This window comes from Brachypodium distachyon, chromosome 2 (genome assembly GCF_000005505.3).
Source record: "Brachypodium distachyon strain Bd21 chromosome 2, Brachypodium_distachyon_v3.0, whole genome shotgun sequence".
Classification (NCBI taxonomy): Eukaryota; Viridiplantae; Streptophyta; class Magnoliopsida; order Poales; family Poaceae; genus Brachypodium; species Brachypodium distachyon.
In genome coordinates, this window is record NC_016132.3 from 43,033,217 (window position 1) to 43,103,848 (window position 70,632).

General features: G+C 46.1%; 6 protein-coding genes, 1 long non-coding RNA gene and 1 pseudogene across 8 annotated transcripts in view; 4 read left to right on the plus strand and 4 right to left on the minus strand.

Moving 5' to 3' along the window:
* Positions 1 to 980: 980 nt before the first annotated feature.
* LOC100839513 (inactive protein kinase SELMODRAFT_444075) lies at positions 981 to 5,946 on the minus strand. Of its 2 annotated transcripts, none has more exons than XM_003569264.4 (10): positions 5,729 to 5,946; positions 4,598 to 4,834; positions 4,293 to 4,432; positions 4,107 to 4,201; positions 2,974 to 4,025; positions 2,602 to 2,765; positions 2,267 to 2,343; positions 2,043 to 2,190; positions 1,614 to 1,763; positions 981 to 1,515 (listed from the first exon to the last, which is right to left on the minus strand). In XM_003569264.4, exons 2-10 carry the CDS (start codon positions 4,815 to 4,817, stop codon positions 1,285 to 1,287), a joined length of 2,277 nt encoding a protein of 758 aa, XP_003569312.1. In that variant the 5' UTR covers positions 4,818 to 4,834; positions 5,729 to 5,946; the 3' UTR covers positions 981 to 1,284. The 2 variants fall into 2 exon arrangements, with proteins under 2 accessions (XP_003569312.1, XP_010231991.1); XM_010233689.3 differs by lacking the exon at positions 5,729 to 5,946 and adding an exon at positions 5,000 to 5,144 and having other exon boundaries at positions 1,024 to 1,515.
* Positions 5,947 to 19,908: 13,962 nt separating this feature from the next.
* LOC104582802 (cytochrome P450 89A2) lies at positions 19,909 to 21,804 on the minus strand. Its single transcript, XM_010233690.3, has one exon. The coding sequence runs from the start codon at positions 21,631 to 21,633 to the stop codon at positions 20,104 to 20,106; it is 1,530 nt and encodes a 509-aa protein (XP_010231992.1). The 5' UTR covers positions 21,634 to 21,804; the 3' UTR covers positions 19,909 to 20,103.
* A 788-nt stretch (positions 21,805 to 22,592) lies between these two features.
* LOC104582803 (RGG repeats nuclear RNA binding protein A) lies at positions 22,593 to 32,788 on the minus strand (the record flags this gene model as incomplete). The annotated part of the gene is made up of 6 exons (XM_024458343.1): positions 22,593 to 23,067; positions 23,141 to 23,197; positions 23,278 to 23,433; positions 30,500 to 30,644; positions 32,373 to 32,408; positions 32,562 to 32,788. Coding segments are annotated over 6 exons (795 nt in total), but the record flags the coding sequence as incomplete, so codon positions are not given.
* A 3,352-nt stretch (positions 32,789 to 36,140) lies between these two features.
* Positions 36,141 to 37,298, plus strand: LOC112270972. The gene is made up of 2 exons (XR_002963698.1): positions 36,141 to 36,991; positions 37,111 to 37,298. It is a non-coding gene; the product is annotated as an uncharacterized LOC112270972 (long non-coding RNA).
* A 2,587-nt stretch (positions 37,299 to 39,885) lies between these two features.
* On the plus strand, positions 39,886 to 41,590 carry LOC100839820 (transcription factor MYBS3). Its single transcript, XM_003569265.4, has 3 exons — positions 39,886 to 40,426; positions 40,750 to 40,946; positions 41,046 to 41,590. The coding sequence occupies exons 1-3, from the start codon at positions 40,072 to 40,074 to the stop codon at positions 41,358 to 41,360; spliced, it is 867 nt and encodes a 288-aa protein (XP_003569313.1). The 5' UTR covers positions 39,886 to 40,071; the 3' UTR covers positions 41,361 to 41,590.
* Positions 41,591 to 44,826: 3,236 nt separating this feature from the next.
* On the plus strand, positions 44,827 to 49,365 carry LOC100831332 (annotated as a pseudogene).
* A 359-nt stretch (positions 49,366 to 49,724) lies between these two features.
* LOC100831632 (receptor-like protein EIX2) lies at positions 49,725 to 53,361 on the plus strand. The gene has a single exon (XM_010233693.3). The coding sequence runs from the start codon at positions 49,917 to 49,919 to the stop codon at positions 52,872 to 52,874; it is 2,958 nt and encodes a 985-aa protein (XP_010231995.1). The 5' UTR covers positions 49,725 to 49,916; the 3' UTR covers positions 52,875 to 53,361.
* Positions 53,362 to 70,557: 17,196 nt separating this feature from the next.
* Positions 70,558 to 70,632, minus strand: part of LOC112270754 — a 1,238-nt gene continuing 1,163 nt past the window's right edge. Inside the window, exon 6 of the mRNA XM_024458845.1 lies at positions 70,558 to 70,584. Within this exon, the coding sequence (XP_024314613.1) occupies positions 70,558 to 70,584 (27 nt within the window). The remainder of the gene's footprint in view (positions 70,585 to 70,632) is intronic.

Genomic DNA, 70,632 nt, shown 5'->3' on the forward strand with positions numbered 1-70,632 from the left:
CGGGGGAGAGGAGCTTGGGCAAAGGCCTGGCCTGCAGCCGTAGCTGGAAAGCTGGGCGCAGCGGCTTACAGTGCGGAACTGTTGTGCGCCGTGCCCGTTTCTGGGGCAGCTCTTCAGGCAGAGCGTCGCTTTTCTGCGCACCGTTGTCGTCCACCGTGTTGTACACTGTTGCTGCCAGCCTGACGAAAGTAAAGCCTTTTTCATGCCTGATTGTTTTTGGCGGGAAGCAAATATTTGAATGTTTTCTTGTAAGAATTCCGCTTTCTTCCAGTGGAGCATAAACATACATTCATTCCGAATTGAATATTCCTGCTTCTTCTTTTTTTTGCAGTTTCTTACGTTGTTGCTTTCATGTGTTCAAGTCAAAGTTTCCGTAAGTAACCAACATACAGCATCACAACCCTAAAAAAAAACATAAAGCATAGCTACTCCAGACTCCAGGTTTCAATCTATTCTGCATAGGTGCAGATATTACCAACTGCCGAAACATAGAAGTGCAGATTTTACTAGACTAAAATATACTGCAAGAATGCAAGATCCTTGAACGTAAGGGCCCTCAATTATGATTCGAAATGCACAGGTCCATGCAACATACTGCTACTATTTGTTGGTCCATGGGGATTATACAAGAAGACACTTCAGCAGTCTTTTTTTGGCAGATCCCTTCAATAGTCGTATCGATCACCACACCACTCACACTGCTAGTACATATCTCGGTCCAAGATTTTCGAGCTGCCTGCCATATGCATAAACATAACAGCTCAGGGCCCTCCTCATGTCAGTGTGAGGCAACTATTCATGCCATGTGACTTTGCTGAACACTAACCGACTATCTGTAGCACAAAACAACACAACGCCATGATTGATAGAAACAGCGTGGCAATAGCCCCCCAAGTTCAGTGCAGAGATCACATCGAGATCTGTATATTGCATGGGAACATCAGGCGGCGATTCTCATTTTGGTAATCGAGATTTTGCAATACTTACAGAACTTCTGATATTTATATTACCTTGCATTGCAGATTAATTTGCAGGTACAATGGGGTTACTGAGATTTACCCGCAGCTTTGTCATTTCAGATCACATTTCCCAGATTGATGCACAAAATAAGAGCTAACTCAGAGCTCAATATACTTGTAAACCTATTGGCATTTCTACTATACACCAGCATAAGGTAGAAGCAAAGGCTCTACGATTGCTAGAAAATAGAGGGGTAGGCTAGGAGAGGGCAAGGAATAATACATAATTGAATTGCCAAACTTCACTGGTCTTTTCGTAAGAGCATTAGTATCTGTTAGAAATGCTCTTCTTGTCTCGGTCCCAGGCAGCCCTCAAAGCGTCATAAGATTGTTTTCTTTCAACCACGCGCTGCGAATCTTGCCGAGCTGGGCTGCTGTAATCCTGATAACGCTGTTGATCGTTTGCCATTCGCCAGCTCCTGCTCCCAGAATCACTACTTGGGGCCGAAACAGAGACAGAATCGACAACCATGTCACCCTCTAGTAGGCGAAGAACCTAATAGAAAGAGAAAAGCATTAAGGATTCACATTATTCAGTTTTCCCACAGACATCTAGGAAAAATTACTTGCATGTGTAGCCGAGAGAGAACTAACATGAGACATGCGAGGCCTTGAATGAGGATCACGTCGTATGCACAGGTTTGCTGCATGCAGCATGCAACGGACCTCATTTTCGCTGTACCGGTCCCCCAAGCGTGGGTCTATAAGCTCATCAATTGCATGCTCCTCCAAGAGATGGCGTGCCTGTCATAAATTAAACCGTCATGAGCGACCAAGGCAACACAAATAAAACTACACAATTTTGAATAGCAATAATATTAATGCGGCTAATTCTGACACCCCCCAAGCAGAAGTTTATACCAGTCATAAGATGGTATCACCTTAATTGCAATTTTGCAACCAAAGCTATGACAGCATGCACGAAGATGGAGTTCGGAGACCATATGTCAGTAACACCGATCTTAAGCATACTATTTATCCGGAAAAAGCTTCTCGCCAGAAATGAGGACTTAAGAAACTCACCCATTCAGTCAGAAATTGCTGGCCCTTTGGCCGGGTAATATCAACAGCCTTGCGTCCAGTGACAAGTTCTACTAACACAACCCCAAAACTGTAGACATCAGCCTTCTCTGTTATTTGTCCACTCTGAGCATATTCTGGTGCCAGATAACTGCAAGGAGTAACAAGAATCATTTCATGTTGAAAACTGTTTTAACATGAGATATTTTGCAAATCTCAACATATACCCAAATGTGCCGATGACTCTTGTATCGACGCCCATGTCTCCATCAGGTTGCCATCGCGCCAGACCGAAATCTCCAACCTGTCAGAATATGATTGAAAAATATGCAACCCCATCATCAAATTATGAACTCGATGGGTATGCATAATATAAGATTGGATAACTGATGACTTTAAACATTAGATGCCTGTAAGATAATATCGGGGAAGTTCAAGGAAGTATGGCTTCAGCATTTTATCAGGCATGTAAACTAAACATGGTATATGGACAGACATTTAATGGGATAAACAGAGCAATAACATTTACTTTTAGATCCTAATAGGCAAGTGTTGTTCATACCAGAGGTTCAAAATCATGTGTGACGAGTATGTTGTTTGGTCTCATGTCGCGATGGATTATACAGCCAACTCTACATTCCTCATGTAGGTACCGCAAACCTCGAGCAGCACCAACAGCAATCTTCTGTCTAGCAGCCCATTCCAATGTTTCTTTATTATTACGACCTGAAATATATTTCAAGCATAGCTTAACAAAGATAGATTTATGGCAACATTACTAACGTTTGCTCCACTACTGGAACAAGACAGAACTGCAACAGGCAAGACAAGAATACAACTCTACTAAAACCAACAGTTTGCTTGCAGACAAAAAAAAGGTACATTAACATGATGCTCTTTTCTGTACATTGCAAGAGAGAGAAAATGAACATACCATAAAGATGTGAATCCAAGGATCCGTTGCAAATGTACTCGTAAACTAATAACCGCCTCCTTTCCTCAACACAGAAACCAATCAGCATCACAACATTCCGGTGTTGTGCACAACTAAGAACTTCCACCTCTGAGCAGAATTCAACATCACCCTGGGAGCTAGCAAGCTTATGCTGCTTGACAGCAATTGCCTGTCCATCAGGAAGGACACCTCGGTGAACAGATCCGAATCCACCCTCAGCCAAGAAATTTGCCTGGGAGAAACCACCGGTTGCAAGTTCGAGTTCAGCATAACTAAACCACCGAGGAGGTTTTCCAAAAACAGGTGCCTTGTGCTGACATATTGAACACAATGGAGGTGGTCCAGGAGGTGCACTCCTTGCTAATGAGACAGCATCCCTAACATTTCCTCGGAAGTTTAAATCTGATCTGCTTCTCATAGAACTAATTTCATTCAAGAGGTCCAGCTTGGAGATCTTATCAAGCAAAGTATCTGCTGTTGGGGTGCGAGTTTTTCGTGGAGGTTTTCCGAGTGATCTTGAGGCAGATCCCTGTAGAATGTCGACCATCCATGGCTCAAGTGAAAAGGCTGCTGAGGGACTCAATGTTTCACTGTCAGTATCAGAAATATTGACATCAGAATGCTGGATCTTATCCTTTTTTGCTTGTGCCTCTTTCTTCAGAGAGTCATTTGTTTCAGAAGCACTCTTCAGAGAGCCATTTGTTTCAGAAGCACAAAATGGAGATGTCCCGGGATCTGAACTTGAGACAGAGGAAGTTCCGGCTTCAGTACTTCCAAATGGCGTCTCCAAGTCTGGGCTGCTATTTGGTGTTACAGCTGGTCCTCGAACTGAACTCCGCGGCTCTTTTGCGTCAGTTGCTGTTTTACCAACAGAACTATCCAACACTGGTGGAAGTGAACAGGATCCTTTGGACTCTTTATCGGGAGATCCCACAAGATTCAGCCGGAGAACTTTAGGTTGAGAACGCTTCATGACAACAATGTTGCACTGTAACTCTTCAACACAACGTTTCTCTTCATGCTTCAATTCCCTGAGCAGCAACAGCATGGACAGCTAAGAAAATAGAAAATGAAAGAGACTAGTGTGTACAGAAGAAAATTCCAATACTTACTTATCTAGCACAACCCAGCTTGCTTGTGCTCGCTTAGACTCAGCAGCTACAATACCAGAAGGGGACCCAGAAACAACCTTAATCTTCACATTTATCTACACAAATGTCAATAGCCATAGATAAAACATGCGAGTATCAACAGGATTCCAGCAAACATCTACAGAGGCATGAACACTGAATCCAAACCTTGTTTGCGTCATAAACATCATGAAGTTTAAGCATCATTTGAGAACACAACTCTGAGATATCTGACTTCTGATCCAACATGGTCTTATGGCCACTTGCGCAATCCCCCGCAAATAGTGGAAAGCCCCAGAACTTCCTGCCTGAAATAGAGGGAAACAACGGTGCATTTAAGGCCACTGACACAAAACTCAGGGAAGCACTCAACCTGGGACTCAGGGAAGCTAATGAACAAATAAGAGAAACTTCAGTACAGCAGAAGTGCATTTTCAAAGGAAACATATGATTGCAAGGAAAGGGAACAATACCTGAGCTTTGCGATGGGATGACAACGAGGAGTATGATGTTGCCGCCGGGCTGCACAACGTGCGTCAAGGCCCAGACGATGGCCGTCTTCGAGATCTCCCTCGTGGCCGCACGCACCGCCACGACCACCTTCTCCGCAGCAGCCGGTGCGCCCTTCTCGGCCACGGCTTTCCCCTTCCTCTGCAGCAGCAGCTGCTGCTGCTTGGTAGAGCTCGCCATCATCTCCTCTCCAGCAATGCCTACAACAATTTCAGAACCTGCCTCTAAGCAGCTGCCCGAGGGAACTAGAACTCTAGAAGAAGCAACGAAAGCAAACTATAGTTGGAGTGGCAACGCCTAGTACAAACAACGCCAACAACCACCCCGAGTGCTTAAATGCAAATTGGGATAGGAGGAGCGAGTACCGAGCGACTGACAGTTGCCAGCAGAGTTCGACACCAAACTCTGTTCACAGAACCAAAAGGCAGCTAAAGACCAGTAAAGATCGCGGTAAAAGGAGGCGACCTTTCCCCGGCCCTCCAATGGGTCCCAAATTCCCGATGACCGAGCTGCTGCGGATTGAGAGAAAGATCGCCACTTTATGGCTGGCCGCAGAGGGGGCACCACTGCCTCTCCTGTGAATGTCCTCGTCACAACTGTAGCCGGGATAGGGACACGGGGAAGGGGAGAGCCCGAGGCTGGCGAGCGAGCGAGCTCGATACCGCTGTCTGAGACGAGACGACGAGACCCCGCCTCAGCTCTCCCTTGGCCAGATTGCACAGTGCCGCCTCGTCCTCCTAGCCTGCACGATTCCCAGCACGCCGTAGGAATCCCCAAATTATTGAAAAATTGTTCGAATCTTCGCAGATCTCGCCGCGCTCTCCGCCTCGAAATTGGCCTCCGCAAGTGGGACAAAAGCCGAGCCAATTTCTACAGAAATTTCCCCATTCCCAAAAATGCTAAGCCAGCGAGTAGATCTCCCGAGGAGATATTTGACTCGCATTACCTTCCACAAATGAATATCTATTCTATATACAGGAAATATTGTCCAGTCAGAGCTTCCCGTTTCCGGCCTCTCGAATCCGAACCGACGCAAAAAAGGAAAAACGCTAGCCGGGGCCTGACGGCACCGAAGGGGAAGAAGAGAAACTCACCGGAGAAGAAGGCGTGGGGCGCCCGCGGCCGACGCCGGTGACGACGACGAGGAGCTCCGCGCCGTAGTGTCGTTCTCCCCGCCGAGCGAACCCTAGCCAGGTTAGTGCGTGCGCGCGGAAGCGGACGCGCGGGTAGAGGTGGTGGACATTAAAGAGCCGAGGAGCGCAAGCAATTAAACCTCCATTGTTATGCGTGACTCCTAACCTCTTCAGCTCTTACTGCTGTCTACTCACCACACCACCGATCGCCGTCGACGGACAAATTACCTCTTCTACCCTCCTGACTTCGTCTCATTACCGGAACTGCCACCGGAACGCAAAGCATTTAAAAACTGGTCGCTGTCGCCGGTGCCCGAGCCCTCGGTCCCGTCGCTGTCCAGCGGTCAGATCCGGATCGGACGGTCCAAGCGTTCTCGCTGGAGTAAATGCGGCTCAGGGTCCTGGCTCGTGGCCGTGGGCAGGCGGTGGTCCCAGCTAACCCCGGGCGCAGTGTCCGTCGTCCGTGGTCCCGGGCCACAGGGCAGGGGCCTGACATGGTCCTGGTGGACCACGTCCACCAAAAGCCTCGCTGCGCTCACCACAGACTTCCCCCCAGGGTTGATCTGATTTCCGATCTTTGTTGCTGTTTGGCGGAAAAATTTCTCTGCCCTTTTTACAGGCTTTTCCCTCCGATGCAGCGACGCATGAGCCCAGGCCCAGCCCTTGAATAGGGTCTTATCCGTTTTTGTGTTTACCAAGTACAGGTTTTTTTTTTCGCACAAAAAAAAAACCCTCTTTTGTGGGGCGATAGGAAGCGAAAGCAGGAGAGCCTAGTGGTGCCGACTGCTACTCGTGCCTACACACCAGCCTAGATTTCAATTTCAATGGGGTTAATAAAGCTACACTAAAAAGGTGACAGGAGTACGCAGTAGTGCTACGACTAGTTCAATCTTGAACTTTGCTGCATCAGAGGTCTACTAGCGTGCAAAACGTTGCTGTCAATGGCCGTTGGATTGGGAAAGAAAATGACAAGTCTTTTCCCAGATGAGTTTAAGATGACAGGACTGCACCAAACAATTATCACGCAACAGGAAATAATTAACATCTCATTTTCAATGGGGGTATCGTGCGCGGCCGGCGACACCCAGGAGATGATTGTAGTTGGCTATGTACGTGTAGCCTGCTGCCAACCATCCAATTATCTGCATGTTTCTGTACTATGTACAAGAAAATATGTGATGAGCTCGGCTGCTGTCCTATACCACATGCAAAAGTGTCGATGTCGACAGCCAAGTGGTACGCTTGTAGACAATTCAACCGTGTACGTACCCATCCATTGTTAGATTTGTAGGTACATGCAATTAACTGTCCGCGTGTGGATCATGGATCATGATATAGGCTTGCTATCAACCGTACTGTCATGTACCGCCACTTCGCATGGCAGCAATGCACCATGACTGTACGCTCTAAATAGTAAATACTTCTTCTGTTTCATATTAATTGATGTGGATTTAGTACAAACTACTTCCTCTGATTCATAAAAAGTGTCGTCCACTCAGTATAAAATGGTCGATAGTTTTTGTGAATCGGCGAGAGTATAAATCTACATGCCAATGTACTGATCATTTTGCTTAATATTGTGTGTGGTCGATGACCATCATTTTGGCACGATTTAGCAAGAGGTCACTTGCTAAGCTAAAAACAAAACTGAAACTCTAGGTGCATATGTCTACGCCTGCCTTCCCATCCCATACTCGCTCCGGTATGTGGTGCACCTAGGGTTGGCAGAGAGTGTGCGGGGTTGTGTGTGTCTCGCGAATTCCTTGAGACCCGGCAAACTTTGCAGGGTTTTTGGCAAATCCCTTGGGTTTCGGTTGGTTTTCGTGCTTGTTCGTGTGGTTTCAGATCGGACTCTTTCAATCTAAGATTCTCATCTTTAGTGGTTGTTGCTCTGTTGCGCTGGTACTTTGGAGACTTATAGCAAGGTGACTACCCAACTGTCTACTACCGCGGAGGAAATTGCACAATCCACCATACATTGGGGACGTAGTTGCGCAAAACACCATCTCGACGTAATTTTTGCACTTTTCACCGGTTGTTGGTCTAATTAGTTGCGGCTAGGTCCTAATGGACTGTTTGGCCACTTAACAGAGTTTCTGACGTGTGGGTCCCACTAGTCAGCGCCAACGTGGCGAAACCCACTTGCCACCTCACTGCCACGCTGGACCGGGTCCGCCCATGCGGCCGCACGAGAAGCTGCGTCGGAGGTCAGCCAAATCCATGGCGAGCCGGTGGCGGCAGTTGGCGCGGGTACGCCGCGCCAGGCACGAGGGCATCGTGGTCTCGCTGCCCATGGCTTCCTGCCGCACCGCGTCCCGTGGTCAGGCACACACCCGCGCGTCCAACCGCCTCCGTCGTGGCACCCGCGCGTCCAGCCGCCTCCGTCGTGGCCTGCGGTCCTGCGTGCCGCTGCCATGCGCCACACTAGCATCTTCGGCCGCCTCTGTCGCCGCCTGCAGCCATGCACGCCGCCGCCCGACGCAGCGGCCGCGTCTCCAGCCGCCTTCGACGCGACCCGCGTCCATGGGCGCCGCCTCGTCCTGAGGCCATGGGCGTCGGGCCGCCGCGTGTCCAGCCCACCTCCGTCGTTGCATGCTCCTGCGAAGAGCCTAAGGAAGGGGAAAGATTTGGAGAGTATTAATGGGCTGTGATCTTCATTAATATTCCCAGAAAATTTGACATGTTGTGTTTGTAATCTTAGAGAATTTGACATGGCACACAACATATTTGAACAAATATCAGATAGTTCCAAAATATGATAAATATGGCACACAACATCCAAGTACGTGCCATATGTCCATTACAAGCATCATCAAGTATCATACAAACCAAAATACATTGTGCCGACAATAGATTCAAGCGTCAGTTTGTGCCCTATTGCCATTACAAACACCATCAGTCACAGGACATCAATACAACAATAGAAGCTTGATCATTCTTGCTGGGAAGTGCAAGACTCCTGAGTGTCGTGGCCAAGACCAGCTGTGAAATATGAGTACAACCGGCTGTTTTCGTATCCACGAGGGGTTGTCTTATCATGCCGTCGAGGAGGAGCTGGTGCTGCATTAGCATGCTGTCGAGGAGGAGCTGGTGCTGCATTAGCATGCTGTCGAGGAGGAGCGGGTGCTGCTGTAGCATGCTGTCGAGGAGGAGGAGCACCTGCAGCATGCTGGGGAGGAGGAGGAGAAGCTGCAGCAGACCGGTGAGGAGGAGGAGCACCTGCAGCATGCTGTCGAGGAGGAGGAGCAGCTGCAGCATGCCGGTGAGGAGGAGGAGGAGCTGTAGCTTCCTGTGGATGCGTTCTCACAGTCTAAAAAATACAACATTAAAACAACATTTAGTAGTTTAAATAAGAGCTGCCATGTTTTAGGAAGATAACAAAATACCTTGTGCCCTGCTTTTCTTGCTGCCAAGTGTGGTTTGAGTGGTTGCCTACAATTAGTGTACCTATAGCCCTGTGTCTTGCAATTTGAGCACTTGATACTTGTCATTCTGTTCTGAACAGTTGGCTGTGATGATTCATGTGGCCCTCGATGCCTCTTCTTCTGTTTTCTTCCACGTTTAGTTGCATACTGTGGTGGGTCGATGTCACATGTAGCTGTCTTGGTCCATCCATGCTTTCCTGGTACTGGATATATGAGGTTTTTGTATGTCTCCTTGTACATGGGCTTCTTAAAGAACTCACTAACAAAATCCTCAGGGAATTGTTTGGATTTATGAATGGCACATATGGCGTGTCTGCAAGGTATGCCCGTGAGGTCCCATTTGAAGCAACCACATGTCCTCTCAGCCAAATTGACCTTATAAGTCCTATCAAACCCAGTAACTTGCCATAAATCCTTCTTTGCACATACACCATCACACCATCTAGCCCTTTTCTTTTCCCACTCTAATCTCTCCACATAAGTTGGAGTAATCTTCCATTGGGCACTTTCCACCCCTTCCCTCTTGGATGCAAATCTGGCCATGAGTTTGGTTCTAATTGAATCGATCATGGTTACTATTGGCTTGTCCCTAACATTGTTTATGTAGCTGTTAAACACCTCACTTAGGTTATTAACAACATGATTTGTTTTGCAATTAGCATCCAATGCATGTCTTGCCCAATGCCTAGGAGGTATCTTACACATCTACTCCCATGCACCCTCATCAGCCCTTTTCAGCTCTGCCATTGCTCGGTCATAGTCATACTTATCAAAAGCATATGCAGCACGATCAACTAGTAGTTTCAAATCCCCACTCTTGTACCCAGCAGACATAAAATTAGCATAGATGTGCCTAAGGCAATACCTATGGGGAGAGTCAGGGAATACCATATGAACTGCGGTTAGAAGACCTTTTTGCCTATCTGACATGAACGTGTACTTCCCATGCTGTCCAGCAGTACCACCAAGAGCATACTTCAGCTGAGTTAAAAACCATGACCATGAAGCAGTGCCTTCTGATCCAACAACACCAAATGCTATGGGATAAAGATTGTTATTGCCATCTCTTGCTGTTGCACCAAGGACTTGAGCTCCATTTCCCAATTTCATAAAACGTCCATCAATACCTGCAACACAAGAGTGAAAAGATGGCTTAGTAAATGATATTAATTTTATATGACCGAATCAAAGAGAGTTTATGTTTGTGTACCAATAAAGGGCCTGCATCCATTCTTGAAACCTTCAAGTTGTGCATGTAAACCAAAGAAGAGACCATGAAACCTTGGGTTTTGCTGGGGATCACCAATTGGCATGGTAGTTGAAACACTGCATCTAGAGCCAACATTCTTCTCCATCACAGTTTGCATGTAATCTTTTATACAAGCATACTGCAGATCTGCATCTCCTTGGACAGCTTCAAGAGTTTTATTCTTGCTCCTATATGCCATGTGCCATGTGCTTTGATATTTCAATCCCATGCTCTCTCTTGATTGTGTCTTTTATAACTGAGATATTTATGCTTGGGTCACTCCTTATCAAATCTTCATACTTCTTGGCGATCCATGAGCTATTGATCCTTGTGGTTTCAGTAGTTGTGCCACAAGTGTGAGGCAGGTTCAGCTGCCTTATGCAATGTGTGTTTTCTCCTTTTATCACAGATGAATACATCGTGAAAGCACATGTCCCATTGGAGCTGCAACAAACTATGACCCTGTCTTGATTATTCTTCAGATAAGTGAAGTTCCTGTTGTATGCTATGTGATACTCCTCCAATGCCTTCCTAACTTGTCTCCCATGAAGGAAGCACATTTTCAACTCTAGCTGCTCGTGTGCATTCTTTTTGTTCTCATCATAGTACACCCTGTCCTTGAGTGGCTTTGCTCTGCTTTTCTTCTTCAAAACACATCTATTGGATATAAACTCAACACCATCATCATCACTTGAATCAGATATGCCTTTCAGTTCATCACTAATCACAAATGCATCTTCCTTTGTGCCCCCAGCAATCCTTTTCTTCAACTCTCGAGCTTTAGTTGCATTGGCCTTTGAATCTGCCCTCCTTGCTGCCCTATGCATTGCTGCCTTGCTAATTTCATCCACATTTTCCTCTTGATCTTCATCACCATCCTTGCAGGGAAGAGTTCAGGCTCTAGTTCAATTTGGACATCAACATCAGCATTTGCAGAATCATCACTGCAATAATCATCACAACCCATGTCCTGATTTAGATCAAATGTTTGCCTATCAGACCCATGGAAATTGCAGTCCTTGTTCGGGTCAACCTGGTTGTCCATTTGCCAATCCATATTCAAATCAAATTGACTATTCATTGGCCAATCTACATGAACTGGCCTTGGCTCTTCAAAAAAGCAATCAGATGGCCACTCCATGGTGTACTCGGTAAGATCCTCTTTTCTACGAATATAAAAATCACATAAGCAATCCTATTTACCACACAGGTTCTGAAATATATTCCCAATTTGACCCAAAAATAAACCAAAAAAACCAAACTGCTAGCCCAGATCCTAAAACTTCAATTTTCCCCCAACCTACTGGACCCGGTCATAATCTGCTACCAAAATCGAGCACACTGCTGGAGTAATACCAACTACACACCCCCAATTTCATGGTTCTGCACAGAATATACGTCGATCAACAGCAATTTCTGAAACCTCAAAAACTAGGGTTCTTCGCGGGTAGACCAAACCAGGTCCTCCTCAACCGAAAGGGACAGAGGAATGGGTGCGGGGATGGAAACGATGTACCTGACGCCGACGAAGAAGCCTTCTCCAGCGTCCATCGTCGGCGTGCCTTCCTGCCGCCGCCGTCGTTGCTCGACCTCCCGCCGCCTCCTCCAGCTCGGGTTCGATGGAGGGAGGAGAGAATGAATACGGCTCCTTCTGACAGTGAATCGGACGAGCTCCTTTTATTTGCTTCAGTCCGGGTCCAGACCCATTCCAGCGTGGCGGTGAGGTGGCAAGTGGGCTTCGCCACGTTGGCGCTGACTAGTGGGACTCACAAGTCAGAAACTCTGTCAAGTGGCCAAACAGTCCATTAGGACCTACCTGCAACTAATTAGACCAACAACCGGTGAAAAGTGCAAAAATTACATCGAGATGGTGTTTTGCGCAACTACGTCCCCAATGTATGGTGGATTGTGCAATTTCCTCACTACTGCGTGCTCTTTTTGGCGAGATCTGTTTTTCTCTCTTTTGACTGTATGCATTAATTTTCTTAGTTTTCAATTAAGCATTAGTTTCTTTGTACGCATTAAGACATTTTTGCTTTGATACCAGTATTATGTTTTGCTATTAGTGTTTCATCTTTAATACTAGCGTTTTTTTAGCAATAAACCTACATTTACTATCTATTTATTTTGTATGTCTTGATTATATCATTTCCAAAAGATGCCTTCCAATTGTGGACGGAGGAAATACCGTAACATTTACGTGTTTTTGTACGTCCTCGCTCTTAGTTATAGTTAAGTCGATTCCTCCATCATTGGATATGGTTTTTATTTTTAAGATTCGGAATGAACGATGGAAACAGAGGAATGAATAGCGTCCAATTACTAATCAGACGGCTCAAATTCGTCCACTAAGCCTTGTGCTTATAAATCAGAGGTCGAGACATAGCCACACGCTGATAAAGATGCATGTTCCTTTGAAAAATAATAATCAAGGAGCACTTCCATATCCATGTCTTCTTCAGAAACCAAACAAGCGGATTTGCAGATGAACTCGAATGACCCGAAGCATGGCATGGTCGATCATCGATTCATTACCCAAGTCCAACGCATCTACATGTACGGGGGGCGGTAAACACCTGGGTACTCCTACATCAATCAGAGTTGTCCCGCCGCAGAGGTGAAAACCCAACCCAACGAGGAACAAGAGACAAGAACATCAATCAAATCTAACCTGTCCAAAAAGGACATGCCCGAGTCAGTCTACGGAGCGAGTGAGCTCCGCCCCTTTTCAGTTTGGCCTTTCTTTTGGCTGATGACGAGCGAGCAGCCTCTCGTATATAGGAAGCGCAGACACGGCACAGCGGGCACGTACCGCTGGCTGCTTCACCATATTCTCCGGCTGGGTGCCCAGACGACATCGTCACAGTCCCTTCCCCTGCCCGTGCGTGCTGACGTGCGTGGTTCTCCCCGCTCGTGAGAAACATCAATCCAAAAGCCAATGGCAAGGAACGCCTCTCTCCATAGTGTTGATCTTATCGTTTCAACTTCACATCCACTTCAAATTCAGTCTATATTATATGCGTGTGAATTTTTTTATAAAGAGGCGTCTTATTCGTCAGTGATGACGGTATTCGTGAGTGAGTACACTTATGTGATGTGCGGCCATGACGGACTGCCGGCCGGTGCCGTGATTGCCGTTCGAGCGGGCCGTAGCCCGTAGATGGAGTAAGTAGTACTCCTACCCCGTATCCGTAGTAAAAGAATGGCCGGGACCGAATCGTGCACGTACGAGGCACCCTTAAATTAAACCTGAATCACCCGCTTCCCGCGCGGCCGGCATGCGAGCAGAGCAGCCCAACGGCAAAGTGGCATTCCGGTAAATAACTCCAGCAGACATGGGCGGTTACCCGGCGTAGCATTTCCTGCAGTTTGAACGAGAAGCGAGGAGGCCCCACATGGCCGGACGCCGCGTTCCGGAGTCGCCGTCACGTCCAGTTCCGCCATAAGTGCCGTCGCCGTACATAATGTTGCCGTCGTGGTTGGCGCGCCAGCCGCGGGTCGGGAACAAGATTTTTCCTCCTGGAACTGAATGCGAGGCCTTTGCTTGCTTCCGTGGCACGATAAATCAATCGAGGAAGGACGTGGCCGCCCTGAATTACGAGGTCGGGTTGGTTAATTATTGTGGCCTTTTTGTCCTTGGAGCTTGGACGCTGGGACACAGCCTTTGGTCCTTCGGTCTGGCAAACTGATGTGCGTGCCCCTGTCCTGCATCATGTCCTCTGCTCTTGTGTGATTTTCAAAAGGGAAATAGGACACGTCCTGTGTCCTTTCCTCCCTCGTTCAAATACTTGCGGTTGTTGATTGTCCAACATGAATGTACTACCTCAAACCCAAATGGCATGCCTAGCGCCAGTTCAAATCACGCTTAAGTCGCCACTGCATCTCCCTGGCACGGGGATCCGGGCGAAACGAGAAGGAAAGAGCCAAATGTACTCGAGAGGATTAAAAAATGACAAGAAGGTGACTTTGTCACCACTCTGGAGCAGCCGGCCGGGGAGAAGCGGAAGCTGACAATAATTGAGCATTTCCAGAACGCTGCGCCACTCCAAAAACGTGCCCACGCCATTAATTAACGTCGAGTACTCCGACCGACTAATCAATCCGGTCGATAGATTAATCAGTTCCCGGCCCCTGTCGCTCGCTCAGACACGCGCGCCACACCACCGTAGGGCGTACTAGTACTCCGTAGTAGGCTGCTGCGTCCAAAGCCCGGTTTTGTCCGCGACCGGTGGTGCTTGAAAAGGCGGCCGTTTTTCCAGAACTCTGCCCGATCTCTCGTCTCTCGTGTGCCGTGCGCGCGCCGGATTTGGGGCTCGGGTCGGGTGGACTTGCTGCTGTTCTACGGCGGGCGGGCTGGTGTTTTCGCTTGGGTTCGGGAGCCAGCGGGGAGTGAAGCGCGGCACGTGTCTCGGCTATGGCTCGCCTTTCCGTGCTTCTGCGTGGACCACCGGGGTTTTTTTGGGATAGGGAACGGACACTCGCCACTCGGACAGGGCGCGTGTGTGTGAGAGTCGCGCGCTTGCCTTTTTCGCGTGATTTGATTGTCGGAGTAAAAGTTTTTTGTCTGGTTTACCAGCCTTGTTTGTTGCCCAGTTCGTGTCCATCCATGCATCCCTGTGGTTGGTTTGTCCGTTACGTAGAGTGGCCAGGTAGCAAATGGACAGGTCGCTTTCACAGGGCTGCAAACATGGATCCTTTACTAAGCGTGCACATGTATAGACATCTTGTTTTTTGAGGGTGACAAAGATGGATTACATTTATTTATAGGAGAAGTTTCCATTGCTATGAGTAGTGCGCGCTCGATCGATCCTCCCCTGGGATACATAGGAGAGAGACGGAGAAAATAAATTAGCCTGTTGTTGTCTTGAAATAGAGAACAGGTTATCCATGCACGTGAGCTCTCTCGCCGCGCAGTCAGTAGCGCGAGTAGAGAATTACTACGAGTACCTGGCATTCCAAATGAAGGAACGTAGTAGCACTATTCTATCTTCCATTTTAAATTAGTCACAACACTGTCTGCACATATAGTCAAATTTGAGCGGGCAAAGCAGGAGCTAGCAGATAAACACGTCCTCTGCGCACCACCGGCGCCCGTGAAGATCACTTGGAACCGCACACTACATTAAAACCCTGCACTTTTACCCTCCTGACTCCAGAGTCGACGGAGCGCAAACTAATAATGAGCACGTACGGGGGCCAAACCAGACCCATGCATGGTCCTCTGGAATTATGGCGTACGTGGTGGTTCTGCCCGGCCAAAACATGCTGCTAGTGGTACTGAATTGCTATCTCCTGGTCCATGGCTCGGCGGCACCATATTGCACATTGTACTGCGTTACTAGTACATCGGAGGGACCATGCATGGAATCTGCCCAGAGGCTAATGGAACACACGCATGGTGGTGTCGATCTCGGCGTCTCTCGCTGGTTGCGTTTCTTGCACGGTCTAACCGCCCGGACCTGGCCGTTGGGATCCCATTTCCCTTCCCTAGCTCTTTATGTTGGAGTTGTGTGGAGGTACATTATTTGGCTTGGAGTAGCTAGCTTGGTCAATATCATCTCATTGAATTTTACAACAAGCGTTTCAGGTCCGGCACAGGGGGGAAACGTTATAAAGTTCTGCGAAGAAACGGTAAATTCATTGATGGTCCTAGGATCCCAGCTACACATCTGCTGGCTTTAATGTGTTGCTCACAGTAGACTGTCAGTACATATATGCAGGGCCTGATCCTGAACATGCATATGTCTACTTGCAGCCTTAAAAACGGCCAAAGATAAACGACGACATGCTAGCTACTACGATCGAGTACATCGCGCATATCGCCTATCGTGTATCTTCGCCACGAAGGAGTCGGCCGGTCTGGTCAGCGCGGCCGGGTATTTTGCCGGACGCGATTCACTTATTAATTCCCTTTTTATATTCGCATACATGATAGAGTATACTTCCTGATCAATATCATATATTAACTCAAATTTGTCCATATATGAATGCATCTATGTTTAAAAAACGTCTATATATATGTAATAGAAAATCACTTAATATGAGATGGAGTGACCATATGTTTGTGATGGACGCTTGGAAAAACTAGAAGAACTTGGATAGAGATGGAACAACCGGGAAATTAGCATGATAGCTAGCCAATGCTTTGGCATAGATGTACCGTCGACCGTCGTTGTCGCGGGCTCGCGGCACAGTGCGCATGACTGTATGGCCATGAGGATGGCACGTGCAAAGATGCCGCGGAATTCATGACGGAAGGAGGGTAGCTGCCTCGTGGATTTTGCACGTTATCGCACCACCACGCTGCAATTTAAAGCCAATCATATATGTCTATGTGTTCTCACAAATAGGTGCAGAAGCAGAAGCAGAACCAAGCTAATGATTGCCGTCAATTTTAGCTGACACGGACGGGAGGGATATAAATTGATCTGTCAACGATAGGCCCATATATCTACATTCTTGTCCGGTTTCCACTATTAGAATAAACTCAAGTTTTGGTTCGAAACTAATGAACAAAGCTTCAACATGCCTGTCGCTTAATGCAACAAGAACACATACCAGCAAACAACCAAAAGCGAGAAGTGTTTATCAAGAAGATGTGTCTGTATCACTGAGAAATGATGAACAGCAGCAGTTCGATCTCCCGCTTTTTCATTCCCATTTTCTGTGTGGGCTTGTTTATTTGCTCATCCTGGCTGGGCTTTCATGTGGGCTTTTAAGCTCAGATTGAAAGGCTAACGAAAAAATAAATAGGAAATCATAAAATGCCCAGCTAGTAATAACTGCCCTAAAAACCTGATAGAAAGTTACATGGGCCAAGACGGACATGCATCCCAGTGTCTCCGAGCTAGACATTTTTTTCCGTGTATCGAATTAATTACCACGTGAAAGCATATAACTATTTCTAATTTATACGAAAAAATAATCTACAGAAAAAGGATAAATTGAAAAAAGTGTTGTGCATATATTATTTGTCAAATGTCGTTTTGAACATATAATTGGAACCCACAGAAATAAAAATGTAGAAAATTGACAACCAAATTTTTGATGGTATGGAAAATATTATTTTAGAGTTTAGATTAATATAGTCATGCCAGCCGTCATCCGAAACACCAACAAAAAGCAGCATGAAAGAAAGAACAACAAAAAGTCGGTTGAATTTTAATCATAGAAACACATATATTACCCTAATTATGCAACATTGGAACACAAATAATCTAACCACATGTGCGCTCGATGAATATTATATGTAAGGCATGAAAGCGAAACATATAAATTGAGAAATAAAGTAAAAAAGTAAACTGAAAAGATATCTCAGTTTCACATCAAAAGTCTTAATGTGCAACTCATTTCCTGGGAAAAAAAATTAAATGGCACGACAAAGGTGATTTGCAACTAACCCAAAAGAACTTTCGGTTACACATACAAATGTCTTAAGGTGCAACTCACTCTAAAAATAAATAAAGTGCACATCAAAGGAGGTGGTGATGTGCAACTCATCAATCAAAACGCAATTCACACCAAAAGTCTTTATGTGTAACTCACTCCCTAAAAAAAACTAAATTGCATATTGAACGTCTTGATGTGCAACTCATCGTTAAAATCAATTAAATTGCATATCAAAAGAGGTGATGTGTAACTTGCCCACAAAAAACTCAATTGGACACCAGGAGTCATGTAGTGCAACTCAATCCCCCAAAAAAAAATCAAATGGCAGACCAAGAGTCTTAATCTCCGAAAAAGTTATACTAGAAGATTGTTCTCTTTAAAGCTCACATCAACAACCGTGAGTAACAATAATGAATATTCTTTAAGAAAGCCGAGAATAAAATTACAATAAGATATTGCAAAAAAAATTGAGGGAAAGTTATTGTAATTTTAATCTGTTGGTAATAAAGTAAGCCATGTAAGCATCAGGAATCTATAACTATAAAGTTGATCCCCACTAAGAGTCATTTAATGTTTCCAAGCTCAACATGCAAAGTGTCCACATCATCAAGTTTATTAATTCCCACTAAACTTAACATGCAAGCCATGTCATCAAGTTGATTTCCACTCAGATTTATTTAACAATGTTTGCAAGCGCCTCAACATGCAAAGTGTCCACATCATTAAGTTGATCCCACTACGCTCAACATACAGAGTTTCCACGTCATAAAATTGATTTCCATTAAGATTCATTTGAACAACATGCAGATTGTCCTTTGTGTGCGACAAAAACATAATTTTTCTATTTATCTCAAGGCACTCTCATCAAAACATTTTACCTCAAACTTCACCCAACTCACCAAACCATGTACTCTCTACTCTCAGGTCTCATCATTTTGGCATGAGAAACTCATAATAAATGTATGTGTATAATTCCAAGATGAGGGATACTAAACCACCATCGGTGTGTCTAACTTTTAAAACCATGTCTTCTCATGCTCACATCTCAAACCAAATACCGTGTGATCGTCCATTTGTCAACATAGATTGCATGAAAAATTAGATGCCACACCTCCAAGTATTTCTTCCGAAACTCGGAGCAACAACAATGTAGTTCAACCTAAATATTTTTGTATTTTCAGTCACACGGGAAATTAGTCCCGAAGATAATCAATTTTGAATACCATACAAACACATTTACGTTATCTCTGAAGTCATTGATATCGTGAGTTTCAATATTCCTATATTCTTTATTTTGCTTCATTACAATCTATTTTTGTTTCACGTAGGGCAACGAATTGCTTTTGAGGCCCGCAGCAACGCGCAGGGTATGCACTAGTAATTTAAGATAAACATGCACATATATATACAAGATAAACATGCCTAAAGAAAAATAACACAAACATGACATCAAATAGAAAAATAAAAAATAGTTCTACCATAGATAAACACACGTTATTAAATTTGAAGGTAGATGATAACAAAGTTTTTTTTGCGTGTAGATAATAACAAAAAAATTCACCATCGAGGTTGCATTTTTTTTCTGGCCTTCCTTCTCGCGCGCCTGGGCGGGCTACATGGGTCTTGCCCAGAGGCTCGTCTTCCGGGCTTCCGGCCGCCTGCGCTCCTCCTGCTCTCCTCGCGCATGGGCCTTGTCCCTTGTGCCCTTGTGCTAGTGCATACGAATTCTCTTCCCGAGAAAAAGATAAAGTTATGTATGGTGCATCCGTCTCTGCCCTGCATTTGTTGCCGCCTGCGGGCGCTGCTTTTGTTCAGCAGTACTAGTGTAGCAGAGGGCGTGTTAAATTGGTCTAAAAAAGCTCAGGTATCGTTAATCCAGCGAACGCGCTCAGGGGAACACGGGCTGATGCAGCACCCGATTCAACAAGGAGCCCAGCCTGTTATACACTGTTCGGCTGGAATTCTGCCATCAGCAGATAGCACGCGAGGGACAGCGCCGAGATATCAAAACCAATCCCGCAACACGTGTAACAACGTCTCTTTATAGGATGAAGTAAAATACTTTTGCTAATAAGGAGTAGCAAATATGGGTTTGTTCTGGTACTATATATCTTAAGCTCAACATGTATTAACATAAATATGTTCTGTACAATTTATTTCCCAAGATCACCTTGCCTGATCAGTGATCAGTAGTTGATTTTTCTGAATATATCTGATTCTTATAGAACAGAGTCTCACCACTAGTGCTAGCTAATAGTATTGCAGTAACACGATCAAGTCCTTGGGATGACGCGAGCGCGGAGAGGATGCTTCATGACGGTGGTGAAATCCAGCTCCTCGGCCAAGTCCACCTCCTCCGCCGGCAGCCACTCGAGCTCCCTCACCAGGCTGCCGATCAAGTACTCGACGTGGTGGATGCCCAGCGTGTACCCGGGGCACATCCTACGGCCGGCGCCGAAGGGCATCATCCTGATCTCCCTGCTCCCCGTCACGTCCACGCCGTGCCCCTCGCCGCCCTCAATGAACCGTTCCGGCCGGAACTCCCGCGCCGCCGACCACGCCTCCTCGTCGCGCCCGAAGTCGGCCACCAGGAAGTTGACCTCCGCGCCCTTGGGCACGGCGTGGCCGCCGATCTCGGCGCCGTGGCCCTGCACCCCGTGCGGGAGGAGGAAGTGGCCCGGCGGGTGCAGCCGCAGCCCTTCCAGCACCACGGCCTTCAGGTACGGCATGGCCTCCAGGTCGCCGTCACTGAGCTCCTCCGGCTTGGCCTTCACCTCCTCGTACACCTTGGCCTGCTTGTCCGGGTGGCTCACCAGCTCCGCCATGATCCACTCCAGCGCGGTCACCGTGGTGTCCGTCCCGGCGTTCAGGAACTCGGAGCAGAGGCTGACCACCTCGGAGTCCGTCAGCGCCCGGCCGCCTTCCTCGGCCACGCGCAGCGCGAGGAGGGAGTCGGCGTAGCACGGCGGGCCGCCGTCGGCAAGGTCTCGCCGCTCTCGCCTGGCGTGGATCAGCGGGAGGAAGATCTCGTCCTGCCTCCGGCGCACGGCCACGTACCCCTCCCACCGCGCCCGGAAGAGCCTCTTGGTGATCCTCGGGAAGAAGGAGAAGATCGGGAAGCTGGTGATGGAGCGGAGGATGCTCAGCTGCAGCTCCTGGACCTCCTCGATTGCCGCCGGTGAAAGCGTGGCGCCGAGGCTCATTTGCAGGAGGAGCTCGAACATCGCGCGCCGGAACGCCCGCCTCACGGTGACAACCCCGTCGGCATCGTTTCTGCTACTCGTGCTGAGGTCGCCGAGGAGCGCGTCGCGCGCGCGGCGCCTGGCGGGCGCGAAGAGCGCGACGCGGGACGGGTGCAGGGCCTCGGCGGCGAGGTTGCGGCGGACGAGGCGCCAGTAGGCACCGTAGGGTGAGGTGCTGATGTCGCGGGCGCCCGAGGTGAAGAGGCGGCCGGGCTCGGCGAGCGGCGGGCGGTCCGCGAAGGCCGCGCCGCCCTGGACCAGCACGCGGTGGGCCACCCCTCTGTCGGCGACGAAGATGAGCGTGCGGTTGAAGAGGCGGACGGAGATGACTGGCCCGTGGCGCGCGTGCAGGTCGCGGAGGAGCGGGCCCAGGTGGAAGATGGACCGCCGGAGGGCCAGGAACCTGGCCAGGAAGAGCAGCCCCGGCGGGCCCGGAGGAAGCCCCTTGTTCGTCTTCTTCGTCCTGCCGCCTCCTTGACGGGTACGGTTGTGGAGAAAGAAGAGGAGGGTGGCGAGCAGGAGGAGCGATGTCCATGGCCAGGCGGTGGCGAGCTCCATCATTGCAGCTCTGATCAGTTCTGACTTCTGACTGCGCGCGAGTGAGATTTCTGTTTATCTGCATTTAGGGATAAGCACCCAAATTATCCAATTATCTATGCTTAAGTAGACTCTTTAGTTGTCGTAGAGAATATATTATAGGAGTAGTACGTGTTGTCACATTCACTGATATTTGAAAGCTTTTCTTCTTCTTCCTTCTCACCGGGGTTAGCATACTGGTCAAGCACCCCTTAACAAGTCGAAGAAAAAAGTGGAAATTTGTATCATCATACCCAAGCACGGTAGTGATCACTTAAACTACTCTAACAGTGATTCCTGGCCTTTTTGTATATAGGCTCGTCAAAGTTTCAAATGAAGATATAATTGTTTAGAATCATGGGGTATATTAGTCGCATGTGCAAGGTTGACATTGCACCCAGACGGCCGGTCGTCCAGATCTCACTTGTTCGTAGAGCTGCAACTTTGTGATCCTCGGGTATCCTTTGATCCTTTTTAGTTCAACCAACTGAACTAAAAGTTTAAAATGACACAACTTTTTGGAAAACTAATTTATTTGTTTGAACTAAGCAGGGTCAAAAGACACCTGAGAATAACTTGGCATGGTTAATAACTTGGCGTCAGACTTTTCATCTTCACTTGCCTTCGAGGTATTATCGTTATTCTTACTTGTCCGTGCGCCTTTGCTCGGAGCTAGCAGACGGCTCGAAACCGGAAAGGTTCTGCCTCCTCGATGCACAACTCCAAGCGTTGGCGAGAGTTTCCCAGAGTCAGGCAGTCAGCATAGTGCCGTTGCCCAAGTACGGAAAAACTGTTGTCTGCTCCGGCGACCTCGTGCAAACTGCTTTCGTTCGCACTAAAATAAGGCCTGCACCTTCAGTTGATATAAAGCCCAGCTCCATCCATAAGCCCAGCCGGAACAAACGTCTGATCGCAACAAACAATGTGCTCCAACGCTCATTTGCTTCCTGGATCAAATCAGCCAGTCTAAAGTGTGACAGTCACAAAAAGGGGCACCCTATTAAGTTAAGAACTTTCTTAACTCAACTAAGCAAAATCATTTAACTGATGGTCGAGTACATTAGAGCATGTCAAATGGGAAAAAAAATGACCTTTCTTTGAAATCTGGCTCACAGATAAACGCAACAGACTCGGTGGCCGATATCGAGCAAGACACCACGGCACAGTACAGGTGTAGCGGGCGATGCATGAGAACACAAGTAGATCGCCTAAGATAGCAAGAAGTTAATGGAGATGGCACCATTCTCATTTCCCACATAACTGTGCTTGATCTTCAATTGATGGCCCAGCAATTGGTCTATGGCCCCCTTGGTATCCCCCACGATCACCACTGCCTCTGCCACGACCACGTCCACGACCGGCAGGGCTATAGTACCTTTCACCATCAGCCGGCTTCAAGAATTCATTGATGCTGAGGGACTAAGAATAGAAGATACTGGTTAGAACCATCCGTTGATGCTTCACCTGAAGTTTGGGTACATAATGTACATACCTTCTTGGCACGCTCGTCTCTTTCAATATTTCCTTTCCTTTTCTCCTTGTCAGAACCCTACAGCAAACCAAATACACGGGGAGCAACAGCATTAGCTCTGCGACGCGATAGGAAATGAAAGCACAGCACGAACCTACCAGCTTGATGAAGACCTTATCAGAATCCTTCTTCACTGAAAGCTGTTGCATTGACCGCAACTCCTTGCCTACCTCAACCTTTCTCTCCTCAGCCTTCAGTGGAAGCAAAGCTTTCCTCTTCTCCAGTACTTTCTCATATTCCTCCAAGGTCATCTCCTGTATCAAGTCAGTCGAAATAAAAACGTAACTGAACAATGATGGATGATAACAGAATATAGATATCATAATACTGTAGTTTAAGCCTTTTTCTAAAGATAATACTCCCTCCGACCCATATTACTTTGTCGAAATATTACATGTATCTAGGCGCTTTTTAAACATAGATACATTCATATTTGGACAAATTTGAGACAAGTAATATGGGTCTCAAGTAATGTGGGTCGGAGGGACCACTGTAGTTTGCATTTTCTTTTGTATCTTAATTAATGGTTAAGTGCATGATAACAATGATAAAGAATCAGAACATGTAAAATTACCATACGAAACATTTACTCACCTAATTAACCTGCAAGCATCGCAGAGGCACAATCAAAGAAAAATATAAATGTTTAACTAGTGACAGGAAAAACAGGTGGAAGCCGCGTCCCCACCTCTCCTCTCTCCCGAAGTCTCTCCTTCCCTTGTTCAGTCGTTGTTCGTCGGTGACGCCTGCTCCCCTTCCCCTCTCCTCCGCCGGCGCCGCCGGCCGGAGTGAGAAGGGAAGGAGAGTACGTGCGATGTATAGTGGCGCCATGCCGTTAGCTATCTGTGGGTCGCCGGAACGGAGCCCCGGTGACAGCAGGCCGTGGATTGATGTTGGTGTTGCTCTTTCCGGCGAGGTCGTTGGAAATGGCTACCCACCTCACCTTCCTCTGCAGGATAGCCTAGCTAATAAGCTCCTGACAGATCTGTGGTCTTCTTGCCCTCTTCTTCCCCCTTCCGTTCAGACCAAGGTGGCTGGGGCAGAGGTGTTTGGAGATGGTCAGGGACCCGGAGCTGTAGTCCCGTGGTGGGATCTGGTGTTTCCCCATCAGGGGAAATCGTTCTCTGAGCCTCCTCGAGGCGACTCCTTCTGGCCAATCTGCGCTACTCCGGGCGGGCCCCATGGCTGGCTCCTGAGATGCTTGCTTCTCCGCGGTGGTGTCCAGAAGCTTGCTGTGTTAGATTGGATTGGATACACATCTTCGTTGTGGTGGATTCAGATGCGGGCGTTCTGCAGGTTGAGTTGCAGCTGGATATGCAGAGGTGGTTGGCGAGTTGGCGTTTCAGAAGTTCGACTGCTCGGCGTTCGCCACCCACGCAGCTGCAGCTGAAGAGCCCATATCAGGCACCCATTGCTATAGCGACTTTTTTTTCTCCTGGAGTATGTTTTGATTGTTTGCATCACTTCTCCACCAGATGAAAAGAAGATTATGAAGCAGAAGGAGATGTGCTATCTTTTCCTTCCTGTCAATTGTTTGCAATTTCACCAGATTTTTGGCCTTGTCATCGTGGTGGTGACTGCAAACTCTGGCAAGGTCATCTGGGAAGTTCTGTTCGTTGCATTTGAGGCAAGTTTTCTGAATTATCAGATGGCCTCAATGCTTGTTGGTGAGGTAGAGCACATCAATCAAAGTCTTTGCTGCAATTGGGTCAGAAATGGATTTGAAGATGCTTCCGATGAGGATGTTAGAGCCTTTTCATTCGAGTTGATTCGCCGATGGTGGGTGAGAACGTCATCGTCGCTGATCCTCAGGTTCAATGGAAAGGACAAGCTGCAACTGAGCACGGTGAAACTTATGAAAATCTACAGCTCGGTTCCTTTCAACCTCAGGTGCACAAGCCTAGCAGATCGCTGGGAGAGCCACCAGGATACTATAGGTGAGCACACATTGGACTGAGGCCCTCAAAGACTAGGTTGTGGTTGCGCGGCAGAGTTCAGAGTTCTCGACTGATCCGCCATCAGGCTCCTTGTGCAGTCTTCCTCGTCCTCCTTAGCAGCATCTTCTTGAGCTTTTCCTTTGTATGTTGCAAATATCTGTACTGGCTAACTTCGCTTGATGAAGTTCCTCACCTTGTACCTGGGCCCTAATATATCTTTTATGTTTCCAGAAAAAGAAAAGTTTAACTAGTAGCCAGGAAAGGTAAATAAAGTGACAACTTATGATAAATAAAACCCAGAGGAAATGGAGGAAAAAGGAGAAAAATATAAAGCATCTCACCAAACCCAATCAATCAACATAAACCGTTAAGCACATACTCCAAACTTCAATAAGCCATCCTAAGTACTGATCATAATGGAGGACAAACCTAAGTTGAACGTTTCTTCTGTGCATGAGCTTTCTGTCAGACTTCCAATAGAAAACTATTCTGTCTGGCAGCTTCCAGAATTCACGCAAAGAGAAGTAATGCATGAAAACCTTGATGCTACCACACAACCTATCTATAGGCTGGGTGAAATTGAGGCTTGCAGTTGACCAACTGTTGGTTGGGTGTGCAAGACTCACTGGATCAGATCAGCCACAGATATTAGTTAGATAAAGAAATAGATAGGCATGGCTGGGGACTGCTGGTTATAATGAGAACAACGAAATGATGATTCTCTACCAAAAAGAATCATGTAAAACTGCCAACGTTGCAGACTGCCATAGTCTTCACTATGGACTTCACACTGAGATGAACCGAACAGTACCTGTCATCTTAAAGTAGTGCTGAGAATAGCTCATGGCTTAGAGTTTAGAGTACCAACACAAAAACTGATATCCTTTTTCTTTTAAGTACACAAGAACTGAGACTATATCTACATGAAGCGGCAGCCAGGAACAAATAGCACAAACACATCCTCCATTTTCCAAAAAGATATACTCTCACACACAGAGATAATACATAACACATGTACTGCAGATTCAAGAGATCAAATCATAACACACACACAAACACACAGATAATCCAACACCATCCTGAGTTAACCATCTCATTGCATAAATCAAGTTAATAAGAAATATTCAGCTCATCCAGAGTAGGAGGATTCGAGGGATGTATGCTGATATAGTATTTGAGACGGCTGCTTTGGTTGCTCAATGGCCTGTACCTGTGCAGCAACCAATCTCATTAGTCACCAGCACACAAGCTCTTAAACAATAACTGCATTATAATCAGCCGGACAACCCTAAAAAAGTTAAGGTATGATACGCCATCTGATTCTTTATGACTGATAACAATTTAACCATAGGGACTAAAATATATACTACTAATAAAGCATCAAGGGTTTGGTTCAAGTAAACATGCAACATGATACGATATCTATATGTTATATTGGCGAAAGGAAATCTTTTGATACAATAGAAATACTGTAAGAAGAAGCAATGAAGGTGCCTTTGACAAACCTCTATCTTAGTTCGCAGGAGCACTCCCTCCAGATTTAGTTCTCATCAGCAGGTAGTTGAAGCAGTGGTGGGCCTGGTAGATTATATAGGATATATGTGATCCTTCAGAGCAATGATACGATAGAATAAAATTGTCAAAATAGTTTCCTATCTATCGGGATAGCTGCAGATAGATAATAATAACATGAAAAACAATGCAGCTATTAATTTTGTTGATCAAGCAAAGATAAGAAATTACTGACGGTATATAATTTCGTGAATGGATGATAGAAGTTATCCAAGAAGTTTCCAGAAAAGTCCGTGGGCTTCATTGACACAAGTGAAACGCCGAACAAATTTTCTTTCACCGATACAAAAACTGTATCAGTATCCTCAGAGTACCCCACTATAGCTGCCAGTGACATCGACGGATCAAAGATCAAGAGAGACATATCAAAGATCTCGTGTATGTCAAAGGTCTCATGCAGCGTGCACGTAGCAACCCTGTCAAAATAGATGCAGTCTCAGATTTCGAATCTCGGGTACATGAATACAGCGAGCCCAACACCGCCATCTCTGGCAATGATCCGGCTGCATCCGTTGTGGATGTCCGCATACTCGTGCTTCTTGATGACAACTGGCTATCCAAATCAAACTTGAGTATCCCATCCCCATCCCCAGCCAGCCACCAGTAAAGAAAATTACCAACAAGGGTGCAGGGGACATCGGTAACAACATGACCAGTACATGGCTCTGCATCCCCAAATGCCGGTCTCCGAGGAGTAGATGCGGACGAAATTCTATAGTGCCGGTAATTTCTTATCTTTGCTTGATCAGCAAAATTAATAGCTGCATTGTTTTTCATGTTATTATTATCTATCTACAGCTATCCTGATAGATAGGAAACTATTTTGACCAATTTATTCTACCGTATCATTGCTCTGAAGGATCAAGTATATCCTATATAATTTACCAGGCCCACCACTCCTCCAACTACCTACTGATGAGAACTAAATCTGGAGGGGGTGCTCCTGCGAACTAAGATAGAGGTTTGTCAAAGGCACCTTCATTGCTTCTTCTTACAGTATTTTTTATTGTATCAAAAGATTTCGTTTCGCCAATATAACATATAGATATCATATCATGTTGCATGTTTACTTGAACCAAACCCTTGATGCTTTATTAGTAGTAGTACATATTTTAATCCCTATGGTTAAGTTGTTATCAGTCATAAAGAATCAGATGACGTATCATACCTTACCTTTTTTAGGGTTGTCCGGCTGATTATGATGCAGTTAATGTTTTGTGATGTTTAAGAGCTTGTGTGCTGGTGACTAATGAGATTGGTTGCTGCACAGGTACAAGACATTGAGCAACCAAAGCAGCCGTCTCAAATACTATATCAGCATACATCCTCGAATCCTCCTACTCTGGATGAGTTGAATATTTCTTATTAACTTGATTTATGCAATGAGGTGGTTAACTCGTAGCAAGAGGATGGTGTTGGATTATCTCTCTCTGTGTGTGTGAGAGAGAGACTTGTTACTTTGTGAACTGTCTACCTGTTGTTCTGTCCTTATTAGTGTGTTACGATTTGTTCTCTTGAATCTGCAGTACGTGTGTTATGTATTATCTCTGTGTGTGAGAGTATATCTTTTCGGAAAATGGAGGATGTGTTTGTGCTATTTGTTCCTGGCTGCCGTTTCATGGAGATATAGTCTCAGTTCTTGTGTACTTAAAAGAAAAACGATATCAGTTCCTGTGTCGGTGCTCTAAACTCTGAAGCCATGAGCTATTCTCAGCACTACTTTATGGTGTTGCGACCATAGTTTTGATGGCTGTGAGCGCAAGTTTTACACACAGTTTAAAATTCAGCGGTGTAAAATAAGCTGATGCAAAGCTTCAGTGAAAACTAGGATGCCTTAATGAAAATTTTCATGCAATGAAATTCTAGGACCTGTATTATATGAATAGATTCATCTAATAGTTCATACTTGTGAGATTGGCATTTGCTACAGAACTTAAATAGTCGTACTGGAATTATGGTCATATGTCTTGCATGTAGCAGCCGTTTTTATTCTTAGTGCTTTAAGATTTTCATTTTGCAATGAATACCTACTGTCTAAAACCTGGCGTCACGCTGTCTTAGCCGGCGTGGATGGAGGACAATTCAGGCGAGCAGGTGCTAGGTACCGTGTTCCTGCGGTTCCTATCCAAAAATAAAATAAACAAACCTGGATTTTTCACCTGGTTTTTGGCTGCCACGCTGGCACTTTGACCCGGCTTGACCGCCATTATTAGTCTCTAAACTGAGTGACGATATTTTAAAAAACACCCACTGAGTCAGTTTCTTTTAACAAAATAAGGTCCACAGCTGAACAGGGTCCAAACATAATTCATAGTAACCTGCACACTTTTGGAGTGCAATGACTATTACAATGCTAACGTCGGCGTGCCAAATTTATGTTCAGGGTTGTGCTACAAAATCATAAGCTTGGCTACAAAACAAACTTAAGCTGGAAAAAGAGAATGCTCAATTCGTGTTTTAGTTGTGTAGCTTTTTTGTATATGCTAAGTTCGTTAGTGAGGCTTATGTTGTTATGTACTCCCTCCGTCCCATATTAAGTGAGTTTCTATTACATGTATCTAGACGTTTTTTAGACATAGATACATCCATATTTGGACAAATTTGAGTCACTTAATATGGGACGGAGGGAGTAGTACATAATATGCGAAGTTTGTTATTTAGCGGTAGATTTCAGAAAACCACATGTATGTTGCAATACTATCAGATAAATATACTTTGGGTTTCCATTTCACAAAGCTATAAGTCCATGTTAAATTACCCTCCTTAACTCCAATACCGGTTAGAACACAACCTCCAACTATTCATACCATTTAAATTACCCCCTGATGCACTCAAAAGATGGTTTTCGCATACGTGACAGGTTTTGACCGAATTGACTTCCGCATTTTCTCCTCAATCCTTAGTCAGAATGTGCTGAAATTTTAACTGTAGACTAACGACAACATTCCTGATTTTCTGCATTTTTTTCATTTTTTTTGGGAACATATTTTTCGAATTCAAAATTTAAGCCTCAAACATAATATGTTGCTTTTCTAAGGATTGTTTGCCCAATGAGTCTGAGACTTTAACAGTAGGTTGAGAACAGAATTTTTTATTTTCTCCATTGTTTTCAGAATTTTCTGGAATGAAAAAACGTTATTTGACTTGGTCAAAACCTGCTACATATGTGAAAACCATCTTTTAGTTGGGTGAGGGGGGGGGGTAATTTAACCGATATGAATAGATGGAGGTTGTGACCTAACCGGTATTGGAGTTGAGGAGGGTAATTTAAACTCTGGTTAGTTTAGGGTTGTAATATGGACTTATCTCTTTCACAAAACCACACATATTATGTATAAGTATCAAAGAACTACCCTTTGTTTCAAAGTGCCCTGACTAACCAGGCTCATTCATCGGAGAGAGGAAATACCAGTTATCATCCATGATAATAGAATATAGATGTTTGTGCAGGAGACTGACAGTCTTATTGGCTCAAATCATAACCAAAAGTACATAGAAACATAGAGAAATGTATGTTCTTGCTAAAATAGGTTATCATCCGACAAATGTATACGGAGTATATAATACTGAAGAACTCAGCACAAAATCAAGCAGCCTCTACATTATTCATTGAGCCTAAAAGGATAAGTTGATTAATTAGTACTTCAGTACAATGACTCCATGCAATCGATAAACCATCAGAACTGATTCACCAACCATTTATTCAAATATAAAAATTTTGGGTCAGATTTTCTTAGGAGAAATGTTATATATCCTTGTCCATATGGTACCAGCACAGAGCATTAGAATATAGCGTAGATGGAAACTGTACCTTATCTTCAGGTTCCTTTTCCTCCTCTTCATTTGGCTCCCCCTCCTTGTTCTTCTCAGGTTCCGATTGAGGTAAATCTTCCTGCTTCTTCTCATCCTCAGTCACGGCAACAGCTCCTTCAGTGTTAACAGCTTCAACAGCTTCCCTAATGAATCATAAAAAACAAAGTTCACATTTGAAATTAAATCAGTCGAACAAATCAAGATTGGCTCTAAAATTCATTGAATTCATGCTTTAAAATATGTACCAAAAATCGTTGTTTGAGATTGAAGCCGACCTACATATCGGTCATAAAACATTCTCATAAATAATTCATGTGCTAATTTGGTACAAATAAGCATGCTAAAAATACTCACCATCGGTATTGAACAATGTACTATGCGTGCATGAAATTGTAAACCAAATATCCAGACTATGATCGACAAAATAAGCTCATTCACAATTTAAACTCATTTAAGTTTACTAGATATGATCATATGACTCATACAATTCATATACTTGAGAAATAAGAAAAACAATAATGGAGAATTGTACCTTCCATTTTTCATCAAACCAAAATTATTCATGAATTTTCTACTTTTTATTTCTCTCATATTTCCCTTTTGTTTGTACAAGTACAACCTTTCATCACTTGTTTCTTCCCTTTATAGTAAGAATATAGAATAAAGGTGACAAAACAGAGGGCAACACACCGGCTGGCACATTTTTTTTGTCACTTGCATTTGGAAATCACCAACGGTTAGAGCATCAAATCTACATCAGAAATTCATTCCAGATGTTGAAAAACAAGCTAATGCACAATAAAAAATAACCATCACGAACTAATTAGTTGTCCCAGATATACTGATCCCTACAAAAGGGAGAAATTAAAGACAACTGAAAGATAGAAATAAATTGGTTTTTAAGTTCAAGCAACAACAACAAGTCACATGTCTAGTTTCTGAATATCAAAATTGCAGCATATTCTGTGTTTTCTTCAGAGCCTGAATCATCGCGTTTACAACCTACAAGCACAACACAATAGAAAACGGCAAAATTAGCATGTTATAGTACAATAACATCAACCAATACAAGCCAAGGTTCACTCCCATTTAACCGAGGACCACCGACTGTCAGCTCAGGCAAGCTGTCAGCCAAGCAATGCCAGTAAAGATGGTGCAAGTTCAGAGAAGGTGCATACTCAGAAAAATCACGTGGAAGAAGAGAGTCTTAAAGATGGAGCAGAGGGCTTGGATGCTGTTGTCAGCTTGCATAGATGGCTTAGGGACCTGGTTATCTAGCTGTACTTCGTTTATGGCTCTAGTGAGGTTGGCTAAAGCTAAATGATCAATGTTGTACGCTTGTGAAATATGCAAGAGCACTCAATTGCAATGTAATTTTTATGACAATGCAATGTATTTTCTCCAGCATGCTGTCACACAATTTCGGTTTATATTGTTTCTCTGAAACATAATTATATCAGTGAAAAACAGTTAATCTATATCGATGTATATTGTTTCTCTGCAATCTGAACTATAGTACCAGTTACCATCATTGCCCAGTGTGTAGTTTCAGATGGAAAAGCCACATCATTTTTCATTATTATTCAGGAGCTTTCATTAAATAGCTTGGACAAAACTTCATGCTGCTGCTTTTGCACAAAATATTGCCACAGTCCAGTACTCTCTAGTCCAAGCTACTGATAATAACCGAAATCTAAATGACATGCAAGCATATCTAGTAATCTCTACTAACTTATAATAAAAAATGACTTGCTGATACGTTTGAGAGGTAACTACTATCAATATCACCATCTAACTGGTAATAGGTTATACCTGTCAAGTACATTTCCCTTGATCACCTTGTCACTTTCATCATGGCTAGAAATATTTACCTAGAAATTTGAAGTTGGTAACAGGATGTCGATGACCTGAATTCGATGAGAACTAATTAAAATGACAATAATCTGATCATACCACACTAAATGCGGACTCTCCTTGTCCAATATTAGTAATCCTAAAGCACAATAAGCTAGCTTAGTAAATCAAATATGTAGTTCAGTGCTCTAGAAGGCCGGACTCACCGTGAGGATGAGACGGAATCGAGGACCGGGGATCGCGGCGTCGGCGGATGTCGAGCGGAGCGCCTGGTCGCGTGCCTCCCGTGAGGATGAGACGGCGGCGTCTCGCGAGCGGCGGCGGGGTCGCGAGGGGATCGGCGGCGTCGGCGGTGGGTGGTCGCGTGGGGGGGTCGGTGGCGGCGGCGGTGCCTGGTCGATTGGGGGCATCGACGGCCACGGATGGCAGGTGGAGATCAGCGGCGACGGCTGGCGAGCGGGCGAGGCGGGCTGAGGCGGGGCAGAGGCGGGGGAGGAGGCGGTGGCGGCCGAAGAGGAAGGGAAGGAGGAGGGGGTGGGGGTGGGCGAGGCGGGCTGCGTGGCGGGGGCCGAGGCAGCGCCGCGGCGGCAGCCGCAGCAGGGGAAAGGAGGAGGAAGAGGCCGCGTTCGAGAAGGCTGGGTGAAGAGTATAGCTGTCCAACGGGCCGGGTTTTTTTAAAAAGCCGTGAGCCTGCCGTGCCAGACCCGTCACTGGCTCGGCCCGGCACGATTATAAACGGGCCGACGTGACCCATCTTGGGCCGTTCCTGGGCCTCAGCCTCAAGCCGCAGGCCGGCACAGCACGGCCCGTTTAACATTTTTTTATTTTCTATAGTCCACGAGAGAGAAATCAGGACATCAAAAAATGTTTGCGGAGGGACAGACTCGAACATGGGATCTCCATCTCACTAGCAAGTGGCTCGACCACGTGATGTTTTGTGACTAATACTAGTGTGCGGCCTTTTGTATGCTTATTTGGTCGGAAAAAGTTAACTGGGCTGCAACTGGACCGCTGCTAACGGTGAGGCCTGACGGGCTAACGGGCCCGGGCCGGCCTGTCTGGGCTCGTGTGCCGTGCCTGGGCCTGGGGTTCGCCGGAACGGGCCGGCACGGCCCATTTAAAAGTGGGCCTGATGGGCCTGGGCCGTTCTAGCCCGTTTAAGAAGCGGGATGTGCCGTGCCCGGCCCAGGCCGGCCCGTTGGCTAGCTATAGTGAGGAGAAAAGAAAGAAAAAAAACGGTTGAGGGCTTGAAAGATTGTTAGAATTTCAGCCTCATTAGGTTTTTTTTAGAATATTCAGCCTCGATAGGTAATTACTAAGCACACACAGTTAGCAAGTTATCTGTATTTAATGAGTCTGATTGTGGGCTATTAGTACTCTATGTTCGTTTTGTGGGGTGGACTTTGGAAAAACATGTTGGTGCTTTTATAAGTAGTAGAGATAGAGATGTAGATAATCTTCGGCCACGTCTGTCCGTGGCAAACTTTGCAGTTGTTGGGCCTGTTCGAAGATTAGGCCTACACAGCAATAGAATTTGGCCATCCTTGCGGCTTTTCGGTTTCCTTGTTACCCGAATGGACTCTCTTTTTTCGTCTCAAAAGAAAGAGAAAAACTCTTTTCTCATCCAGTAGCACACCTGTGAAATGCCAAATGTCCATGTACATCATGCATGAGAGTAGAGTATGAAAAAATTATCACTAATTGATAACTACCTCTTATGTTATATTTGGTATTGTGGTGAATTCTCATGATCATGTTGGCCCACTAGTTTTCTCTCTTCTATTGTTCGGCTAATTAGTTCTTTTACTTCATTTGTATTTTTACAACCGATTATAAAATAAATTGATCGTACCACGGTCTTGCAACCATAAACTAAGCCTTAGCTAACAAAAAGTCAGTCATTTTTTATGTCTTTCAAGTGAAAAATTACCCTAGATGACTTTGTGGACAGAATACTAACACCACCTATGTATGTGGCTCTTGGTACAATTTGATATCTATGTATCGTGTGACATATTTTACTAGTTCGCTCGAGACATCTCCAAGTTCTCTTGGCTCAAAATCAAATCCAAGTTCAGATCTGACTTTGAATTTTGTTCATGTTTTATCTGCGAGCAGTTTATGGCTACAAGTATCGACCCTTACCATGTGGTGAGTGGTTGAGTTGCACGTACTAGTGAGGAATGTGTGTAATTTAGAGTTGAAAAGCCTTTCCCCTAAAAAAAGATCCAAAGAGCCTTTATGATTTTAAGATCTTTGGATGATTACAGTTAGATCTGTTGATCATAAGAATGAAGATATGATTATTTTCCTGCGCCCTAGAATTCATAGAATTCCATGCAAGGGAACAAACAGGGAATCCTACACATTACCATTATAAACCACACTCACATCAACACACGCACATACATAAGTGAATGTTTCCTACACACTAGAAAACTATTAGAGACACCATCGTCTATGCCATGCCGTGTCAAACTGTCAATCCTAGTTGGTGAGAACAAACAACATCGATTTTACCACTATTTATTCATGTGTTATGAATGAGGGTAGGATTCAGCATCCCATGAAATTCTATTCTTTTTTTAAAAGAATGACTGGCTTAAGGGGGCAGAAACCCCACAGTGCTATTTAATAGAGAAGGTTGAAGCACCTGAAATGCAATCACGAAGGACTGATCTTGAATTGTTAGCTCGTGCAGCAGGCGGCTTAATTACCACCGAAGCTATCACTTGGTCTTATTCATGTAGTTATATGTCCTCGTGTTTTCTACCCCGTATTCACCAAGGAAACTATGAAGCTCTGAGTGAAAAAAGGCTTAAGCCAATTGCTTAAAATCAAACAGAAAAAACAAAGTTCTTTTGAAGAAGGGAAAAGCAAATATACATGCCAGGCAAAGGTGATGCTTGAGCTTAGGGTTTAGGTACCCGTGGACTTGTAAAATATCAAAAAAAAATCACATCTGTGCATCATGCATGCATTACCCCAAATGGACAAATTCCTAACGGCGACACATGTTCACGATGGTGGCGCGTGGGCCGTCAGGAAAGAAGTACTCCACCGACCTGATCGTCCCATGCTGGAGGGTGTTCAAGTACTCCCAAATCGAGAGGGCAAATGTTACTCCAGTGCATTATCCAAATGATGTAGATGGAGTAGCATAACTTTTCCTTATGTGTGAAATAGACTGCAGTAATAGGTTAATTGTTTCTTTTGTGAACTCTCTAAATGTTGTGTGTTTGTATGTTTGTCAACTATGAACTTGTGTACTCTGTTGCTGGAACATGAATGGCTATCTATGTTAACTTGTGATATCTTCGGTATGAATTATCCGGTCAGTTTGAGCATCTATATGTGTATATCTCTGTGTGTGGCTGTCAAGCACTACAACACAAATGTCTTGTAGAGACATTTTCGTTGAGGCAATATACTCTTTGTCTCTACCTAGAGACAATTTTGAGGTAGAGTTTCATGTAGAGTCAATCTATAAGGCGCTATGAAAATGTCTTAAATATAGAGACACTAGTTGGGACATTATGGTGTAGAGACATTTTTTGAGGCATTTAATATATTGTCACAAAAGTCTGTAGAGACATGGTTTTAAGATACTTGATGAAATGACCTTATGGTATGGTTAGAGACACTATTTGAGACACGTTTTATGTTGTATAGAGATATTTTTAGCAAGTTTGAGACATGTAGTAGACTACTCATAACAATTTCATTAGGAGTATAAGCACAAATTGGTGTTAGGTCGAGATGGTTAGGTGATTCTGTACTTTTCCTTAGAACATTTCCAACAGATGATATAAAATATGGTTTGTGTCCAAAAACCGTTTTTAGGGCACGGGCAGCAAAAAAGGCTCTCGAACAAATAATCTATAGGTATCCTGTGTCCAATAATTTTAAGGCATGCCCTAAAATTTCAACCCAAATGATGTATATTTGGGGCACTGAACACAGCATGCAAAAAAAACCAACCGCCCGGTTTCTTCGTCTCCCGATGCGCGCCATTTCCTTCCTCTTCTCCCGCCTGCTCCGTCTCCTTCCTCCTCGACCGCCGCCGGCCATGGAAGCCGTCGCCCCAACTCCCCCGACCCCGCCTGGGCCCGCCGCCGCCGCCCCGCCCCGCCCTCGAGCACCACCGGCTCGCCCCCGACCTCCATCGGCCCGCCCCCAACGTCCACCGCCTCCGCGAACGCGCACTGGGCTAGGTGGGCGCCGCCATGCACGGCCCGTGCAGCTACCGGCGGCCGCACCGGCGTCGTCCGACTCCCCCGACCATGCCTGGCCCCTCCGCCGCCGCCGCCCCGCCCCCGAGCACCACTGGCCCGCCCCCGACCGCCGCCGGCTCTCTTCCTCTCCGACCGCTACGCTCCGCCGCTCTTCCTCCTCGATTCGTCGCCGGCGAAGACCACCCGCTACGACGACTAGAAGGAGGGCGGCTGCCGCAGCTCCGCCCCGCTGCCCCTCCACCCCGACGAGCTTCCCGTTGCTGCTGCCGGCCCCGCCTCCGCCCGCTTCCCCGACGCGCCCCGCCGCTGCTGCCCGCCCAGCCCTGCCTCTGCTGGTGCTCTCCCTGGAGGCTTGCTCGTTGGATTTAGGGAGGAAGAAGACATAGTTGTGTTTCTGACAGGTGGACCCCGCATGTCATTGTGAAATATATTTTTGCCAGATGTGGTGTCCTATTTTACATCATCTTGATTTTTGCTAGTATCCTATTTTATATCATCTGAAATGGCTTTCTTATTTTAGGGCACGAAAAACTGCACCTATTTTACATCATCCGTTGGAGATGCTCTTAAGGTCTTGAGTTCGAGGATTGATCTTAACATGATTTTTTCAATGTATATTTTTAGCACATGGGCATAGAGACACAATGTAATGTTCTTACAAGATGGCGCATTGAATGTAGAGACAATATATAGTGTCTTTATGAAATATCTAAAAAGTATATGACACAATGCAATGTCTTTACGAAATGTAGTATTGAACGTAGAGACATTATATTGTCTTTATGAAATGTCTAAAAGAATAGAGGTGTTTTATTAGTGTCTCATCACACATAGCGACACTGTCCATAGTGACAGTATTGTGACACTGTACCAAGTGTGTCTAAAGTTATGCAGAGACAATTATAGTGTCTCTACAAACCAAAAATAGTGTCTCTACGGGCTATTCCTCTTGTAGTGAAGTTTTTAAGTATGTATGTTTTTTTTGCATGTAAATTATGCTGAAATATAACTGCTGCTAGTAACGGAATATTCTGACGGTAGGTTGATCTGTCAGGAAAGACTGCAAATGCCCTGCAAGATATATTCCTAACATATTACATTCTTTCCTGACGTGTCAGGAAAGTCTTTCGTGACGGTTGTAATTTCCGACGGTGCGTGAAGCGGCGTCAGGAGCCATACGAACATTCGTGACGGCACGCTTGTCATGATCTGCCGCTTTCGTCGATGATGACGTCCATCAGGAATCGCCGCCAGGAAAGTCTTTCCGTGACGGAAACCATCAGGAATGTCAATCTTTTACTGACAGCTAATTCCTGACGGTCCACGTCAGGAATGACTTATCCTGACTGGTTTTGGTCGGTTTTTGACGGTTCGTGGTCGTCAAGAATTTGTTGTTTTGGGGTAATAAGTAGTAACCTCCCGGAGAAGCCGATCCTCAAATTTGGCTCCAGTAAACTGGGGGAAGGCAACTTCTCGGAGCCCCAAAAAAACTGGGCCAAAATATGCAATAACAAAAATGATCGAATTTATGGTGTAAAAAGAAAGACAAGTAGTTGCAATTACACTATTGATTTTTAAGAACATTTTTCTTATTTTTGTGCAGGTATTTTTTTTTTCAAATGTCCACCCTTTTATGTACCAATTTTTCTCCTGTTTGAAGAGTTATCACAATGACAAAACGAGATGATAGCGTCCACACCAGATAACCAAGAAGCTAGCGTCCTTGCAAGTTGCAATGCTTACATGGATGAGGAATACCGAATACATCATACTTCTTCTTCAGCCATGATTGAGGGATATTGACCACCCAAAAGTCAAAGAAATACAGTAGTACAAATTAACCACGGAAGGCTAATGATTAATCTTGCTCTTGACTCCAAAGCACCGCAGATTAGTGCAACTAGCATGCTGCATCAAAGCATCAATGCACATATATAGGCAATCAGGCACATCCAGCCCTTACTGGCCTAATCCGGTAGTTGTCTGAAGATATCTTCTTTGGCGAGGCAGTGGAAGAACACTGCCCGAACAAACAATCTTATCCCCGTCTTATCTGCCCAAACATGTTACATTAAATTCGGTAATGCCTGTCCCTTTCATGGACTGATAGGCTGCACTCTGCTCAAATCTTTTTTGCTTTATCGGTGGATCGAAGATTCCAAGTAGAAGAAAGCAGCAGCAGCCTGTAACTCACAAGTCACAAGACAGGAGATAATGAAAACTATTCTCATGCATGGATTCGATTAGCTTGAATATTAAGATTAGAGATTGGATAACAATGATTAAAGTACCGGGCCATTCTCGCCAGTAAAAGTAAAACTCCTGTTCCCAAATCTGGAAGTCTCGGCATGGTTTTGCTGAACAACTTGCAATCAACTGAGGTAAGATAAAGGTTTTTTGTGATAGTAATAATAATCGAGATTAAAGATGCCTATCAATAGAGGCATGTGTTGGATTGCTATACCAGACACTTGTTTTGGAGTTGATTACCTTTGCTAAAAAACATCTGAAAGTTAGTTATAATGGATAGCGCTAAAGTCTATGTTTGATAGAGTATTGTAAGAATGCTACGGTGTTTAAATTTACCTCAGTTTATATATACCATGAGGTGTTTGCCTATACCAGAAAACTGTAAATACTACAGTACATAAAATTGAGATATTTCCTCTGTATAACATAAACCTAAATCTCTTTTTTCTTTTACTTAGCACGGGAGAAAACGCCCCCTGCCTCACTCAGAAGGAGATAAATACGATGAGTATAGTTGTCTCCTTTCCAAGACACCTCTCTCTCCACCCGTCTCTCTCGATCTCTTGAATCGACGAACAAGTTTGAAGTGACACTTTTCAAAAGATGATAATTGCAGTGCATATTTCAAATTCATCAAAATTGCAGTGATATATTTTTGATTAATCCAATAAAATGTGGGACCTGCCAGATTAGAAGATAGAATGACACCTGATATATAAAAACAGATGAAATGCGAGAATAAGAGGCAGAGTGGTTATTTCAGGAGCCCAAGACGGAGAAAAGCGACAGTGATGTATTTTTCAGAGCTTTTCACGTGTACGGTGGCGTATTGGGAACATTCCGAACGAAGTCGATGGTACAACCGAATCTACATCTACATGTACATCAACCAATTAAATTATCACTAAAATTCAAGCTACACGATCTGGAAGGCGACTCCCAGGAGCAATAATTAAGCTTTTTCTACGGTTCCCTGCCCGATAACGCGTCCACATCCACAGCCAAAAGACCGGAACTACAAGCATATTTATAGTGGGTGCTGTGTAAGTTTCCTCCCTAAGCCACCTAGCCAGCTAGAGCCTATAGCCAGCAGCAGCACCATCCACTGGGTCTGGGGCGCCTGCGGTTGTGGACACATTGGTCTCCACCCATCTCTCTCACACACCATCCGGCATCCGCTCCAAAGACAGTGCTGATTCAGCTTGTTAGCCGGTCGATTTATAGCCACACCATGGCCAGGAAGTGCTCTCACTGTGGCAACTACGGCCACAACTCAAGAACTTGCACCAGCAGCGCAGGAGGACAGAGAGAAATTATGCTCTGCGAAGGAGGAGGCGGCGGCAGTGGGCTGAGGCTCTTTGGCGTGCAGGTCCATGTCGCTGCCGGCGCCGGTGCCGGCGCGTCCATGAGGAAGAGCTACAGCATGGACTGCCTGCAGCTCGCGGCAGCTCCTAGCTCCCTCGTCTCGCCTTCGTCCTCGTCTTCCTCGTCGGTGCTCCTGTCCATCGACGAGGGCCTGGAGAGGGCTTCCAATGGGTACCTTTCTGATGGCCCTCATGGCAGATTGGTCCAGGAAAGGAAGAAAGGTAAATTTCATTACACTCACACTGAACAAAAAATAGGAGATGGAAAAAGATACAGTAGCTAGTGGGTTGGAAATTCAGACCTTTTAATTGGTTTCCTGATTTTCTCTGCTTTATTTAAGTCCCTTGTCTTGACCTAACAAAAGTTGCATCATCTCTCTCCAAAAAAGTTGCATTATCTTCATGCATGTGTGACTGCAAGCAACCAAGCAAGAGATATTCGCCACTTTTAATTTCTTACTAAAGTGGAGTAGTGGACAAGTCGTGTCATCCTGCACACGTGTTCGACACACCTGAAGCTGTAAGCTGTATGAACATGACTACAGGAGTTCCATGGAGTGAGGAGGAGCACCGGCTATTCCTGGTCGGCCTGGAGAAGCTCGGCAAGGGCGACTGGCGAGGCATCTCCCGGAGCTACGTGACAAGCCGAACCCCGACGCAGGTCGCCAGCCACGCGCAGAAGTTCTTCCTGAGGCAGAGCAGCATGGGGAAGAAGAAGCGCCGCTCCAGCCTCTTTGACATGGTATACTGAACTCTGAATCCCTATGAAACAACACAACAGGTGCTCTGAACTGCTGATCTGAGTACTAAACAATTCTCGGTGATGCTTCAAAAACAACAGGTGCCGATTTGCGAGAACGGCATGCGCGCTTCTGAGCAGCCATCCGTGCGGATCAACAACAGCGACGGCGCCTCGACTTCTCTGCCGCGGTACAGGCCGTCTTCCGACATGGCGGCCATTGATCTGAACTCCACTGAGGAAGATGACGACATGGCGGATGTTTCGCTCTCATCGGCGTCAGGCGCATCCCCTCGGGCGCCATTAATCCCGGCGGCGGCTCTGACGATGGAGCATGGCCATGGGGGTCACCAGTACTGCTCCCGGCTGGACCTGGACCTGGGGATGTCCCTCTCCACGCCGTCCATCGGAACGTGACGTGCCAGCGCCCTATCCTAGCCGTACGCGCGCCATCGTGTTATGTAACAACGTACGTACGTGCTGTCTGATCTGTCCAACCAAGCGGAGATAAGGCTAATACGATGGATGGACAACGCTTGTAATTGTAAAGCCGTGCAGCTAGCTAGTGCTAATTGTGGATACAGTAATGCGTGTACTACTCTTGGCTTCATGTAAAAAAAAAAGTCAGAATTTTCAGAACCAAAACATGCTCCTGTGTCCCCGTACGTACGTGCTCAGATGTCGATTGATCGTGAGCCGCACCCGTTGCTGTTAAAAAAAAATCTTAATCCGTTCCATAAACTATAATCTCAAGATTCTTATCGTGTCGTACATGCAGGCGGCGACAAAAGCTGGGCTCATTCCAGATGGAACCGGCTACCGGTACTGGCTAGCAGCATTGTGTGGTGGTAGCTTAATTGCGTGCGTCGTGTCATCATTCATTCACCAATATGGGCACGGCCGGGTCCTACGCCTCCGGATCTGGGATACGGCGGGTGCGCGCACGTACGGCACCCATATGCAGGGCTTGTCGTTTGTGAACAGTACCAAGTTGGAGTCCCAATTGGGATGGGATGTGATGGGGTGCCCTGGCGCTGCTATGGATGGATCCCTGTCACGGCGGACGATCAGTCGTGGTTGCAAATCAAGATAGGGAGAAAGAAAGAAACGCTTATCCCTTCCGCCTATCTAACTGTACGTAAGTATATGACGTAAGTGGATGTCGCCAATGAGGGGGCCGGGTAAAGTTAGGAGGAGGAGGAGGAGGTTTGGTGCTTATCCAGCACAGTAGTGGTACTGTCTCGGGATTCCAGTGGCAGCGGCATGCAATAGATGGATGGCGTATAGTGTTCTTTCCTTTTGAGTGATGCCCATTGGCTCATGTCTGTCTCACTGGTAGGACAATTGTGCCAACATGGATGCTTTGTATGTTAATCCGGATCAATTCTTCTACGGAGTAGGTAATTATACCTAGAAATTCAAATGATTATACATGTGCACATATCTCCACGAGAGATTCGACGGCGTCCAGACGTGGAGCAGCGGTAGTACGATTATTCTTCTAGGTAATTATACCTAAAGCTTTTTCTTTAGTGCTTGTTATTGGTAATTTCTTGATTGGTCCCGTCCAATCGTGTCTGTGCCACCAAATAGGTCGATCTATCGATTCTAATGTTTCGCCAAAAAGAAAACCCTTGGCATGCCCTCGCTCAAGTGGACAGATAATCACCATTCCAACCAATAAAGCCAGGCATGGATGTATGACGTAATAGAGACAGAGAAAGGCAGCTAGAGCAGAAGCAGGATGTTCGGTCTGGTTTATTCCATTGCTACCCAAAGAGCAACCGCACATACATGGACCGATCGATGGACGTGAACGCGCACATCACTAATTTCCTAGCTAGGTACCCGTTCGGTACGTATATAATCACAGCTCAAACCGGACATTTACTCTGCTCGTAGGCAAGTAAAACAATGACCGGAAGCCTCAACGTACGCAGCATGTGTGTGCGCCACACCGGCCGGCACCGCTCCCGCTCGTCCGTGATCATCTAGCTCCGGCGCCGCTCAGACACACACAGCTGCATGTGCGGCATGCGCTGCCACCGGCGATGGCAACACCTGCGATTCGCGATCCAGGCGGGCCGGAGCGCGCGCGCGCGAGAGTCATGCGCAAGGCGTCTTTTGGGCGACGGCGACGCGGCAGCGACCCCGCCTTTGTCTCGTGCGCTCGGGCGCGCCCACGAGGCCGTGGATCAGTGGATGGATCGATCCGCCATGCGGAGCCGACCGAGTGCATGTTGACGTTTCCTCGACAGGTTGTGGGCTTCGTAGCCACATGCTGCCCGGAGCACGCCAGAGGCCAGATGGATGAATGGATGGATGGATCGATGGTTGTCTCTGCAGCAGGGCTGCGCTCGTGTGGATGCCAGCGCTTCACGCTCGCCTCTATCAGATTGTTCGTTCCTGTGGATATTATCCTTATAATTCTTTCTTCCCCTGGCTGGATTCTGGAATATGCTATGGATTTTAAGATGAGGTGTGTCCCATCCTATTCCTATCGCCGTGCTACGGCCTACGTGTTTCCCTCGCTTGCGTTTGTGTGGATACCTCTGAAATGCACTGCTGAAAGTTAGATGCCGTGCATAGAAAGTTTACAGCCCCCAAAATGATGTGAATTTGTATTGATTCTTATACAAATTCACGTTACTTATTTTGAGAAGGAGGGAGTACAACATCGACAAATAAAGTTAAATGCCGAAAATAAAAACTGTTTATGGAGTGCACGTCAATCGTCATACACGATTTTATGGAGCCTGAAATGCTACCACCTTATAATTAATTAGGTAATGTGGTGGTGGTGGTGGGGGACGGACTAAAATGTTCGCGGTTGATCCGGCGCAGCCGCTCATAGTGTTGCAAAAGATTTGAGAACGGGTGCCACTGAGCACCGAGGGTACTTGTTTCATCGTTTTTTTGTTGTTGTCAGCAACACTTGTTTCATTTGCTCAGACATAATGTTCAACACATAAATGTGTTCAAAGGCAACCCAATAGGCTAGTTGGACCTGCTGGACCTCCCTCTTCTAGAACAGAGAAGGCCTTTGTTGGGCCAAGACAAGTCTATTTCCACTGGTTTTGGTTATGAGATGCAAGAAAGCCTAGCCATCAGCGCTCAAAAATAAAAAAAATCAGAGAGCAACTTTGTTTTTTCCCGCCGTGTTTCTCTCCTCCTCTTCCGACGCTTCTCTGGCAACAGGAAGGTGAAAGGGAGCAATATCAACATAGGAGTGTTGTTTATATTCGATGTTAGGTTTGCGTTCTTGACGACAATGGGGAAGAGATGTCGCACGTATAAAATCACATATCTACCCTCATAAGTGTTGTGTGGCCATCATGGTCGACTCTAGGGATCCTATAATGTTCTAGACTTCTAGTGTGATGTTGTGGATCAACAGCTTCCTCGGCCGTATTAGTACGGGATGTGTTTACAGTATCCGTCTCAACAAAATCATCGGAGTTTGCTTCCAGTCTTGCTAGAAGAATACTTAAGGAAAGAAGAGCTTGTCTCACACCTAATATGGTGAGCACACTAATGGCCGTGAAGGATATGGAGCTAGCCAACTTAGAGCTCAACACACTTCGGTGAATCCAGAGCTGCTAACGGCATTTCAAAATACTCCCTCCTTTTCAAAAAGAATGGCACACACGCATTTCGAGATTTGGCTTTGACCACTAATTAGACTAATGAGTTGAGAGTTATGTGTTACATAAATTATATCATTAGATTTTTATTTTGAAAACATTTCCAACGATATAAAATTTGTAACATATAATCTACATCCTATTGGTCTATTCGTTGCTCAAAATACGATCTTGAGAAGTGTGGACGTTATTCTTTATGAAAGGAAGAAGTATTTACCTATACTATGTTCCACAAGAATAGTTGTCGTCTTTGTAATTTTATTATCCTTTTGTAATTTTCTTTCTCTGTGTAATTTTTTCATTTTTGTAATTTTCTTTTCCTTTTGAGCAAGGTTGTACTCTTTTTCCTTACCAGGGATTATCTAGAAGGGAGGGGTGTTTACCTGGGAGGTTTTAACGAGGCAGGCTTAATAAAGCTCACTATTTACCCCCATATGACGTTGGCCTCTGTTTCTCAATTTTTTTATTATAGTTTTCAGATTTTTCTGTTAAAAAAAGCAGTCTGATTGGGCCGCTGGGCCTTCGGACGGTGCCGGGCACGAAGCCACCACATGACGGGTTTTCGTACGAATCTTGGGCCATGGGCACCACCGCACAAATGGTTTCGGGCCGACTCCTCCCAACTTTCGTGCCCCGCCCCATGGCCAGCAGTCTGTGCCTCGCCGACGTCGACACGCGCGGCGCAGCTCCGGTAGGTCGCAGACAGGGCTCCTCCTCCGGTGGCGGTTCCTGCAGTCCTGCTGCACCTCCTGGAGGCTGAGCCCCTTCTTCCTCATGCAGGCCAAGCACGAGTCGTCCTCGCCGATTCGGCTTCCTCCTCGACGCCCTCGGCAGCGCCATCTCCGGCTTGCGGCAGCAGCGGCCATCGACGGTTTGTTCAGATCCCTCTTGCGCGCGTTGCCAAGAATAGTTCAGGGTGGAAATCTGATTCCTTGCGAAACTGATGGGAATGGGGATTCGGGAAGTTTTCTCGCGGATAGGGGAAGTACCAACTAACAGTGGAGTAGTGGACTTGTCTCATGTCAGGAAATTGCCAGGAGTCCACTTCTCTGAAAGTGAAACGTACTAATCATTCTGACCGTATTGTCTTTATAATTTTAGCTAGACAACTGAAACTGTAAAACAATCTTTGACCCACCTCACACCAATGGCAATCAAAATTTGTGACCTATGTAGTTTTTTAACCGGTAATCTCTCATACAAGTCACAAGGAGAGGATCGAATAATGTGTATTACCATGATATTATAGTCCTCAGTCTATAATAATTAGGAACATCGTAGATGACTGAGACTCTACCATGTGGTCTCATCGGCTTAGGAAAGTCGATCTAAAGGTAGCCGCTGCTTCTTGGCGTGATTAATTTTCCTCACGTCTTGCGAACTCTGTAACCTCCTCTTTTGAGTAATGATATTCAGGTGGGGATTCATATCCCCTAGTGACCTCTCAAAAAGTAGTCCTCGGTCTACATTCAACACAGCCAGTTGCAAGTCAAGGTAATCAATTCTCTGTTTGATGGGTTCGTGTTGAGTTTTATACTCACTTGCCAGCATGACGCTCTTATTGCTTTCCTTTGAATAAGTACTGAATGTCTGCCTTGGAAAGCCACAAAACAACATTGCATTTTGCATCCCCAATATCCTCTATGGATGCAGCTGCAGCATGTTGCCTCCTTCTAGTTCTAGCCACCATGACTGCCTCCTCTGTATATGCACAACAAGCCCATGCTGGTGGGTGCTTCAAAACTGAAAGGGATGCGCTGCTTTCATTCAGATCTTGCATCAGAAGTGATCCGCAAAGCATCCTTGCTTCCTGGAATGGCAAGGACTGCTGTGTTTGGAGTGGTGTCAGATGCAGCAACAGGACAAGCCATGTCGTCAAGCTTGACCTCCGCAATAATTTCTTCTTGGATGTTTTGTTCGGTCCAATGTTCTCCGGCAATCCTCATGGAATGAGTGGGAAGATAAGTTCTTCCTTACTTGGTCTGCATCATTTGGAGTACCTAGATCTCAGTGGAAACTATCTTGGGGGAGTAGGTGTACCCATACCTAGATTCTTGGGCTCCCTACAGAGCTTGATGTATCTCAACCTCTCTTGCATGAATTTTGAAGGCAAAGTGCCTCCTCAACTCGGCAACCTCTCGAGATTACTGTATCTTGACCTCCACAACAATTGGAATCCTAATGGTAATAAGTTGCACACTAAGGATTTATCGTGGTTACCACGTCTTCCTTTGCTAAGGGTTCTCGACATGAGTCGTGTGAATCTCAGCACTATTGGCAATTGGGTTCAACTTAGCATGCTTCTAATCTTAGATCCCTCCGTCTCCGTGAGTGCGAACTTGTTTCTCCGCACACACCTATAGTGCATTCTAACCTTACATCACTTCAGATGCTTGATCTAACAGACTGTGGGGTTGACACCTTGAATCCAACCTACTGGTTCTGGGATGTTGGCACCATCAGGCATCTTGATCTTACGAATAACGAATTTGCTGGACCATTTCCAGATGCAATGGGAAACATGACTTCCCTTGAGGTACTTAAGCTTGGAGGCAATTATCTCACAGGGGTACAATCAGAATTGCTAAAGAATCCGTGCAATTTGAGAGTGCTAACACTGTGGTCAAATAGGATCAACCAAGATATTTCTGAATTCTTAGAGGGGTTGCCTCATTGTGCATGGAGTAAGATAGAGTTGTTAGATCTATCTCTTACCAACATCAGTGGGGGAATTCCAAAGTGGATAAACCAATGGACTGATTTGAGCGCTCTTCAACTTTCTTCTAATAGGCTTGTAGGATCAATACCTATTGAAATTAGTATGCTCAGCAAACTCAGAAAATTGTATCTGGATAGCAATCAGTTGAATGGTTCTATATCTGAGGAACATTTAGCCCCTTTAGTGAATTTGAAGGAACTGGACTTGTCTTACAACTCCCTACAGATAATGATCAACTCAAATTGGATTCCTCCCTTTAAATTGAAGCTGGCTTATTTACCTCGTAGCAAGGTTGGACCTCAGTTTCCTTTGTGGCTTAAAGGGCAGAACAGCATTACTAATCTTGACATTTCTGATGCAAGCATAGTGGATCATCTCCCGGATTGGTTTTGGACTGTATTTTCAAATGTTCAATATTTGAATATCTCTTGTAATCAGATCAGTGGCAGGTTACCAAGGACACTTGAATTTATGTCGTCAGCTCGTATATTTGATCTCAGCTCCAATAACCTCACTGGTATTCTACCGCAGTTACCAAGGTATTTGGAAGAACTTGACATTTCCAGAAATTCTTTATCAGGACCATTACCACGAGAATTTGGAGCTCCATCCCTTATGGATTTATTGCTTTCTGAGAATAGTATCAATGGCACTATACCACTGTATATTTGCCAGTTGCAGTTATTGTCAGTCTTGGATCTAGCAAAGAACTGTCTAGTAGGACAATTTCCCCTCTGTCCAGAAGTATCGGAAGGAAGATCCATTTCAGCTATAATCTTGTATGAGAACAACCTTTCAGGCAAATTCCCTTCATTTTTGCAGAGCTTCCCAGAGTTGATTCTACTTGATCTTGCCCATAACAAGTTTGATGGAGTGTTACCAACATGGATAGCAAGGAAATTGCGCAAGTTGTCTTATCTCCGTCTGCGGCACAATATGTTCTCCGGTTCTATTCCAGTTCAGCTCACACAGCTTGGGTACCTACAATACTTGGACCTTGCATCTAACAGAATATCGGGATCTATACCTCATACATTGGGTAACTTGAAGGCTATGGTCCAGAACCAGAGACAATCACTAGGTAACCCCTTAGCGTGGAGGATGAAAGGCCAGCAAACCCTGAGTTGTATGATACACCGAAAATATGCTGGTAGCTTAGTAGTGGTAATGAAAGGTCAATACCTTGATTACACTAGCAACATCATTTATATGGTTGGTCTTGACTTGTCCTGCAACAATTTAGTTGGAGACATTCCAGTTGAAATAACATCTCTTGTTAAACTGAATAACCTGAACATCTCCTATAATTGGTTGTCCGGTAAGATTCCAAAGAAGATCGGCTTGCTGGATCATTGGAGTCTCTTGATCTATCACGCCAGCGAAATTCCTTCTAGCTTCTCAGACATGACGAAGTTAAGCAAGCTGAACCTGTCATACAATAATCTCTCTGGAAGAGTTCCCACAGGAAATCAGCTGCAGACACTCATTGATCCAGTATCATCCTACATTGGCAACGACTACCTCTGTGGGCCTCCTCTTTGTAGGAACTGTTCGGTGCCTCGAGTAACTGAAGGTGATGTTGATGAGCATCAACCAGAGGTTCAGTATTTCTATCTCGGGCTGGCTGCAGGATTTGTGGTGGGTCTTTGGGTGGTGTTTGTCGTCTTCTTATTTGGCAAGACATGCAAAATTGTTTATTTTCAAGTGTTTGACAAGCTACTGCACGCCTTACAAGCATCCGTGGCCTGAATTCTTCCAAGTTGCCATGGAAAACTGCTCATTGCAAGACAGAATTACAGAAGCTTAAATCAGGGACTGTATCGTACTGTATTTGCTTCATAACTTTGCTCTTTAATCAGTTGTATCGTACTATGCACTATTTTATTTGGGGCCATTGCTTCAGTACCCACTCTTTACAGAAATTTTTAATCATACTGTAGATCATTTAGTTCTTTTTAGTATGCCCATGCCCTTGTAAGTTTAGAGTGTGCATGCTGCACGCATGTCATGGCTTGCCCTCTTCGTATTAATCTTTGGAGTCAGGCTCCAGTTTCTTTGTGTTGGTTGGATTTCGATCTTTGCAATTTTCACCACCAGACTCGACCCTCTCGCCCTTTGGTCTGTTCCTATGATCCTGTTGCCTGTCGCCATAGCAGGCATGTTAGGGAAAAATTATTGTTCGAAGAGGATTTGTACTCTTATTAGAGATAAACACCCAAAAATATCAGGTATGACTGGAGTAGTACGTAGCTCCATGGTGTCATCAAATTTCATCTGGATTTGGAGGCAAATCACGACCGGGAGACGAGTCCGAGCACCGCAAAGCTTTCAAGGTCAAAAAAGACACTGACAGCGAGTGCTCCACGATGGACACGGCACACCTTTTTTCCTCCTGCTGATTAATTCTTGACACTGACTGCTAACTGCACTGATCCATTCACTGAAAATCAAGGGAAGCACGGTGGAAATTTCCTCCCCCTGCGCGTTGGAATTACGTGAACTGGAGGAATTCGATCTCACCCTTTTGTGCAGAGCACTCGAGGATCGTATAAGTCACGCCGTATTCGCCTCCATGTTGTTGCTTGCACAGACACCGGGCAGAAGAATAAAATGGCTGAAACTCGGCGATCCTCCTCGCATGCATCTGCAGCGAATTTCCTGTTCATCATCGTAACAGCCACCACCATATTCAGCGTGACCTATGCCAGCGAAATACTCAATGGGAGCTGCATCCCAACCGAGAGGGCCGCGCTGCTCTCCTTCAAAGCCGGCGTAACAAGCGACCCAGCGAGCCGACTGGACTCATGGAGTGGCCATGGCTGCTGCCACTGGAGTGGTGTCAGCTGCAGCGTCCGGACCGGCCACGTCGTCGAGCTCGACCTCCACAACGATCATTTCTTTGCAGAATTATCAGGTGCTGATGCTCCTCATTCTATGTCCGGACAGATAAGTTCTTCGCTGCCAGCTCTCAGACATCTCAAGCATCTAGATCTTAGCGGGAATTACCTCGGAAACGGAATGCCGATACCAGAATTCGTGGGTTCTCTCAAGAGATTGACATATCTAGACCTCTCCAACATGAATTTTATTGGTACAGTGCCTCCTCAGCTAGGCAACCTCTCCAAATTGGTGCACCTTGACATAAGCTCCGTTTACTTTCCTACTCACTCAATGGATATATCTTGGCTAGCACGTCTCCAATCACTGGAGCATCTGAATATGGGCACCGTGAACCTTAGCGCAGCAGTTGACTGGGTCCATTCGGTGAAAGCCCTTCCAAATTTGATTGTATTGAAACTCGAGTTTTGTAGCCTTAACAGTAAGAGCGCTCCGTCACTTTTACAACACAACCTTACCGTTCTTGAGGAGCTTGACCTGTCCCGTAACACTTTGAATAGTCCGGCTGCACAAAACTGGTTCTGGGGTGTAACTAGCCTAAAGTGGCTACACCTGTTCAACTGTGGATTATCAGGCACGTTCCCTGATGAGCTGGGAAACTTGACCTCGTTGGAGGCCCTTGATCTTGGAGGAAATAACATGAAGGGGATGATGCCAGCAACACTGAAAAATCTGTGTAGTTTAAGATATCTATATATCGATAACAACAATATCGGTGGGGACATAACCGACCTAATAGAGAGGCTACTGTGTTCTTGGAAGAGTTTGCAAGAGCTGAATCTGATGGAGGCCAACATCAGTGGCACAACACTAGAAGCTGTGGCAAACCTAACAAGCTTAAGCTGGTTTGATGTCACTAACAACCACTTGAGCGGTTCCGTGCCTGTGGAGATTGGAACACTCGCAAATTTATCTGTCTTCATCCTTACAAACAACAACTTGAGTGGTGTGATATCACAAGAGCATTTTGCTGGTCTGACAAACTTGAAAGAAATTGACTTGTCTTATAATAATTTGAAAATCATCACGGACTTCGACTGGATACCACCGTTCAAGCTGGATATTGCAAGGTTTGGGTCTTGTCTTTTGGGTCCAAGGTTTCCTGAATGGCTTCGAGGGCAAAATGGCATTTCGGATCTTAATATTTCAAGAACAGGTCTCATTAGTACGATCCCTGATTGGTTTTGGACTACCTTTTCCAATGCTGTACATTTGGACATCTCCTCGAACCAACTTAGTGGTGAGTTACCAGTTACTTTGGAGTCCTTGTCGGTCATAACACTTTTTGCCCAGGCAAATCGTTTAACTGGTTCAGTGCCGCAGTTGTCAAATGAAATTCAAATATTGGATATCTCCAGGAACTTTTTAAATGGGTCTCTGCCATCAAATAATCGAGCTACAAGATTATCGATTGCAGTTCTCTTCTCCAATCGTATAACTGAGACTATTGAGACGGCAATTTGTCAATGGACAGACTTGTGTGTCTTAGATCTTTCAAACAATCTGTTTGTAGGGGATTTTCCAGATTGTGGCAGAGAAGAGCTGAAACAATGGAAGCCATCTAGCGACAACTCTTCCAGGGACTCCATAGATTCTTCTGGTTCGAAAATTGAAATTCTCCTTCTAAGCAACAACAATCTTTCAGGTGGATTTCCTTTGTTCCTAAGACAATGCCGATCACTCATTTTCCTTGATCTAACTCAAAACAAATTCACCGGGAAGTTACCTGCATGGATTAGTGAAGACATGCCTTATTTGCTAATGCTACGGTTAAGATCGAACAACTTTTCTGGTCGCATTCCAAATGAATTATTGGGACTTATTGCTCTTCGTATTTTAGATTTATCTAATAACAGCTTCTCTGGGTCCATACCGCGATCTCTAGGGAACTTAACAGCTTTGACTGCCACTGTTGAGGGTTTCCATGCTGATAATCCTTTCAATGAATATTATCTTTCTGGTCCTTTGACTATGTCTAGCAATGGACAGTTTAATGACAGCCTATCGGTTGTAATAAAAGGTCAAGTGCTTGACTACAGGGAGAATACCATATACCTTATGAGCATTGATTTATCTTGCAACAGTTTAGCTGGAGAAATCCCAGAGGAACTAAGCTCTCTTGCTGGTCTCATAAATTTGAATTTATCATCAAATTTGTTGAGTGGAAATATCCCATATAAGATTGGCAATCTTCGATCACTGGAGTCTCTTGACCTCTCAAAGAACAAACTTGATGGTGTAATTCCTTGGGGCCTGTCAGATCTAACATATTTGAGCTACCTAAACTTGTCATATAATAATCTGTCAGGAAGAATACCCTCAGGACATCAACTAGACATCCTCAAGGCAGATGATCCAGCTTCTATGTACTTCGGTAATCCTGGTCTTTGTGGACATCCAATTCCAAGGCAATGTCCTGGTCCTCCAGGAGATCCGTCAACACCAGGAGATTCAGCAAGATGGCATGATGACGGTCTCCCACAAATGGATTTTCTTCTTGGATTTATTGTGGGATTTGTGGCGGGCGTTTGGATGTTATTTTGTGGCCTCTTGTTCAAGAAGAGATGGAGGTATGCTTATTTTGGGCAATTGGACAAGCTATATGACAAGGTGTATGTCACTGCTGTTATTACTTGGCGGAAATGGTTTAGGAACACGGTTAGAAATTAAGCATAAACTGGCAAAGGTGTTGCTCTGCACGAACATACTGCCACTTGAATAATACTATAAGAGGGGGGAAGAACTTACTGCTGTATTATTTCTATCAAAAAACTAGCACGTGTTTAGGTCTATGTGTGCTACTATTACTTTGTCCTTTCGTATTATTATCAAGAAACTAGTACTTGCTCCGATCATGAATTCTCGTCGTTGTTTTTGAATAATACTACTCCGTATAAGAGGGAGTACGTGTTTAGGTCTGTGTGCTGTTAGTCTGTTACTACTTTTCGGTAATGATTTGCAATCCACCGTCCATCAAATATGGAGATGTGTGAAGTTTGTTTTCTCAAAGTTTTTTTCTTTCGGAGTTGTATCTGTTAAGTGTGTGTGTTGTGTGTGTATGTTCTTCTATAGGCCCATAGTCTAGAGTAAGGCCCAGGCCCATGTACTAGCTTGTATATCGTCTCTTTCTCTCAATACAGAAATCAGTTCGGCATTATCTCGTTTCTCTGTCATACGAAACATGGTATCATGGTATCAGAGCATAGGGAAACCCTAGTTGCTCTTCTGCCGCCGCCCATGAAATCGCAGCCGGCGAGTTGACTCCAGCGAGCCCCTCATCTCCAGCTCATCTCATTTTCGTCGCCATCTTTGCGGGAACTGCTCTCCAGCAGTGTTCCCGTCCCCCTTGCTGCCGGCCAAATTGGTGCCGTTCTTCGCTGCCCTTGGTTGCTTTACAGCAACTCAGGGCTGTACGTGGCTGCTCCTACCGTTCTCAGTCCTAGAAGATATGGCAAGGAATGAATTTGGGGCTGGTTCTATGACCATAGACATAAAACTTGATGGTTCAAATTACAGAGAATGGGCCTTTTCAGCCAGGACTGTTATCAGATCAGTTGGCTATGCCTCTCACTTGACGGATGATCCGCCTAATCCGAATGATGATGCAGCTCGGAAGTCTTGGCAAAAGGTCGATGATCGAGTGATGGGAGCCTTAGTTCTGGGTGTTGAGCCCTCACTTCGCATGAGCCTTGAGCATCACACTTCAGCCAAAGAAATCTGGAATTATTTTGAGCAGCGGTACCTTCAGTCTAGTGGTGCTCTTCATTTTTCCTTGCTGCAGAATTTACATCATACTCAGCAACTACAAGACATGTCCATAGAAGAGTACTATGGAGCCTTCACTAAAATCACTGGCCAGCTTGTTTCCATGGTTCCAAAGAGTAGCCCCGGGTGCCAGTCTTGCGTGGACAAGGAAGCGTATAATCATAAGAGTCCGATGTTCCAGTTTGTGATGGGTCTCAAGCAAGAGTTTGAGAACACACGCACTCAGCTGCTTAGTCGTACGATCCCTCCCACCATGACTGAGGCACTTAATAGCTTGATTGCTGAGGAGACTCGACTTCGCTCTCTTGCCGGTACTCCTGCGTCACCGCCACACTCTAGTGTTTTGGCATTTCCTCAGCGACCAGGTTCCACTAGGAATACACCTTCAAGTGATTTCTGCTCGCACTGCAAAAAAGACAGGTCACCGCATCGATCGTTGCTTCATCCTTCACCCTGAGCAGTATGCTGATTTTCGTGCTAGACGAGCCCTTCTTGAGCAGCAACGTCGTGTTGCTGTGAGGTCTCAGCCTTAATCTATCAGGTCTTCTACAGCTGCTGTCACTGAGCCACCAGCGCGGATTGCTTCTGTGTCTGCTCTCACTCAGCCTGAGTCTTCTGCAGCTCAGTCTTGGGTTTTAGACTCTGGAGCTTCTTTCCACGTGACATCTGATCGTTCTCAGCTTGTGTCTTGTGAGCCAGTGACTGATGGATCCTCTGTTCAGACTGCTGATGGTACACCTTGCTCTGTCACTCATAAGGGTTCTCTTTCTTCAACTCGTTTTTCTGTACCTAGTGTATCCTATGTCCCGCAGCTATCCATGAATCTCATGTCAGTTGGTCAACTAGCTGACAGGAACTGCTTTGTTGGTTTTGACGATTTCTTGTGTTATGTGTAGGATCGTCGGAGCAGGAAAATCATTGGTACTGGCCATCGCCGTAGAGGATCCTCATGCCTCTATGTTCTTAACAACCTACGTCTTCCTGCTGCCTCCATGTCATCTGGTGTTCCTATTGCTGCTTCTTCATCGAGATCCACCACTAGCTTCTCTTTTGCTCAGTGGCATCATCGTTTGGGCCATCTGTGTGGTTCTCGTTTGTCTACTCTTGCTCAGAAGGGTGTTTTGGGTCGTATTTGTGTTGATGTTGGTTTTCATTGTATGGGTTGTAAGCTAGGAAAACAAGTCCAACTCCCGTACTCTTCTAGTACTTCTCATTCTAGTCATCCTTTTGACTTAGTTCATTCCGATGTATGGGTCCATCTCGTTTTGTTTCTAAGGGTGGTCACAAATATTATGTCATTTTTATTGATGATCACTCTCGCTATACATGGGTCTATTTTATGAAACATCGTTCTCAGTTGATCTCTATATATCAGTCTTTTGCTCGTATGGTCATTACTCAGTTTTCTACTACTATTCGGATTTTTTGTTCTGACTCGGGGGGAGGGGGGGGGGGGGTGTGGGAATATTTATCCACAACTTTTTGCCAATTTCTCTCCTCTAAGGGCACTCTTGCTCAACTCTCCTGCCCCGGTGCTCATGCTTAGAATGGAGTTGCTGAGCGAAAGCATCGTCATATCATTGAGACTGCTCGCACTCTCTTGATTGCCTCTTTTGTTCCTAACCACTTTTGAGGGGGAGGCTGTTTCGACTGCTGTCTATCTTATTAACATCCAACCTTCTTCTCGTCTTCAAGGGAAGTGTACTGGAGAGTCTTTATTTCACTCGCCTCCTGGTTATGACCATCTTTGTGTTTCTGGTTGCATTTGCTATGTTCTGCTAGCTCCTCGTGAGCGTACCAAGTTGACTGCTCAATCGGTTGAGTGTGTCTTTCCGGGGTACAGTCTTGAGCATAAAGGCTACCGATGTTATGACCCCGTTGCTCGTCGCATTCGTTTTTCTCGTGATGTCACCTTTGTAGAGGATAAACCTTTCTTCTATTCATCTTCCACTCGACCCTCATCCTCCACCTCTTTAGAGTCTACATCTTTTTTTTGTCACTTCCACCTCTCTTCTCTTCAGATGAGTCTGTCTTTGAGGAGCCACCACCATCTCCATCACCATATATTCCACCCTCTCCTCCTCCAGCTCCAGCTCCACCCTCTCCTCCACCAGCTCCACCCCTTCTAGACAGCTTTCCTTTTCATTACAGTCGTCGTCCTAAAGTTCCATCTAACACTCAATCTTCTGTTCCTTCTCTTGCTCCTCCAGCCAGTACTACTGATTCTTCTACTGACGATTCCTCTCACATGACCAGGTATGCCTTTCGTGATCGCACCTCTATTGCACTTCCAGAAAGATATAGAAACAATTTCTGTGCAGGGGCAACTTATGAGCCAAGTACTTATCAGGAGGCCATTGTGTCACTTGAATGGCAAGTCGCTATGTCTGAGGAGCTTGCAGCTCTAAAAGGTACCAGTACATGGGATTTGGTACTTTTGCCTCCTCGATCAGCCCCTATCACTTGTAAATGGGTGTACAAGGTCAAGACCAAGTCAGATGGCTCTCGCCTTGTAGCAAGAGGTTTTCAACAAACTCATGGGAGAGATTATGATGAGACTTTTGCTCCAGTTGCTCACATGACTTCTGTTCGTACTCTAATTGTTGTGGCTGCTGCTCGGTCATGGAAAATTTCTCAACTAGACATAAAGAATGCTTTCCTTCATGGTGATCTGCACGAGGAAGTCTATATGCATCCACCTCCAGGTCTTGAGGCTCCATCAGGTCATGTATGTCGCCTTTGAAAGGCTCTTTATGGACTCAAACAAGCCCCTCGTGCTTGGTTTGAGCGTTTCAGTTCTGTGGTGCGGGTTGCTGGTTTTTCTCCTAGTGAGCATGATCCTGCACTCTTCATTCATACATCTGAGTGTGGTCGTACATTACTTCTCCTCTATGTCGATGACATGCTGAGCACTGGAGATGATTTGGAGTATATTGCTTTTGTTAAGAAAAAGTTGAGTGAGCAATTCAAAATGTCAGATTTGGGTTCTCTTAGTTATTTTCTAGGAATTGAGGTCGAGCACACCAACGATGGTTACTATCTCTCTCAGCAAAGGTACACACAAGATCCGATTTCTCGTTCAGGACTTACTGACACACGTACTGCTGCTATACCCATCGAACTTCACCTACTGTTGCGTCCTACCGATGGCTCTCCTCTTGAGGATCCCTCAAGGCATCGTCATATTGTCGGCAGTCTAGTGTATCTCACTGTGACAAGACCGGACATTGCACATGCGGTTCATATTCTCAGTCAGTTTGTCAGTGCTCCCACCTCGGTTCATCATAGTCATCTACTTCGAGTGCTTCGTTACTTAAGGGGAACAACATCTCGTCGCTTGTTCTATCCTAGTTCGAGTCAGCTCCAGCTTCATGCTTACTGTGACTCCACTTGGGCGAGTGACCCTGTCGATCGCCGCTCTATCACTGGCTATTGCATATTTCTTGGTAGCTCTCTCATTGCATGGAAGTCAAAGAAGCAGACCGTTGTGTCCCGGTCTAGCGCTGAGGCAGAGCTTCGAGCTCTTTCTACCACTACATCAGAAATTGATGGCTTCGCTGGCTATTGGCTGATTTGGGTGTTTTAGGCAATACTGCCACACCCCTTCTCTGTGACAGCACTGCTGCTATTCAGATTGCCAATGATCCAATCAAGCGTGAGCTGACCAAACACATTGGTGTGGATGTCTCCTTCACTCGGACTCATTGCCAACAATCTACTATTAAGCTTCAGTATGTTCCTTCAGAACTTTAAGTTGCTGACTTCTTCACGAAGGCTCAAACAAGAGATCAACATAGGTTTCATATTCTCAAACTTGGTGTATCAGATTCTCCTGACCCACCTTAAGTTTGAGGGGGGGTGTTAAGTGTGTGTGTGTATATGTTCTTCTATAGGCCCATAGTCTAGAGTAAGGCCCAGGCCCATGTACTAGCTTGTATATCGTCTCTTTCTCTCAATACAGAAATCAGTTCGGCATTCTCTCGTTTCTCTGTCATACGAAACAGTATCCACGAATGTCTTTTCTTTTCTGCCACCTGCATAATCACAATATGATCTAGTTATTGCCCAGGTCTCCTCTCCTTTCTCTTTGGGGACTTCTAATAAAGATGAACCCTCTCTTCCCTCCCCACCCCCGGCCATCCAAACCACCCCGTGCAATTATACAGGAGAGGATGTGCTTTTGCTTGGAGCGGCAATGTCAGACATGGATCGAGGGCTTCATGCTGTCCCTGCATCAATTTCTTCTCCGTGACGACTTCCCGACTGCAGGTAACAACTTTAGGATGGCTCCTGATAGCGGAACGATTGCAGCACTGCGCCATCAACTTGTCTTGGTGGAAGAAGGCGAGGAGTGTTTTTTTTTTCTAAAAGTGAAGAGAAATCCTCGGCCTCTGTATCAATAGATGCACACAACCATTTTTATTGCAAAGTTTAAAAGAAACAAGTCATTCAAATTCACTGATCAGCGATTGTGGATACAAGGATAAGCCAGCGAAATAAACCAAACATAGCGATTCTATGCATCTAAACATCTAGTACACCGCTAGCCAGCCCGGTTGAAGATATCTGAGATACCATCTCCAGCCGGTTTTGCATCCAGTATCCAAAGGATACATCGTTGTTTTTGTTAGGGATCTGTATCATGCGCGCTGAAGTTGTTTAATGAAGATCTTGTTCTTTTAAAAAAGGGATATGCTTGCGTACTTTTCAGATGGCACAGGACCCAGTGCACCGCACGGCCTACGACAAGCCACACACATCATGTGCTGCCTGGCAAGTTCGCAACCCATCGCCGGAGGCTACCGCATAGAAGGATCTGAAGGGCGTGTCGTCGATGATCTCCGCAAGGTGCCCGCAACACGATCATGTGTGGCCCGGCAAGCAGGATCACAAGGACCCGTCGTTGGCAGGGAATTCTTGGAGGAACAGTACGTGGCAGCTAATATCCTAGCTTGAGCTTCTTGGAAGGACAAGGAGAGGAGAGCCATAGGAGGTGAAAAATGGGAAAAATGCGGCTATAGAGGAGGAGAAAGGAAGGGCAAATGGTTCTTATCACCCAACCGATCCATCGATTGGATTGGGCGTGTGCTCCCACATGTGTCTTGTCCTGGCCTGCCACTTCTGTCATTCTGCTCTTCTCTTGCACCACCTGATCGTCTTCATTCCTGCACTGAAGGCTTTTCAGGCGGCCAACGTCTCTTGTGAGCCTGATCTTGCGCAATGGAAGACCTCGAGATGGAGCTCAAATAGAGATTCTCCATGGTGTTAAGCTCATGAAGATTTAAGGACTAGGGGAATGGGGTCCATGGTTACCCAGTTTGGCTCCGACGAGCGCTAACCAGTGAAGTCTGTGCCTTCGTTATTCATGGTGAAATGTTAATCAATTTGAGATTTTTTTTTTCGAAACCGGAGTCCCGATGGTCTCAATCCATTAATTAAGAAAAAGAAAATTGCCCAGCTAATTTATAGAAAACCGGGCGAAAACCGTCACAACAAGTCCAACAAAATGCCGTCATGGAACATGACCGCAAACAGGACGTCTCTGGCCGGCCTGGCTACCAAAGAGCACTCTACACACGTTGCCAAGAAGAAAAACAACCGTCGAGGTTACCGCAAATGTCAACGTCATCACAGATCACTCGCCTAGTTGGCGACTCCGACTTCAACGCATACGACCACCACCGAGCCCTCGCCTCATAATCTGCATGAAGCCCACATCCGCCTATGCCAAACAGCCGGCCAACACGTCGAGGACAAGGCAACTCCAATTCTGAGGATAATCTCCGACGGGGAGAAAAGCAAGACTTGCTCTGGAGATCGTCGAACATTGAACCACCTTCTGTGAGGCACCTTCGCCACCAATGTCATCGTCCATCGGCAACCGGCCCCCAGACCGGCGACTCTGACTTCACTAGAGCTCAGACACCATCACTTCTAGAAGATCGCTGCTAGAAAGAACACAAAAAACCACAATCGGTCGATGACGAAGGCCACGTCGAGACCTTGCTTCACTAGCCACAATTGTCCTTGCCGCACAAATCGCAACGCAACAGCAAGCCTCCTTCCCCTGGTCCCTCGAGCCGACGTCAGTTCCAAAGACGATGCCTCCAACAAGGGGAACGATGTCGAGCGCCGTCACCGTCCGGTCCAAGAAACTCTGAACCGGGGGTTTCTCCCTGGAACTCACCACAGGAAGGGGTGCAAAGGACAGAGCCACGACACGGCCTCAAAGAAGGTGATGACGCCCGCGGATGTCACCGCTGTCGGCTCCGGTCAGTGACCAGAGGCATGGCTTTCACCCGGCACTGCCTCGCCATCCATCCCCAAAACCGACTGGCCACCCATCACTGCCACCAACCGCAACCGTCCCCAACCGAAGCAGATCAGGCCAGACCTACCCGAATCCAGTCGGCGGCTGCCGAACAGAGAAGCTTAACTGCCGCACCGCGCCACCACAAGGCCGTGCGAGCCGCTTGAGCTTGCTGCATCGCACCGCCGGGCCTCAAAGCCGCGTCACCCCAATGCATGCATGCTGCACCGCCCGCCGCGCGAAGCCGAAGGCAGCAAACCTCCGCCCCGCCGTGGGCCAAGAACCGCGCTGCCAGGGAGGAGAAGGCACCGACGACGGAGAGGCTGCCACCGCGGAGACTCGCGCCGCCAGCAGCTCGCCCCGCTGCTGCCAAGCCCACGCCACTCCCCAAGCCACGATGGGGAGACGCAGAGAGAAACAGCCCCGCCGCCGCCGTCCGCCGCATGGGCTTCGCCCGGCAGCGTCATTCGGCCTGATGAGGGCGGCGGCGGCTAGGGTTCGCCTGTGCAGACCCCATGCGAGCGACGGGTTGACTGACTAGTCCTGCTTTGAGGCAATCAAGTGCGCCACCGTAATTTGAGATTTTTGACGTTTTGAGGGTCGGTTCGATACGCGCAAGCTCGTAAATGTTATGTTTTGATGTTGTGAGGGGTTGCTTCAGTAGTTCGATACGCTACAAGCTCGTAAATGTCGTTATGTTTATTGCAAATGTATTTCAATCACTGCATATATCTGTTTTGCATGTTGAATGTATTGTTTTTTGGGAATACACACAGTAGGCGATTCACCTACTGTTTTTCTTTAAAAATAATGTTATGACGTATTTACGTGACAATCTCTTTGAAACTATTGTGGATTTATTGCATGCATAAAAGAAAATTGGTGCATAAATCCTGAATACACAATTCCCACACGTAAGAAAATTGTCGTATACTGGACATTTTTTGCTTCAAGCAAATGACGCCCAGAAAATCAAATCAGATCCCTGCCGATCCCTGTGCTGGGATCAGCAGCTACGTGCCAGTGTGCCACGTGCCCTCCAATCGTGACGACGTCAGATGCGTCCCTGCCTCCCTGGCACTAGCTATGCACCGGGCGTCGACGATGTCCACATGGGGAGCTGCAGTTGCCGGAGGAAGAAGTTTCCGCCGGTTGTTTACTACTCCCGTCTCGCATTTAGTACATACTTGACAGTTATTTAGAAACGGAGAGTAATTAATAAGTGTATCGAATTTAATACTTTTTTCATTCATATTACTTGTCTCAAAATTGCAAAAATATGGATGTATCTATGTTTAAAAAGCGTCTATATACGTGTAATATTCCGACAAATAATTTCGCTCGGAGGGAGTACATCATTTGTACTAAATTCGACACAATTATTATGAATCAGAGAGAGTACTTTGCTTTGCTCACCGGCGACGGTAGCAGCGTTTTGGGCCGGCCTAATGGTTGCAGGCCATTTCATGGTTATGCCCATTCGAAGTACTACTCCCGTTCCGGTCCATGTCTATTTTGGGGCTTTCTTCCGAAATACTCCATCCGTTTCATAAAGATTGGCACGAATTTAAACTGTAACTAATTCAAATTCGTGCCAAGCTTTATGATACGGATAATTTCTGAGTCGAGAGAGTTCGATCTATTCCAGCCCCAAATTTCCCTACCGCCGTCGCCATGGACGATAACGCCGAGCCGCCGCTGGCGAAGAAAGTGAGCCCCACCACAAATCCACTCCCTCGGCGAGGACCTCACCCAGGAGATCTTCCTCCGCATCTCTTCCCTCACGACGCTAGTACGCGCCGCCTGCACCTACCGCGCATTGCACCGTGCGGTCTCCTCCTGCCAGGCACTCCGGCGCCGGTTCCACGACCGACACCCGGCTCCCCTCCTCGGCCTCTTCAGCGACCCTCAGTCCATGCCCACCTTCGGTCCATGCCGCGGCCTTGACAGGGACATGCTCGCCACCGTCCGCGGCGGACTTGACCTCTGCGCAGCCTCGCGACGTCGAGTCCAGCTGGACGATCGAGGACTGTCGCGGTGGACACCTTTGTTAGCCCCAAAGTCTCACACACGCTCTCTTTGCACAGTGGACTCACTCGGGACCTGAATACACACACAGCTCCCCGAAGCAACCTGGATCTCACCGGAGTAGAAGCAGGGGAACAAGAACACACACGCACACACGAGACAGAGGTTGTTCCAGCACCCTATGCTTTGGGTGCTGTCCAATTAATTTCTTCTGGAGTTAGGTTGCTTCACAAGGCAACTCGCCTCCTTTTACAAACTGCTGTCGATGCAGTAAATGGGTAGGACATGCTACACAGTGCAATGTCCCTTTCACACCTATCAGCTACACATTGCTGACTTTTGTCATTCCCTCCCCATGCCTCCTCATTGCTCACGCATGCAGTAAGGACAGAGGATGGCCAAGTCCACCCGGCGCTGTGCTTACACAAATATGCAGCAACCCAGGATTAACAAAGTTTGTCTTACAAACACAATTAGCAATGATACATCTCAAAGACAAGATTACCATGCTATCATTCACCCCCTTAATCTTGTACTCACTTCTGGATTGCCTTGAGGCCGATCTTCTCCCTCATCTCCAAGAACTTGATGCCCCAAGTGACTTTGTCAGTATGTCTGCAAGTTGCTCATCAGTCCTGACATGCTCTACCTTGATCTTCCCATCTTCCACACAATCTCTGCTGAAGTGGTATCGAGTGTCTATGTGTTTGCTTCTATCATGGTGGACAGGGTTCTTACAAAGAGATATTGCAGATTGGTTGTCCACCTTGATCACTACCTCCTTTGGTTCATGAAAATTCAGTTGAGCTAGCAGTCTGCTCAACCAAATTCCCTGACAAGCTGCCGTGGTTGCTGCAATGTATTTAGCTTCACAAGAGGATAAAGCCACGACTTTTTGCTTCTGAGACAACCAGGTTACAGGGCTTGATCCCAAGAAAAACACTACACCCGTTGTGCTCTTTCGATCATCAATGTCACTTGCAAGATCACTATCGCTGTAGCCCATCAAACCTGAATGTTCATCATTCTTTTTTGCATAGAAACAGCCCAAATTCATTGTCCCTTTCACATATCTCAGTATTTGTTTCACAGCTGCCATGTGAGCTCCAGTGGGGCTCTCCATGAACCTGCTCACGATGCCTACTGAGTATGCAAGGTCAGGACGAGTGTTGACAAGATATCTCAGGCTCCCAACTATGCTTCTGTAACGGGTTACATCCACCTTTGGTTCATCTCCAGATTTTGTCAATTTTTGTTTTGGCTCCATTGGAACCTGACAAGCATTGCAATCCTCCATCCCAGTCTTTCGCAAAATCTTCAATGCATAAACTTTCTGACAGAGTGAAATGCCTTCGCTATTCTGGACTACCTCAATGCCCAAGTAATAAGAGAGTAAACCCAAGTCACTCATCTTAAAAAGTTCCTGCATCTGGCTCTTGAACTTGTTGATCTCAAGTATGCTGGACCCAATAATTACCAAATCATCAACATACACCCCCACAATGAGCCGAGCAGTTTTAGCACTTCTCAAGTACACTCCATGCTCTAATGGACACCTGATAAAACCCAAGTTCATCAGACTAGCATCCAATTTTGCATTCCATGCCCTTGGTGCCTGTTTTAGTCCATACAAAGCTTTGTTCAATTTCAGAACTCTATGTTCTTCTCCTTTTGTTTCATATCCCGGTGGTTGCTGCACAAATACATCCTCGGAGTTCACCATTTAGGAAAGAAGATTTCACGTCCATATGATGCATTTCGCATCCTTCCTGTGCTGCTCGAGCTGCTAGCAGTCTCACAGTCTTAAGCCTTGCCACATGGGCAAATACCTCATCATAATCTACCCCCTTACGCTGCACATAGCCTTTTGCTACCAGCTTAGCCTTGTGCTTCACAATCTTACCACTTGGATCTTTTTTCAATTTAAAGACCCACTTTAAACCAATTGGTTTCTACCCAGCTGGCAAGTCCACCATGTTCCATGTGTCATTTTCAAGTATTGACTTTAACTCTTCTTCCATTGCATGTTTCCAGCTTGAGTTTTGCTTGGCTTCACTGACTGAACTTGGTTCATCTGTCCCAATGAAGTATAATTCTTCGTCTTCTAGATTACAACGTGGCGCTATGTCCATGAGCTCTTGGATATTTCTATACCCCTGTGGCCCAACTTCAGAAGCAGAACCTTGATCCTCATGTTTCTCATCATCAACAACTGTCGTTTGGGGTGTAGCAGGAGTTGATGGTGCAGCAGGAGGTTCTTCGATGGTTGGGTCAAATTCTGAATTCTCATTTGTTGTTGCCTTTTTCGATGTTGATGGCTCTGACTGAATTGTATCATCATGTTCCGTTCTGGAGCACACAACTGCAGGGTATGTGACCGTGAAAATGTCCTCTGCTCTCTCATTTTCTTTCTCTAGCACCTTGCTCCAATCCCACCCTTTCTCTTCATCAAACACCACATCCCTTGACACTATAACATTCTTTGTTGCAGGGTCATACAGTCTATAGGCCTTGGTGTTTGTTTCGTATCCTAGCATTACAGTGCGTGTAGCCCTGTCAGCTAGCTTGGACAAGTTTGGTTTTGTGACTTTAGCATATGCCACACAACCAAAATGCGCAAGTGTTCAATGTTGGGTTTCCTCTTGAACCATGCTTCATAGGGAGTCTTATTTTCAACACTTTTAGTTGGTGATCTGTTCAAGATGTATACTGCAGTCGACACAGCCTCTCCCCAAAGTGTCCCTGGCATATTTTTGCTTTTCAACAAGCTTCTTGCCATACCAACAACAGTCTGGTTTCTCCTCTCAACAACACCATTTTGCTGTGGTGTATATGGGGCTGTGAGATAATGTTTTATACCATTTCCTTCAGAGTATGCAACAAACTACCTAGAGGTGAATTCTCCTCCTCTGTCGGTTCTAAGAGCTTGCACTTTTCTTTGTGCTTCTACTTCAGCTCTCCTGAACACCTTTCTCATTGCATCAAAAGCTTCATCTTTTGTTTTCAGCAAGACTACCCACATGAACCTACTGTGGTCATCCACTACAAGCATAAAGTATCTCTTGCCTGTAGGTGTTGGAGGTGATATTGGTCCACATAGATCACTATGCACCAGGTCAAGTAGACCCTCTGCCCTGAAAGTAGCAGACAAGGGAAATGCAACCCTCCGTTGCTTACCAATCTGGCATCCTTCACATATTTGTTCTACATGATTTATCTGAGGCAGTCCTCTCACCATTTCTTCATTCGCAAGTTTCTTTAATGACTTGAAGTTTAGATGACCGTATCTCTCATGCCACAACCAAGCATCTTCCCCATGTTTTGCCAACAAACATATTGGTCTTGTCAAACTCAAATCAATGAGGTACATCCTATTCTTGGCGCACCTTGGCCAATAAAACCCTCTTCTTGTCATATATCCACATGTAAAAATCTTCAATGACTACCTTGCAGTCATTTTCTGCCAACTGGCCTAAACTGATTATGTTGCTTTTCAAGGATGGTATGAGATACACATTGGAAAGTGCTCGATGTTCTCCATTTAGACACTGAAACAATATTGTGCCCCTACCAGTAATAGCAACTGTGGATCCATCACCGAACTTTACCTTTCCCTTCACTGTTTCATCAATTTCAGTGAATTTCTCTATACACCCTGTCATGCGGTTACTTGCACCAGTGTCTAAATACCACACTTGATCACCATATTTTTTCATGCTAACAGGTTTTACCTTTTCTTCATTTAGGTAAACCTCACCTGCAGTCTCTTCAGCAACTTGTGTCAGTTCACAAATCTGCATCATCAGCAAAGCTGGTTCTTGATCATCACCATGCTTCTCTACTATAAAGGCTTTTTTTTCTTTGGCTTTTTACAATCCTTTTTGAAATGGCCTTTTCTCCCACAATTGTGGCACTTGACTTTTCGAATGTCAAATTTCCATTCACCTTTCGGTTCATACCTCTGACTATCATTGCCAGGTTTGTACCCCGTCTTACCAGATTTAGTACCACTGCTGCTGCTAGAGCCACTGTCCCCTGCTTTCTTCTTTCCTGCAAGTGTTTCCCATTGTGCTCTTGACAACATCAAATGGTCCCCTTCCTTTGGGTCACCAAATCTAGATCGAACTCTATCCTCGTGTGCCTTATATCTGCCTACCAAATCCTCAACTGACAAAGTATTGAGGGGCACACATTGTTCTATCGAAGTGACAATTTGCATAAATCCTGCAGGTGCTGCAGCTAAGAACTTCTGTACAGCTCGAAGTTCAGAAACATGCTCACCGAGGGATCGGAGTCCATTTACCAGGGTGTTCATCCTTACAGCAAACGCGTCGACGGCTTCATCATCGTCCATCCTCAGTTCTTCAACTTCCCGCCGCATTATCTGCAGGCTGGCATCACGCACCCTCTCATGGCCGACATTTGCCACCCTGATGGCATCCCACGCCGCCTTCGCCGAGTCCCGGCCAGCGAGTGACGCCATGACCGAGTCCGGCACCGCCGAGTAGATCCCGAGAAGGGCTTCACGGTCCATCTCATAGTCGACATCAGTGCACCCAATCGCCTCCCAGACGCGCGCGGCCTGCAGTGCGACATGCATCTTTATCGCCCAGATCGCGTAGTTCGTCCGGGTCAACTGTGGCCAGGTAACGTTTGGCCGCGGTCATTGCTGCTCCTGCGCCACGGTCGCTACGGGGAGTTCGGTCATGACTCTGCCCCCCTCTGCAGCTTTCCCCGCCTCCAGCTTCAGCTTCTCCGCCGCCTTGGCCAACTGCTCCTCCTTCTCTGCCGCATCTGCCTCTTCTTTTGCGAGTTTCTTCACCGCCTCCGGATCTACCAGTTTCGGCGACATCACACCTTCTCCCCCCTCCTACACCAGCCAAGCTCTGAGGCCAAATGTTAGTCCCAGAGTCTCACACACGCTCTCTTTGCACAGTGGACTCACTCGGGACCTGAATACACACACAGCTCGCCGGAGCAACCTGGATCTCACCGGAGTAGAAGCAGGGGAACAAGAACACACACGCACACACGAGACAGAGGTTGTTCCAGCACCCTATTCTTTGGGTGCCTTCCAATTAATTTCTTCTGGAGTTAGGTTGCTTCACAAGGCAACTCCCCTACTTTTACAAACTGCTCTCGATGCAGTAAATGGGTAGGACATGCTACACAGTGTATTGTCCCTTTCACACCTATCAGTTACACATTGCTGACTTTTGTCACTCCCTCCCCATGCCTCCTCACTGCTCACAGATGCAGCAAGGCCAGAGGATGGCCAAGTCCACCCGGCGCTGTGCTTACACAAATATGCAGCAGCCTAGGATTAACAAAGTTTGTCTTACAAACACAATTAGCAATGATACATCTCAAAGACAAGATTACCATGCTATCAACCTCGTCCTGGAGGACTGGGAGATGCGTTCCCTCGCTCTCTTCAACCCCATGGCGTGGGCCTCATGCCCAAGCCTGACCATCCTGGGCACGCCTCCGGATGGCATGGCAACGAACCGTCGCGGCTTCTGGATTTATCTCCGGATGACATGACCTCGCTCTCTTGATTGTTCTGTGTGCATGATGAGCTAAGACAGATATACTGAGACAGATAGGCTAGTAAATTATCCAAAGTTAAGTAGAGACGATGTGGTCTAATTTTTACTACCTCCGTTCCATAATTCTTGTCGAAATATTACATGTATCTAGACGTTTTTTAAAAATAGATACATCCAAATTTGGGCAAATTTGAGAGAAAAATTATGGAACGGAGGGAGTATCATTTATGGCCGGTGATGGTTGCCACTGTTTTTAAAAAAATAGAAAGTGCCTTTGCCGGGGGCCGCCGGCACGGAGGATCACCGGCAAAGGCATCTTTGCCAGCGGCTTTCTCACGGGCCGGTCGGCAAAAGCCTTTGCTGGCGGCCGAAACGACGGCCTCCGGCAAAGAAAAGGAGATCACGGCATGCGGTGCCGTTAACGACTGGGCCCACCTGTCGGGGCTTTGTCGACGGCCAGGGAAAAAGCCGCCGGCAAAGCGTCGGCACGTGGCATGCCGCGAGCCGGCCGCGCGTGCCACAGCTAGGCCCACCTGTCGGGCCTTTGCCGGCGGTTTTTCTCTGGCCGCCGGCAAAGGCAGGGGTCTATGCCGACGGCCAGGGGAAAAGCCGCCGGCAAAGGAAGGGGGTCTTTGCCGGCGGCCAGGGAAAAAGCCGCCAGCAAAGGGTGGGCACATGGCATGATCTGGTGCGTGCCCATGTCCAGCCTTTGCCGTCGGCCAGGCCTTTGGCCGCCGGCATAGGGTATTTTTTTTGTTTTTTTTATCGCAGCAATTTGAAATATTTTCACAGCACACACACACACACACTTATATATATATATATAGACGCATATATACAGATATATATTCATCCACTTCACAGAAATACATCCACAGAAAATCATCGACGCATTCACATCACAAGCATATATATATAAACATCTCATGAAAGTCCGAAAACATCACATATCTCACAACAAAAGTATCACGAGTGTTCATCACATGCATGGTAGCAACATATATATTACAAGCTAGCTAGTGTTAAGACACGACAAGATGTTGACTCGGGCACCTTCAATATCCACCACCCATTTCACTAGTAGAAACCTATGAAATGGAGTTAGAATAGCATAATTAGATATAGAGAAAGGAATTGAAACGACAAATTGTAGTATTTGAAGCGGAACTTAGCCATTTGGCTCAAAAATTGTGCAATGGAATCATTTTTGAGCAAATATGGCTCATTTGGCTCCAAAAATGCCACCAAGGCACAAAAAAAATGCCACCAAGGCACAATTTTGGAGCCAAATGACCCCTAAATGTTCTAAAATGGCACAATGGCATCATTTTCAAGCGAATATGACTTATTTGGCTCCAAGATGGTGACTTGGTCGCATAAATGTGCCAAATGGCACAAAAATGCCACCAAGGCACCATTTTGGCTACAAAACGAGCCATTTCGCTCCATTATGCCACCATGGCTCCATTTTGGAGCCAATATGGCTCATTTGGCTCCAAAATGGTGTCCTGGTGGCATTTTGGAGCCAAATGGCCCAAAAATGGCACCATGTTGCCAAAAATGGCACCATGTTGGAGCCAATATGGCTCATTTGGCTCCAAAATGCCACCAGGACACCATTTTGGAGCTAATATGTCTCTTTTGGCTCCAAAATGGTGCCCTGGTGGCATAAATGAGCCAAATGCCCAAATATGCCACCAAGGGACCATTTTGGAGCCAAGATGGCTCATTTGGCTCCAAATTGGTGCCCTGGTGGCATAAATAGCCAAATGCCCAAAAATGCCACCAAGGCACCATTTTGGAGCCAAGTGAGCCCTCTTGGCTCTAAAAGGTGATCTATGTCACTATGTGATGCTAGGTTACGCAGTTCTACGTGTGGAGACAAGAAAGTAAGTTTTCAAAACAACGGACCTCGAGATGAGACAAGTTTGTGGCAACTTACCCGAGTCAGTGCCTAGGAGCAGGTGACTGGCTAGGAGGGTTGCCTCCAGCAAGGCTTGCGTGTGAAGAAGGGTCGTTCGAGCCACGGTCGGATTGATGCTGTTGCACAGATGATTAGGCATTGACTCCAACCCAAAAGAAAGAAAATTCCTGAATGGAGATTGAAATGTTTCGAGTGAACTCACCGGAGTATGTGGAGAAGGCTGTGGAGCATGCTCAATCTGGAGATTGACAAACGCCAAGTCGAACGGCTGTGGTGCTGTAGGCGGCTCTTGAGAGGTGGCGGCGAGGTACGGCTGCATATTGAAAAGACAAAGAGTTGCAGTTACGGAACTAATACCACGCTTTCTTGGCTATTATGTGCAGTAAACATACCCTAAGGTGGTCGTACTGAGCCCTCAGTGCGGCCTGCATCTGAGCCTGCATCCGAGCCATCTGAGCCTGCATCTGAGCCTGGAACTGAGCCGCCACCTGAGCCTGGATCTGAGCATCCTAAGCCTGCCTCTGAGCCTCCATCTGAGACTGCACCTGAGCTGCCACCATACTCTCCACCTCCTGCAATGCCATTACAAGTTCATTATCGTTACAATGAAATGAGAAAAGACACGAGCTGGTGAATGAAGAACAACTAACCTGCTGTGAGAACTGCCGTGCACCTGGACGACTGCGTATACTAGCACTCGAGCTCGTGGAAGTAGCCTTCAGGTGAGGTAGGCTGGGAATGGTGCTCGGATCAATGGTTCCGTTCCCGAAGACCAGCCTACCATGCTTCATGCCTCCTCCCGCCCTTACGACCACTTCCACATCCAGGTCGTGCTGGCTAGGATCAGCCCCG

Bases quoted from the DNA above. Each gene is read 5' to 3' on its own strand.
- LOC100839513 (XM_003569264.4), bottom strand. From the start codon at position 4,817: ATGATGGCGAGCTCTACCAAGCAGCAGCAGCTGCTGCTGCAGAGGAAG. The intron at 2,344-2,601 runs GTATGAACAACA...ATATTCTGACAG, and splicing joins CACATGATTTTGAACCTCTG to GTTGGAGATTTCGGTCTGGC. The intron at 1,516-1,613 runs GTTAGTTCTCTC...TCTTTCTATTAG, and splicing joins CAAGGCCTCGCATGTCTCAT to GTTCTTCGCCTACTAGAGGG.
- LOC104582802 (XM_010233690.3), bottom strand. From the start codon at position 21,633: ATGATGGAGCTCGCCACCGCCTGGCCATGGACATCGCTCCTCCTGCTC.
- LOC100839820 (XM_003569265.4), top strand. From the start codon at position 40,072: ATGGCCAGGAAGTGCTCTCACTGTGGCAACTACGGCCACAACTCAAGA. The intron at 40,427-40,749 runs GTAAATTTCATT...ACATGACTACAG, and splicing joins GGTCCAGGAAAGGAAGAAAG to GAGTTCCATGGAGTGAGGAG. The intron at 40,947-41,045 runs GTATACTGAACT...CAAAAACAACAG, and splicing joins GCTCCAGCCTCTTTGACATG to GTGCCGATTTGCGAGAACGG.
- LOC100831632 (XM_010233693.3), top strand. From the start codon at position 49,917: ATGGCTGAAACTCGGCGATCCTCCTCGCATGCATCTGCAGCGAATTTC.